General features: G+C 46.5%; 1 protein-coding gene across 2 annotated transcripts; it reads right to left on the bottom strand.

The window, feature by feature from the left end:
• Positions 1-23,784: 23,784 nt before the first annotated feature.
• Positions 23,785-48,795, bottom strand: INO80C (INO80 complex subunit C). 2 transcript variants are annotated; one of them, XM_027525874.1, is made up of 5 exons: positions 48,542-48,795; positions 33,321-33,431; positions 31,998-32,145; positions 30,999-31,066; positions 23,785-24,167 (listed from the first exon to the last, which is right to left on the bottom strand). In XM_027525874.1, exons 1-5 carry the CDS (start codon positions 48,695-48,697, stop codon positions 24,036-24,038), a joined length of 615 nt encoding a protein of 204 aa, XP_027381675.1. In that variant the 5' UTR covers positions 48,698-48,795; the 3' UTR covers positions 23,785-24,035. The 2 variants fall into 2 exon arrangements, with proteins under 2 accessions (XP_027381675.1, XP_027381676.1); XM_027525875.1 differs by having other exon boundaries at positions 23,794-24,167; positions 31,998-32,109; positions 48,542-48,786.
• Positions 48,796-71,926: the final 23,131 nt, after the last annotated feature.

Below are 71,926 nucleotides of genomic sequence, written 5' to 3'. Positions count from 1 at the left end.
TATTTGTCTCTAAACCTAGACTCTGAAAGAGTCATCAAGTGCCTTGTGACAAAAATTAGAGGCCTGCTGCCCTTGCCCCTCTGCAGCCAGCTCTCCCAGCCACAGGAGCGGACCTCTGCTTCCACCCTTGGCGGGACAGGGGCAGGAGGAGTCACACTTCGGGAGAAGGTCACGGTATTTTAAAAGGAGATTAAAAATTACATAGCTGGAGGCCACAAATAGGCATCAGGATGCTCCCATTTAGTGCTGGCAGCCCTAATGTGTGTTATATAAGGCAGAGCTGGGCCCTAAATGACCTGTTACTTGGAATATGCTATTGCCAACAGGATAATATTTGGAAATGTCCTTTTCCCCCATGTGGAAGTGGACATGTTAGTCTCAGTCATGTCTGACTCTTTGCGACCCCATGGACTGTGGCCCTGCAGGCTCCTCTGTCCATAGAATTCTCCAGGCAAGAATACTGGAGAGGGTTGTCATTCCCTTCTCCATGGGGGTCTTCCAACCCAGGGATCGAACTGCATTGCAAGCTGATTCTTCACCATCTGAGCCACCAGGGAGGCCCCTTGCATCCATGTAACAGGTATCCGTAGAACCTGCAGCTGCACTGGGCCAGAACATCACTAGAGATGCATCAGTAAGCCAATCAGACAGAGTTCCATCCATGGAATTCACACTTAAGCAGGAGGAAATAGACCATGAGCCGCTAATAGAGTAAATCAGTAAATTGCACTGTGTACCAGATGTCAGATAGGTGTCAAAGAAGGAAAAAAAGAAAGAAAATGAGAGAAGGGCAGTAACAGGATGGGTAGAGCAGGTTACAACTGTGGTCAGAGAAGGCTTCGTGGGGGAAGGGACGTTGAGAAAAGGCAGAAGAGCAGGAGTGGGTCAAGTCGAAACTGGGGCAAGAGCCTTCCCACCACAGAGAAGAACCAGTGCAAAGGCCCTGAGGCAGATAAGACAAGCAAGAGTTCATGGGTGACGTTTTCAGGGACCCACAAGCAGAGTGGAGAGACGAAAGATGCCCTCAGGGATCAGGGTCCTCCTCCAAGTCATCTTCAGGAAGTCCCCTCAACTCTGGTTCTCTGAGCCCCAGGCCAGGAGACCAGCACTTCATGAAAATGGGCTTTATTGCACCAGGCGCCCCATTCAGTCTCCAGGCTGGATTCCAGCTTCCTATCTTTGGTCCTGAGCGTCGTTTTCTCAGTGGCTCGTCCCCTGTCCATCACGGTGGTGCTCTGCCTTTGTGTCTGTTTTACCCTTCACTCCCCTTTGAGGGTCTTGGTTCACACTCTTCTAGCTACACCCTGCTTGGCTGCCTTCAACCCCACCTCTAGGAAAGGTCTCTAGACTCAATCCAGATCCTTGAATTTTTCACTTCAGAAACTAGAAAATGCACTCTCACCCCTGGGTTCCTTCTGGACCCAGAGTTAGTGTCAAGATCATCCAGCCCTCACAGGGCATTAGATTGAATGTTTCACTAGATATTTTCAAGGCCTGGTATTCCTCGACCCTAAGAGAAATATCTAAAAATATAATACACTCCTTATGGCCTTAGAAACTGATGTCCTTAGAAACTGACGTAGTAGACACATTTCATCCTTTCTGCAAACTGCAGAGTCATAATTTACATTACACAGTATAGAATCCTAACATTTTGGAATTGCTCTTAGGGAATATTTGTTGTCCTTGTCTACAGACAAGCAAAGGGATTATCAGATTATATGTGTGCGGGTCCCAGTAGAGACCCTAAAACATACCTGCTTGCAGAAGCCTATGCTTTCCGCTTGTGTTTTGTTTTTGCCCTTGTCGTTTGGTTCTTACAGAAGCAGAGTGAAGACCTCAGCTCTCTCTGCCTCTGAACAGCATCATCCAGCAAAACTCATTACTGATTCCAAGAGGCTATATTCTCTCCACCAGTGTTCTTCCCCCATAGTCACCTTTCTTTGCTCTTGCCAAAACTCCCCGAAGTACACTTGCAGTCACACCTTGTATTGTCCCCTGGGTTTCCTGCCTACAGAGATTTTCCTTTCAATTACTCTCTGTTGGAGAAACCACAGAGCATTCTGAACCTCTGTGTGTGTCCTCTGTGTTTGAGGAGCCATGACATAACTAGGCCCTCAGCAGAACTAACTCGAAACCATTCCTGACGTTCCCGTCGGAGTAGCCCCAATATTTCATCACTTCTCGGGGCCTAAACTCACAGGCGCCACTGAAAAAACTTTTCAAGTCCCACAGCAAAACCATACAGTGTTACATTCTTTAAGTGGGATTGGTCCTGACACATAGCTCTGCTGTAAAAGTAGATATCTGCAAACACTCTGAGGCTTAAAAGGACCGAATTTTACTTCTTGCTCATTCTCCAGGCATGCCGTGATCAGCTGGGGCTCTGCTGTGCTCTGCGTCACTCACTCAGAAAAGCAGGCTGACAGCCTCCTCAACTTGGAGCGTTACTGTAGTTGGGACAGAATGTATTTGTTTCCTGGAATATGGAAGTTGCTCAGTCTGCCTCTTTGTGACCCCATGGACTATACAGTCCATGGAATTCTCCAGGTCAGAATACTGGAGTAGGTAGCCTTTCCCTTTTCCAGGAGATCTTCCCAACCCAGGGATTGAACCCAGGTCTCCCGCATTGCAGGCAGATTGTTCACCAGCTAAGCCACCAGGGAAGCCCAAGAATACTGGAGTGGGTAGCCTATCCCTTCTCCAGCAGATCTTCCTGACTCAGGAATCAAACCGGGGTCTCCTGCACTGCAGGCGGATTCTTTACCAACTGAGCTATCAGAGAATTGCTGCTATAACCAGCTCCCAGAAACTTAAGTGGCTGAAAGCAATGCAAATTTGTCTTACAGCGATGAAGGTCATAGTTTGAAATGGGTCTCACTGGGCTAAAAATCAAGGGGTTGGTAGGACTGTTTATTTTCCCAAGACTCTAGGAGGACAAGCATCTTCTTCCTTCCCTTCCAGCTCCTCAAGGCTTCCTATGCGCTTTCCTCTGTCTTCTGAGTCAGCAGTGGGGCATTTTCAAGTCTGTTACCTCAACCCCATCATCACATCTTCTCCCATTCTGCCTCTCCTGCCTCCCTCTTGTCAGGATCCTGTGATTACATTGTGATAATCTCCTTATCTCATAATCCTTACCTTAATCACACTTGCAAGGTCTTTTCTGTCCTGTGAGGTAACATATTCACACGTCTCAGGCATTCTTTACCCTGGTAGTCAGTGGTCACGAATCCGCCTGCAATGCAGGAGACACAGGAGCCGAGAGTTTGATCCCTGAGCCAGGAAGATCCCCTGGAGAAGAGAATAGCAACCCACTCTGGTATTCTTGCCTGGAGAATCCCATGGACAGAGGAGTCTGGCGGGCTGCAGTCCATGGGGTTGCACAGTCAGACAGGACTGAAGGGACTGAGCACAGCACACTTGCAGGCACTAAGAGGACAGCTTTGGGGGGAGGGGCATTATTCAACTTACCATACAGAGGGCAGTGACCATGTCCAGTCACACATAAACTTTAATGCGTTACCCAGAAAGTCACATTTCACATTTAATTGGTCAATCAAGTCACATGGCCACATGTCACTTCAGTGAGGCAGGAAGTACAATCACTCCTGTATTAATATATAGAATGAGGGAATAGGAATAAATACCCTGAATTTTATTTTAGGATTATGATGAATGAGAAGGCAAAAGGCCTTCATTACCATGGTAAGAGCAAAATAAATCTACATGAGTGAAGAATCATTTGGTGAATAGGTTGTAGATGCAAGGAAGCCCTGATTCACTGAATTTCAGGTAGGAATGAACCCCTCCCCCAACTTTTGAACCAATAGCCCCAGCTGAGGCAGACACCTAGTCTGGTGTCGGAGATAGAAAAGCAGAACTGTAATAGAGGAAGACGATGTGGGCAGGAGGCAGCCAAGCTTTAAATGACTGAACAAAAGAAAAAAAAAAAATAAACCCACAGCCCCAAGAACTGAGCAAGTCATAAGCAAAATGAATATAAAAAAGTCACACCCAGTCACTTTGTAGTCAAAGTGCTGATTACAAATTAAAGGAAAAAAAAATCTCAACAGGAGCCAGAAGAAAAAAGACACATGATACACATACACAATTAAGCTGTACATCTCATCAGAAATAGTGAAGGCCAAAAGATAAAGGAACAAGATCTTTTAAGTGTTGAAAGAAAAATGCCTGCAATTTAGAATTATAAATTATACTAAAATATCTTGTAAAATTAAAGCAAGATAAAAGCATTTTTTCAATAAATAAGAGCTGAGTCATCTCTAGCAAATTCACACTACAGGAAATGCTAAACAATTTCCTTGAGGCTGATCGAAAATAACACCAGATTGAGTAGGGTAACAAGAGAGAAAACAAACATTTCAAACAATAGGAATAAAGAGGGGCTATCACTAGCAAATACTAAGTTAGATTAAAAGGAAAAAATTTCTTGAAAAACACAATTTACCAAAACTGACACAGGAAGAAATAGAAAATCTGATGTTGATTTAAAAAATTGAATGTGCAATTAAAAACCTTTTGTAAAGAAAACTTCAGTCAAAGATGGTTTCACTGGTAAATTCTATCAAACTTGTAAGGAAGAAATTATGCCAACTATACACAAACTGTTTCAGAGAATAGAGGAGAAAATCATTTCTCAATTTTTAAAAATTTTGGCCAGCCAGCTCTAATACCAAAACCAGACAAAGACATTACAAGAAGAGAAAGCCACAGACCAATATTCCTCTTGAACATAGACACAAACATCCTTAACAAAATATTAGCAAACTGAACCCAGCATTTTTTAAAGGATAATACAGCATGACCAAAAACTAGGATTTTTCCTCCCAGGAATGTAAGTTTATTTATTTTTTAAATATTAATCAATATAATTCATCATATTATCAGAATAAAATGGAAAAATCATATGACTGACTCAGTAGATACAGGAAAAGGGGTCTAAAAAATTCAATATCTATTCATAATAAAAACTCTCAGCATACTAGGAACAAAAGAAAACTCAGCCTGATGTGCGTGCGTGCTGTTGTCTCAGTCGTGTCCGACTCTTTGTAGCCTGCCAGGCTCCTCTGTCCATTCTCCAGGCAAGAATACTGGAGTGGGTTGCCATGCCCGCCTCCAGGGAATCTTCCTGACTCAGGGATCGAACCCATGTCTCTCGAGTCACCTGCACTGGCAGGAGGGTTCTTTACCACTATCGCCACCAAAAGTCCTATACCTAACACCATACATAGTGATGAAATATTGGAATTTTCACATTAAGAGGGAAAGCAAGGCAAAGCTGTCCACTCCCACCACTTCTCTTCAACATGGCACTGGAGATGGCTATTCACTGGGACAATGGGGCAAAAAAATAACAGGCATATAAACTGGAAAGAAAGAATTAAAGCTGTCAAGAACTAGTGAGTGAATTTGGCAAGGTCAAACTAATAATTTAATAATAAGCTACTAATAAATAATAAACCTGTATACCACAATAAATTAATAATAAACTAATTTGACAAGGTCAGACATAAATTCTAGTTTTATACGGTGCAAAAATTTAAAAATGAAATTAAATATACCATTTGACAAAATGGGTCAGATTGAGGGATGTTGGAATTATGTTTATGAGGGTATTGGAATCATGTTTATGATGGTAATAATGAATGATCTGAAAATAAAACGAAGAAAGCAATTTCATTAAAGTAGCATAAAATGGAATAACATACTTAGAAATAAATTTAACCAAGGAGGCAAAAGACTTGCAGGCTGAAAACTACAAAACATTGTTGAAAGAAAGGAAAAACTTAAATAAGGAAAGATATCTCATTTTCATGTATTGGAAGACTTAATATTGTTGAGATAACTGTACTCCCCAAAAGCAACATAGTTTCAATGCAATCCTTATTAAAATCCCAATGGCATTTTCTTTTTTTACAGAAATAGAAATGCAGCTGAATGTTTAGATGGATTCTTAAGGAATTCCAACTCACTAAAATAATCTTGAAAATAGTCAAGTCGCTGGACTCGCATTTCCTGGTTTCAAAACCTCATGAAAAGCCATTGAAATAAAAAGTGTGCACTGACATGAGAATAGATATGCACACCAATGGATGGAGTAGAGAGTTCAGAAATAAACCCTTGCATGTATAAGGGTCAGGACACTTTAATGTGAAAAGGACAGGCTTTTTAACAATTGTTGTTTAGTCACTAAGTCATGTCTGATTTTGCAACCCCATGGACCGTAGCCCACCAGGCTCCTCTGTCCGTGGGATTTCCCAGGCAAGAATACTGGAGTGGGTTGCCTTTTCCTCCTCCAGGCAATCTTCCCAACCCAGGGATTGAACCTGCATCTCCTGCATTGGCAGGCGGATTCTTTACCGCTGAGCCACCAGGGAAGCCCTTTTAACAGTTAGTGACAGAAAAACCGTATATCCAAATACAAAGGAATAAAGTTGGGCCTTTACCTCACATCATATACAAAAATTAATTCAAAATGGATTAAAGGCCTAAATGTCAGAGGTGAAACTTTACAACTCTTAGAAGAGAACATATAGGAAATGTTTCATGATGCTGGATTTGGCAGTGATTTCTTGGATATGACACCAAAACACAGGCAACAACAAAAGAGATAAAGCGAACTTCATCAACATTCTGTAAGTTCTGTGCCCCAAAGAACATTATCAAGAGAGGAAAAATGCCGTCTACAGAATGGGAGGAAACGTTTGCAAATCATATATCTGATAAAAGTCTAGCAACCTGAATATCTAAAGAACTTTATAACTCCACAACAAAAAGATAAGAACCCAAATTTTAAAATGGGCAAAGGACTTGAACAGATGTTTCCCAACAAAGGTATACAGTTGGCCAATGGGCGAATGAAGAAGTGCTCAGCATCATTAGTCATTAGAGCAACGCAAACCAAAACCACAATGAGGTATCACTTCACACCCACTAGGATGGCTAAATAATTTTTTACAAAAGCCTGTGTGCAGCAAAAAAAAAGAGAACCTGTACACCGCAATGAAGACTTAGCTCAGCCAAAAAAAAAAAAAATGACATGGAGGAATCTTAAATGCATATTAGTAAGTGAAACAAGCCAACCTGGAAAAGGCTACATAATGCATGTGAGTCCATCTGTATGACATTCTAGCAAAGGCAAAACTGTGGAGACATTGAAAAAGACCAGTGGTTGCCAGGGGTTGTGGGGGAGGGGAGGGGCAAATAGAGACTCCAGAGGGGTTTTAGGGCATCGAAGATACTCTGTGTGATACCATAATGATGGATACATGTCATTTATCTAAACCCCAACATCATCCTCAAAATAATTAATTCAAGATGATAACAAATCTAAATAAAAAAGGGAACCAAAATGCTTTTAGCAGAGAGCATAGGAAAATATCTTCGTGACCTCAAGGTAGGCAAAGATTTCTAAGGACACACACACACAAAACCCCACTAACTGTACAAGAAAAATAGTGATCAATAAAAGCAAAATTTAAGCTCAGTTCATTGAAAGATACCATTCAGAGAATGAAAAGACTGAACAGCTCTGGTGACAACCACAGACTGGTTAGTGGCAGAGGGCCCCAGCCACTTCTACCAGCTTCCCACTCTCCTGCCCCAAAGTCTTGGACCTTTGAAAGAGCTTGTCAAGCCCTACCCATCTTTTCTCTCTCTTAGATGGATAGGTGGACAGCTTGTGAAGTTTGCATCTGGCCCTGACCAATTCAAGAGCTTTCTTGCCTAACTGTGAAGCCTACATCTCCAGTAACATTTCTGCAAATGCCAATCAGCCATGGTTTTCTCAACCTCCTTTTTAATATTCAATTGGTAGCCAAGTGGCACAAAAGGCCTGAAGAATTACATTTTTAATATCATGATGGAAGTGACAGTTCTGAGACTGCTTGCACCTTACCTCAGCTTGCTCAGGAAGCATCTTGTGTAGACTTTATACTGTGAAGACTAAAGGCATTTCATATCTGTAGCCCTTCACAAAGCACAATTACGTAAAATTGCGCACAAGCTCCGCAACACACAGGGATTATAACCGTCATTTTCTGATGAGCACATTGAGGTTTCTGAGAATTCCTGTAACCTGTCCTTCCCCTGTCTGGTAAGTAAAGGTGTGAAGCTCAGACCCCGACCCTCAGCCTCCAAGTCTAGACATTTCACTTCCTTGTCAGGCCTGGCGCTGAGACATGGCAGAAATAGTCTCACTCACTCTGCTTGATCACCATAGGAGTGAATCTGTGTGTAAACATTTGGCAGAATTTACAGAACAGTGGTGGAACCAAGCAGACAATTTGCCTCTCTCAGGATGACCTTGTGTCGTGTGAGCAGCCAACCTGGAGCTGCCGAAGGCTTTGGGCAACTGAAGATTTTGTTTGGGTAAGCAGTGCTAAGAACTCCAAGTGTGAGCAGACCAGTCAGATTTTACTTAAACTGGGACTCCTTTGATCACTAGTTACCAGCAGAGGTGGAGAAGGAAATGGCAACCCACTCCAGTACTCTTGCCTGGAGAATCCCATGGATGGAGGAGCCTGGTGGGCTACAGTCCATGGGGTCGCAAAGAGTCGGACACGACTGAGCGACTTCCCTTCCCTTTCCCTTTACCAGTGGAGGGGACGTGAGCAAACTGCTCAAAAGACAAGAGAGCTGAAAAGATGGCAGATAAAACAAAACCAGCAGATGCTGGGATTTCAGTGGTGGGGCAGGACTGTATGACAGGCTTCATGGTACATACTACAGTTTTCAAAGGCATTTGCCAGCCCATTTATTTTCTATTTTGCAGAGCCTTTCATAACTTGATCTCATGGTGGTATCATAATGTGTTTTGTGCCACACATAGGCAAGCAGCTCAGTCGCTCAGTCATGTTTGACTCTTTGCGACCCCATGGTCTACAGCATGCCAGGCTTCCCCGTCCATCGCCAATTTCTGGAGCTTGCTCAAACTCATGTCCATCAAGTTGGTGATGCCATCCAGTCATCTCCTCCTCTGTTGCCCTCTTCTCCTCCTGCCTTCAATTTTTCCCAGCTTCAGGGTCTTTTCCAATGAGTCAGTTCTTCACATCAGGTGGCCAAAGTATTGGAGTTTCAGCTTCAACATCAGTCCTTCCAATGAATATTCAGGACTGATTTCCTTTAGGATGGACTGGTTTGATCTCCTTGCTGTCCAAGGGACTCTCAAGCAAACCAAGGCACTAATACTATGTTCGAGATATTTCTTCAGAGAACAAGAAAATTCTCTCCCCAAATTTCTACTTGATAACACCTCTCTCCCCTTCTCAAATCCTCCCATTCTCCATAAGACAACATCACCAAAAAAAAATATATGATGGATGAAATCAGAATAACATGCTTTCATAACTTCACAAATTGCTCCAAGAAAGAAGAGAACAGATTTCAAATTTGCACAATAAGATATGGAAGCCACCTAGCTATTACTGGAAATTACTGCTTCGTTATCACAGTTTCTACAAGGTAGAATGTGGTGGAGTCAGGAAGCATTCTGAGTCATTTCCAAAAATACTTTTAAGAGAAGTTTGCAAATAGTACTATTTTTTATAGGAGGAACAATTTTGCCAACAGTTTCTTTTCAAGTCTTACCAAGTAATATATTACTTTCTGAATCAGAAATAAGTCTAACCAGAATTTTTAAAGGACATAGTAATAATAGTTCTTTTGGAGTGTATAGTAGATACTTAAAATAGAAGTAAAGAAAGCTAAGGGCTTCCCTGGTGGTTCAGAGGTAAAGAATCTGCCTACCAATGCAGAAGATGCAGGTTTGAACCCTGGGTCAGGAAGATCCCCTGGAGAAGGAAATGGCAGCCCACTCCTGTTTTCTTGCCTGGGAAATCCCATGAGTAGGCTAAGTAGGGCAGAGTAGGCTGGCAGGCTACTGTCCATGGGGTCGTAAAACAGTTGAATACAACTTGGCGACTAAACAAAAAATAAGGCTAAAGTGGGTGAGTTTTCATTTAGTACTAGTGATATGTTCAGTTCAGTTCAGTCTCTCAGTCTTGTCTGACTTTGTGGCCCCATGGACTGCAGTACACCAGGCTTCCCTGTCCATCACCAACTCCCGGAGCTTGCTCAAACTCATGTCCATTGAGTCGGTGATGCCATCCAAACACTCATCCTTGTCATCCCCTTCTCCTCCTGCCTTCAATCATTCCCAGTATCAGGGTCTTTTCCAATGAGTCAGCTCTTCCCATCAGGTGGCCAAAGTATTGCTGTTTCAGCTTCAGCATCAGTCCTTCCAATGAATATTCAGGACTGATTTCCTTTAGGATGGAGTGGTTGGATCTCTTTGCAGTCCAAGGGACTCTCAAGAGTCTTCTCCAACACCACATTTCAAAAGCATCAATTCTTTGGCACTCAGCTTTCTTTATGGTCCAACTCTCACATCCATACATGACTACTGGAAAAACCATACCTTTGATACAGGCATGATAAAGTGATACTTTATCATGGCTATAGTTTGAAAGGCAGCATTTAGGATCTGTAAGTAAGATTTACTTTAGTAATAAAGGATTCAGCAGCTGCTGCTGTATTAGGGGTTGTATAATGACTTTTCAAAAAAGCCTTTGTTTTTTTTAAATGAACTTTTTCTTTTAGAACAGTCTTAGATTCACATAAAAAATGCAAAGATTGTACATGGAGTTCCCACACAGCCACACCCTGTTTCCCTGATTGTTAACTTTGTATGTTATACCTTTATATATTTGCTAGAATTAATGAACCTATATTGATGAATTATTATAAACTAAACCCCATATTCACAAGGCTTCCCTGGTGGCTCAGACGGTAAAGCGTCTGCCTACAATGCAGGAGACCCAGGTTTGATCCCTGGGTTGGGAATATTCTCTGGAGAAGGAAATGGCAACCCACTCCAGTACTCTTGCCTGGAAAATCCCGTGGATGGAGGAGCCTGGTAGGCTACGGTCTATGGGGTCAAAAAGAGTCAGACACAACTGAATGACTTCACTTTCACTTTCACTTTCAAACCCCATATAAGAGCCAACCCATTGGAAAAGACCGGGATGCTGGGCAAGACTGAAAGCAAAAGGAGAGGAAGGCGACAGAGGATGAGATGGTTAGATGGCATCATCAGCTCAATGGACATGAATTTGAACAAACTTAAGAGAGATAGTGAAGGACAGGGAAGCCTTGTGTGCTGCAGTCCATGGGGTTGCAAAGAGTCAGACACGACTTAGTGACTGAACAGCAAAACCTTATTCAGGTTTCCCTAATTTTTTGCTTAATGTCCTTTTCTGCTCCAGGATCCCATTTAGGACACCATGTTACATTTCATCCTCATGTCTCCTTTGGCTCCTCCTGACTGTGACAATTTCTCAGACTTCCTTTGTTTTTAATGACCTTGACAGTTTTGAGGAATGCTGGGTAAGTTATTTTGGAGACTGTTGCTCAGTTGGGATTTGTCTGAGGTTTTGCTCATAATTAGACTGAACTTATTGGGCTTTGGAAGGAAGATGACAGAGGTGAAGTGTTATTCTCATCACGTACATCAAGATGCACACTACCAACATGACTTACTACCATGGGTGTTAACATGATGATGTTTTCTTTTACTGGGGAAGCAGGGAACTTGCTGAAGGATGGGCCAGAACTCGAAACTCCAGGCATTTGTAGGAGAGGTTGAAGGGGAAGGGGCCTGAGTGTCAGAGTTCATGACAGAAGGAAAAAAACAGAGAAACCTGACAAAGCAGGGACCTATGGGTGGTTTACATGCATGCATGCTAAGTCGCTACAGTCGTGTCCAACTCTTTGTGACCCTATGGACAGTAGCCTACCAGGCTCCTATGTCCATGGGATTCTCCAGGCAAGAATACTGGAGTGGGTTGCCATGCCCTCCTCCAGGGGATCTTCCTGACCCAGAGATCGAACCTGTGTCTCTTTTGTCTCCTGCACTGGCAGGTGGGTTCTTTACCACTAGCACCACCTGGGAAGCCCCCCTAAGTGGTTTAAACTGCCTACTAATGAGAGCGCTTCCTAGGGAGAAGAAGTTGCACCCTGTGCCTGGTCTCACCAGCGGTCTGGTGAGTGGATGCCCAAGAAGGATTTTGATCATGCTGCAAAGAAGCCCCGGAATCCTCTGTGTGGAGTTGGAGGGTAGACAGGGAAGGAGAGGTGGTTCAGGTGGGAGTAATTTACGAACAAGGGTATTTGCTTAGCAGGCAGAGGCCATGTTTAAAATGGGAGCCCACTAAAGGGAGTAAATTAAGGCACAAGCATTACAAAGATGTGGCACAAACCTGGCTGGTAGGAGAAACAGGCCTGAGATTTGAATCCAAGGGTTAGAAGGCGCAGAGCAGGGGGACATCTGAGGGCAGGCTAAAAGGGTCTAGGGCAGCTCAGGGGCTGCAGGGCTGGAAGGTGGAGCCAGCGAGTCTGTAAGGAAGCTGTGGGCATGGCATACCAGGCCTCAACCACGCTTTCCTCCCTTTGTCCGCTGCAGCTGGGTGATGGATGTTTCCATCACCCTCCAGGACTCTGCCTGGCAGGCCAGCCAGAATTCTCCTGGGCCCTGGGCTTGTGCCTGTGCTCCCGATTGGAAGGTCCCCCAGGCTGCTCCAGGATGTCCCCTACGTGCCCCATCCTGTCCTCCTTATCACAGCTGCAGGCGGCCTGAGCGGCATTCCTCTTGCCTGAGTCACGGCCCCAGGCCCCTGGCTGCCTTTCCTTCAGCTTGGCCTAGGGGACAGCCCCCGTCCATCCCACCTTGTTGCTTGTCCCTTTACTTGTCAAGAATACTGCAGATGTATTCTTACTGCCTATATGGAATGGCAGTTATTAGCCAAAGCAAATCTCCCATACTTAAGGTAGTCCTTTTCCCTTCTGCCTCCTTCTCAAGATCTAGCCTATCCCATCCCTATTGGGCCCCACCCCTGATCATAGCATTATCTGTATTGTTGTTAATAACCTAGGTTTCCTTGACTGTTACAGCGCCATTTGATCAGAAGTCTGTTTTTAGGTTTGGTTGGTGCACGCTATCCACCTGCTGTCAACTTCTGAATTTCTGAGGTGAGAGATCCCATACAGGCCATCAGTGTATGTGAACTCAGCTGTGTCCGACTCTTGTGACCCCATGGACTGTAGCCTACCAGGCTCCTCTGTCCGTGGGATTTTCCTGGCAAGAATACTGAAGTGAGTTGTCATTTCCTACTCCAGGGGATCTTCCTGACCCAGGGATCAAACCCGTATCTCTTGCGTCTCCTGCATTGGCAGGTGGATTCTTTACCACTGAGCCATCAGAGAAGTCCTCTGATCTTCTCCTCCTTGCTTATTGATGTCTTATCTCCCTGACCACCTTGAACCCTCCTACAGCAAGGGCCTTCCATTCCCCACGGGAGCGGATGAATGAATGAAAAGGGAACAAGCACGATGTTGCCTAATGTGTAAACCAAGTGATTTTGAATTTGTTGAATTAACTGGAAAATTTGAGATCAGCTGGATCTTATTTTTCTAGATAATTGGCAGACCCCCGGAATCCTGCCATATTGAATTTCAAGTTGAAAATATCTCTAATACCCCCTAATTTGGCGCTAAATTTTGTGCTAATTACTAGATTGTAGATAAGCAACAAGGTATTATGGTGGTTTTAGAAAATGTATGGAAGGAAAACTTAAAATTGAAAGCATTCTCTCCATGGCCATTGATGTTTTTACCCAGAAATGACAGTGAGACTGCCTATTATCACCACAGCACAGCTGATGTCAGGGCCTATTTATTCTGAGCATAACCTTCTCATGTTTGAGAATTATTCTATAAACACTGAATGCCCATTATGTATCAGGCAAGATGAGTAGGAATTTCTAGTCATTTTTCCCTAAAAGGAAATATTTCCTAGTGTATTTATTTCTTCAGTCCCCATGGTTTAGTCAATAGATGTTTACCAAGCTCTACCATGTGTCAGATGCTCTCAGTGTCAGCCTTCATGCCCTGAAAGGGCTCAGCCTATGGGCTGCCAGGACTCCAAGGGGCACTTGTGGGGGTGGGGGCAGGGAAGGCACAAGGAAGGTTTCTGGTGGAGGTAACTGCTAAGCTGAGTGCAGAGGGATAAGGGAACTCTCTAAGCCATAGGGTAGGACTTCCCAACCTCCAGGATCTTACATCTGAAGATCTGAGGTGGAGCTGATGCAATAATAATAGAAATCAAATGGACAATAAGTGTTATATGCTTGAATCATCCTGAAACCATCTCCAACCCTGGTGCCTGGAAAAACTGGCACAGTCCCTGGTCCCCAAACTACTGGGGACCACTGCCATAGGGGGCAAGAAATGAGCTCCCCATGTTGTGGGAAATAAAGTGTGGTGTTGGACTCCACTTTTTTGAAAGGAGACACTAGGCCGGAAATTCAAGTGAGAATTAAGAAGCACTCTTTCATATCTGGGTCACAGCTCTGAGGAGAAGCCAGGATGCCAGTCTCCATCCCTCCATCAGGCTCTGCTCCTTGAGAAGGGGTGAGGCTTGGTGAGTGGCGATTCCAGAGAAGCCAGGGCACATCCTCCCAGACCCCTTTCTTCTTCCCAACAGCCCCACGACCAGCTCAGACCATGACTCCCACGCAGCCCTGGGCAGATAGCCCAATGTCCCTGGGCCTCAGTTTCCATCACAATTAAAATGGAAGCAGTGATGCTCTCCGATTAGGAGCTGTTTCTGGGTTCTTCTTCCAACTCTCATAAAATGCAAACCATGCTAGGCACCTAAATGAGTTCATGCTGGTCTCAGCATTGTGCATATGGTGACAGGAAGCCTCTGCCCACGGTGAGGGGTGTGTAGACAGAATGGGGTTGGGCCCTTCCTTACAGAAAGGACCTGAGCCTAGGACGGGAGGTGAAAGGAAACAGTGCCAGCCTTGGAGCTCTGTTGCTGGCCCTACCAGTCCCTGTTGACTCTGATTTATAAGACAGAACAGAAGCTATAGTTTCTGGAATAATCCTGGGTCACAGACTTTTCAGAAAAGGAAGGCACCTCACCTCTCATCACTCCTACCCACCCACCCTTGATTTAATCAAGATGAACTGTTCTTTTTCATGAGATTCAGTGACTGAGACAGGAACAAAACAACAGTTTAAATAAATACCCTATCCGGCGAAGCCATAGAGCATTTTCAGCCTAGCTGGTGGTTTTCACTCAATCACTTATGAAGCATATGAGTCTCAGAAGCCTCACTGCCCGGTGTGGTGATGCCGGTGGAGGGTAGTTTAGAAGGCATGTGTTCACCCAGTCTCCTTTAGAGAAAGTGTGTTGGTCAGAGTTCTCCAGAGACACAGAGCCAGTGGGATATGTGTATATACATGTAGAGAGAGATTGATTTTAAGGAATTGACTCATATGATTGGGCTTCCCTGGTGGCTCAGCTGGTCAAGAATCCGCCTGCAATGCGGGAGACCTGGGTTCAATCCCTGGGCTTGGAAGATCCCCTGGAGAAGGGAACGGTTACCTATTCCAGTATTCTGGCCTGGCGAATTCCATGGACTGTATAGTCCATAGGGTCGCAAAGAGTTGGACACGACTGAGCGACTTTCACTTTCACATGATTGTGGGGCTGGCCATTCTGCAATTTTTTTTTTTTTCATTCTGCTATTTGAAGGGCAGGCCCGCAGGCTGGAGACCCAGGGAAGAGCTGAGCTTGCAACTTGACTCCAAAGGCAGCCTGGAGGCAGAATTCTCTCTTCCATGATTGCTTTCTTTTTCTCTTAAGGCCTTCAACTGATTGGATGAATCCCACCATATTATGAAGAGTAAAGTGCTTTATCCAATGTTCACTGGTTTAAATGCTAATCTCGTCTGAAAAATATCCTCACAGGGACATCTAGACTGCTGTTTGACTAAATATCTGGGCGCTGTGCTTGAGAGCGTTGCAGGTGGCTCAGTGCTAAAGAATCTGCCCACCAATTCAGGAGATACAGGAGACATGGGTTCGCTCCCTGGGTTGGGAAGATCCCCTGGAGGAGGAAATGGCAACCCATGCCAGTATTCTTGCCTGGAAAATTCCATGGACGGAGGAGCCTGGCAGGGCTACACGCCATGGGGTCGCAAAGAGTTAGATACGACTGAGCGTGCACACACAGACACACCCATGGCTGAGGCATGTTACACAGAGAGCTAACCACCACAGAACAGTCCTGGCCTGGTCATTTTGGCGTTCTGGTGGTACACCCAGGCAGTCTCTGTGCTCCGTTTCATCCTCCTCAGGTAGCTCCAGGCCAATCTTTTCCTGCCAGAGGACGCAGGGCTAAAAGGACTCTGCATGTGGATAGAGGAGCCTGGCTCACTGCCCCCGCTGACTCCCAGTAGCTGAGCAGTTTCTTGTCTTGGATTTCAGATTCCTCGGTGTAAAGTGGGCATGCTTCTCTACTGGCCTCACAGGATTGTCATGGGCATTAAATGGAAATAACATTTGCACTCTGTTAGGTACAGTCTTTGTGTTGTGAGAAAGAGCCAGCGTTCCCCGCCTTGGAGTAGAGGGTGGGGGCAGAGAGGGTCCTGCGTCATCCAGGTGGTGAGGGGGGCTTTCCTTGTGGACCAAGGCAGCCTGGGAAGGAGCGCCCAACCTCCAGGACGAACCTGAGTTCTGCGGGAAAGTGAATTCTCCCCACCCAGAGCTCCTAAATTGAGGTGTTTTTTTTTTGCTCTTTTAAAATTACTTTGTGTTCTCTCCAAAAATTCCTAAATTTCCTAACTTCCTCTCCTTCATCACTCCTTCCCCCAAATCCACTCCCTTCTCCAAAGGAGGCAGCTGTTAACTTGTTGGCATAAATCATTTCACACTTTCTCATTTATTTATTTATTTATTTGCTGTTGTTACTATAAAAATGGAGTTTGGGGACTTCCCTGGTGGTCCAGTGGCTAAGACTTGCTCCCAGGGCACGGGGCCTGGGTTCCATTCCTCGTCAGGGAACTGGATCCCGCATACTGAAAATAAGAGTTCACTTGTAGCAGCTAAAGCTCCTGCATGCCACAACTAAGACCCAGCACAGCCAAAAATAAATCATTTTTTTTAATGGGGTTTGTCTATGGCTTTGTGATTTTTAAAATTCACTTAGCAATATACCATGCATGGTTTCTCATATCTGACTCTTTGTATGTGTACATACTCAGTGGTAACTGCCTCTTTGCCACCCCATGGACTATAGCCCACCAGGCTCCTCTGTCCATGGGATTCTCCAGGCAAGAATACTGGCATGGGTTGCCATGCCCTTCTTCAGGGGATCTTCCTGACCCAGGGACTGAACTCACGTCTCCTGCATTGCAGGCACATGCTTTACTGCTGAGATACTGGGGAAGCCCATGTGTAGTGGGTTCCCCACCCTCTTCTCATTACATTAGAGAAAAAAGATAAAAAAGGGGGGAGGAAGTAAATTAAATAAAAAGGATTTTTACAAAATAAAGGATGAACCTCGCTGTAGACCCAAGACATCAGATTTCTGAGAGTGTCCGGAGTGTTCTCTGCAGAGGGCCCTGGCTGGGCAGTTCTACTGCCAAGGCTGCCTTTGCCCCCCAGACCCACTGTGCACCCCCCAGTCCCCACGGACACCTTCCTTCCCTGGAGTCCCGCCTTGCCCTCCTTCTCTGACCCTGTACCCACATTTGCCACTGAGGCCAAGGCACAGGTTGGCCGCCTGCCACTCCATAAGCCTAGAAAGAACAGCATCAAATTTCAGACAGAATGGTAACGAGTGGGCACAAATATTAATACTTAGGTTGTTGTCTCTTTAACAGAAACTTCCAGGGGGGCAAGCAAAGCATTGGGGGGAATTTTGCTAGTGGGAGCTTTGGGGACACATTTTCAAGGTCTGGTGTTGAAAACACCAGAAGCTCTCTTATCTTTATCTCTCGCTAGCAGTTTCCTCCCCGGTTGTTATTAGGGGAGATATCAGTCACCAAGGCCTCAGCTGGATCCCATAAAAAAAAAGCCCCTGCAATATTCTACATTGCAAAAGCCCAGGCTGTGCCCTCCGAGTTCACTGGGAAGACCCAAGACTCTGAGGTCCGGGGCCAGTGGCGCTGACTCATCTTCCTGGCCCCAGCGGAGGAAAGCGGCATGTTTGGGGCACAGTGTGTGCCTGTCAGCCATCAGTATCCTGTTGGCCAGGAAAACGCTGCCTCTTCCCAGGAAGGCCTTTGTCTGCAGCTGGAACAGAATCACCAGTGGACAGAGGCCACCGAGTCATGGAAGAAAACCGGGCTGAATCCAGGGCTCCGTGTCTGTAGTGGGAAGAGGGATGCCTGTAGTTTCCCACCAAATCCTAAAACAAGTAGGCAACTTGGCCCTTCTTTTTTTTTCTTTAATTGGCTGCACCACATGACATGTGTAACCTTAGTTCCCTGACCAGGGATCGAACCCAATCCCCCTACATTGGAAGGCAGATTCTTAACCACTGGAAGGAATGAAGTTCCTGAAGGATTGCCAGGGAAGTCCCCCTTTTTTTGTTTTTAAGGGTTTCCTGGTCCAGTATTACAACACACTTATTTACTTAGTTACTTACACCTTCCCTTGCTCCATTAAAAAGCTAAACCAGCTTATAAAAACACACAGAATAAAGGATAGAAGAAGTGACCAAGATAGGCAATGAAGAGAACAAGGAAAAGAGTGATGGAGGTAATAATAGGATGAAGACACAGGAATGAATTTCAGATGAGGCCGTTCAGTTACTGCAAGCGGGCTGCAAATTTGGGTCCAAGAGTCCCAGCAGCCAAAGAAAAGAGACAAAATAATCAGGCACAGAGTGTACACATCAACAAGTCAGGAAAAGATCCACCTTTTGAATGCAGAGACCAGTGAGAGGTGAGGACCACATTCACGCTATCTGGGCATGTGGGCCAGGGGCTGAGTTAAATGCTCTTTTTAAAAAAAAAATTATTTTTTTATTTGGCTGTGCTGGGTGTGAGTTGTGGCGCTTGGGACCCTCGATCTTTGTTGCAGCATGCAGGCTCTTCAGGTGTGGCATCTGACATCTAGTTCCCTGAACAGGGTTTGAACCCAGGCCCCCTTGCCTTGGGATCATGGAGTCTTAGCCAGTGGACCACTAGGGAAATCCCTGAGTTAAATGCTTGTCTGACATTTTCTCATTTGATCTGGTAACCGTGTCGGGTGAATGACAATGATAACGAAACTGAGAATTTGAGAATAAGTTAGTAATTTGCCCAAGACCAGAGAGTTAGTCAACTGTAGAAATGAGATTCAAACCCAGACTATGAGGCTCCATGTTTGGGTGCCAAACTAGAAAGCTCACCCCCCAAGGCAGTGGGGGGCCCTTTGGGTATTTCTGCAGCAGATGCAATAGAGATTTTGGTAGGACTGTGTCTCCTCACCTCTTTCAGTACAATTCCTAAATATAGGCACAAAGGCATAAATGCCATTAAAATTCTGTGGAAGCAGTGCCTTCAACTAAAACAGTTTGTTCAGGTGCTTAGTTCTCTGATGATTTAATTCCCATCTCTGTATAGATGTACAAACATTGCAGAGCCTACCAGAAAGTATATCAACAGTTATTTTCTCAAACCACAGTCATTTTAACATATCCCAAACCCACTCTAGTATATTTTATTTATTCCCTGGAAGAAATTAGAAGCTGATGTCTTCAGTTTCTCCACTCCCACGCCTGCCCCTACATGGGAAATACTCTCACAGCCTTCCAGGCTAACAGAACCCACAACGAAGACCTCTATTAACAACTTCTTGAGGACAGCTTCCTCTGACTTGTGATTCTTTTCTTACAACCCATCCTTTGTGAGATGCTTTGAGAACTGGGTATTCCCTCTATTCAAGACCATACAACATTTAGCAGAGTTTCTCAAACTTTCAGTTTGCATAAGCCCCTTTATGCTCATGCAGACCACCAATTTAGGTAAAAAAAAAATCATCACAATTTTTAGTAATAAAAATGTCATTCTTAAAAAAACCTTTTCATTATAAAGAAATTCAAACACCTATGAAAGCTGAATAGTATAATGAACCTCTGTGTACCTACCACTCAGCTTCAACAGTTACTGACTCCTGGCCAATCTTCTTTCAACACTATTCCCATCCCCTTCCTGTCTCCTGAATTATCCTGAAGCAAATCCCAGATAGCACATCATTCCATCCATAAATATTTCAGCATGTGTTTCTAAAAGATATGAATCCTTTCTTTTAACATTACAAGACCATAATCACAACTCAAAATATTCATAAGAGTTCCTAAAAACTATTCAGTATCAAATTTCCAATTGTCTCAAAAAACCTTTTTGTTGTTGTTTGAACCAGAATCCAAATAAGGCCTGGACATTCCTATCAGATAAGACATTATTTTAAATATTACTAATCGTTTCTTACACTTGTAAGAGGACAACATTTTCAGTCCCTCCCCAGGGTATCTGTCCTCTTTGTTCTGGTTTCTTTACCCTGTACTCCCCCAGTTTATTTCCTTCCTTTTTAGCTTTGCTAAGACCCCCAATTCACAGTTATAGGTTGCTGGGTACAGCATCTGGTGCTGATGTTGCTTTCTGATGGCCCTGGATTCAGAAGGCACAGATATCTCACTGATAGTACTTTTGGCCCAATTACAAACCACATTCAAAATCCAGAATGACGCATGCTTTTACCTGGGAGATGGGTACCCCTCATCCACACAGACTGCCCTCAGCTCTGGAAAGCATCTGCCCAACATTCCAGGTCATTCTAAACTGTGTCCACTAATAGATGACTTTCTTCTCTCAAAGACAAGTGTCAGATACCAGGAAGAGTCAAACTTAGAGCAGACTGGACCTCAGGCTGGTTTTATGAAAACAACCTGGTTTCTCAGCTACCTGTTTTCTCTTTTAAAGGACTGAGTTCATCCTTTGGACACTACAGGCCAGCGCCAGAACTGACAAGGTATCTCAGACTGATCACCAATGGATGTGCCGCGACGCACAAAGTCCCGTGTCATCCAAAGATGTGGAAAGGCCCTCCGCGGGCAGAGAGGTGGGGTCAGATTGTTGGAAAAAGCAGTTAAAAGGACACCAAGAACGTCCAGGCAAGAGGCGAGGTTGGGTAGGAACGGGGCTGATAGTCGAGAAAGTAGTGTGAGAAAAGGATCAGAGATTGGGTCCAAAGTGAACATGAGGAATAAATATAGAAGAGGGAGGAATCTTCAGTGACATTCAAGTTTCTGACTCCAGGGCTGGTTGTTGTTCAGTGGCTCAGTCATGTCCAACTCTTTGCGATCCATGAATCGCAGCACTCCAGGCTTCCCTGTCCATCACCAACTCCCGGAGCTTGCTCAAACTCATGTCCATCGAGTCAGTGATGCCATCCAACCATCTCATCCTCTGTTGTCCCCTTCTCCTCCCGCCTTCAATCTTTTCCAGCATCAGGGTCTTTTCCAATGAGTCAGCTCTTTGCATCAGGTGGCCAAAGTATTGAAGCTTCAGCTTCAGCATCAGGCCTTCCAAAGAATATTAAGGATTGATTTCCTTGAAGATTGACTGGGAATCATGAACAGACACACCCACATACATAAGAACCCCCTTCCAAACTGTTCATGGGCCTGGGGTATACAGAGACGGCTGATCTGTGAATCAGAAAACATATCTCATGGGAAATACTCTCTTTATAGTTGCCACAAAAGTCTCATCACTGACTGCACAACAGACTCATCCGGGGAGTTTAAAATAAACACCATGCCCAGCCCTCCTCCTGTATTACCTACCTCTGGCTTAGAACAGCTGGATGCCAACCTCTGTGTACTTTGACCCCTGCCCACTGCAGAGGTGATGCTATCATACAGCGGGACTGAGAACACTGGACCAGGCGTGCACAGCCTGGATCCCCGTTGCTTGGGGTGAGAGAAGTGACCTGACCTTCAGAACTCAGCTCTCTGGCCAAAATAAGGGCTGGCAAGGAAGACCTGGCAGGGGAACAGGAAAGAAGGGAGCCAGGTGTCCGGCATACGTGCTTCCCCTCTGGCTGCGGAAGGCGGCGGTCTCACCCTCCTGTGCCTCACAGTCACAGCGGAATACGGGTCAAATGCAGATGCCCGCGCTCCACTCCCTGCACTGGTTAGAAGTCTAGTGTGTAGCCCAGGAATCTGCATTTAACGGGTCCCAGGTGACTTCCAGAGAGCGGGTGGCACACCTCCACTGCCCATCCCCAACCTTGAGAAGCCCACAGGGGTCTGTGGCCCCCACCATGGACATGTGCCCGGTGGGGGCTCTCTTTCTTCCTGGACATGGCCCAGGAGAGTCTGAAGTCAGGACTGAGGTAGCGGCCAGCAAGCAGGGTTAAAAATGATTAGAACTGCCATTTCTAGACATGGTTAGAACTGGATAGTGGGCCACTAACCAAATGGGGGCCCTTCCTGGAAAAGAAGTGCACCTGCCCCAGGCGTTCTGCATGTCACAGACGGTGGAAGTGGGGCAGGAAGGTCCCGTGACTCACTGGCTCCTTGATTTCAACAGAAATGTGAGTTTCCCAGGGCGAGTGCAGGAACCCAGGGAGCAGCCTCTGGCCTTGCAGAGAACTTCTGTGTCGGCGGTGGGTTTCAAAGTGCGGCTTCTGGGTCAGCAACATCAGTCTCGTTAGTTAGAAATGAAGATTCTCAGGCCCCACCCCTGATCTATGGCTCAGACACCCTGCTGGGGGCGGGTGTCTGAGTTACGCTGAGGCCTCAGATGGTTTTGTTAGTGCTTAGTGCCTCAGCGAAGCCTTGAGTGCTTCAGGGCCCACAGGCTTAGGAAAGGTCCCCGCTCTCCTGGCCGTCAGCCAGTCCCTTTTCATGGGGGAGGGGGAAGCACACAGCACCCCTCCCACCCCCTCACCCCGCCCAGCTACGGGGCAGGGGCTGAATGACACAGGATTCCAGGCAGCTGCCGCTGGCCCTGCAGGCAGCCCCCAGCCGACTCTCGACCTTGTTTTCCCTTTCTCTCATCCAATACTTTGGCCACCTAATGCGAAGGGCCAACTCATTGGAAAAGACCCTGATGCTGGAAAAGATGGAGGGCAGGAGAGGGGGCCGAAAGAGGATGAGATGGTTGGATGGCATCACCGACTTGATGGACATGAGTCTGAGCAAACTCTGAGAGTTGGTGATGGACAGGGAAGCCTGGTGTGCTGAGGTCCATGCGGCTGCAAAGAGTTGGACACAATTTAGCAACTGAAAAACACCACCACCCAGAGGGGCTTTCCCTAAGAAAGAAAAGGAACTTGGGGACCTAATCTCCAAAGCAGAGCCAGCCCCAAGGCCTGGTTCCACTCTCCCCTCCCCAGAGACTTGCGGGAATGGGGCTCAGAGGGGCTCAAAGCCCATCTCCTCCAGGCCCAGACTGCTTTCCTCTCGGAGGAGGGGAAGCGGGTGGCTTCCCGTGCCCAGACAGACGCCCCCATGGAAGGGGTTACAAGGGTCACACCCCATACCTCCAGAAATAGGCCAGAGCTAGTGTTTCAGTCAGCTCAGGCTGCTCTAAATGCCACAAACCGTCAGTGGCTTACCTAACAGGTTCTGGAGGCTGAGAAGCGAGGCTGATTCAGAGACCAAGGCCCAAGGGAAGGATCAAGCCAGGGCAACAGGGTGAGCTCCTCTGTGCTTTCTCCTCCAGCCCCAGTTCTGGACCTCTTCCAAGCATTCTGATCAGAGACAGAGATGAACGTGCTCAAAGCGGGGGTCACAGGGATCAGGGATAATCCAGCCTTACCATCAGGATGCATCGTAGAGTCTTTAAACGTGTTATAAGAGACTCCATAGCTTTGAAGCCAAAATTCGAGGACTTACTTGGGTTAAACTAAAAGCACAATTTTCTTTCTTGTCAAACAACTTTATTTGAGGCAACAACTGAAGTATAATTTAATTCAACAGGAAATATCACACTTGGAGGGAAAACAGAAAAAAAAAAAACCCTCCTTCAATGAAAGCCAAACATTCTTTCCAAGGCACAGCACTGACATTTCCAGATTGACAGCAGGAGTTTGTTTCCATAAAACAAAATCTTGAGCCCAAAGTCTGCCTTGGGAAATGGTTTTCCACCTCATCTCCGTTTCTCCAGGCTCAGGGAACGATGCTTGTGGCTTTCCTCAGGGCCAGGTAGCCCGTGACCACGTCGGACGGCAGCCGTCGAATGTAGGAGAACTCTTCGATGGTGCTGAAGCGCAGCTTGCTCTGCGGGTCCGTGTAGTTGGCCTGGGTGAGAAAACAGGCAGAGAGAAGGGCAGAGAGGTGTTGTTGGCAGTGAGATTCAAGTTCAAGTTAAAAATTAGTTTTCTGGTTTTTACTCAAAGTGCAATCAATGTATCTTCATCATGTCTGACTCTGTCACCAAGAAAGCCAAATCACTCACTGTGGGAAAGACAAGTTAATCTCCCCAGACTTGAGAGATGCTTCAGGGTATGGACAGGAAAGAAGGGGAATAACCACAGCAGACACCTGGGGAATCTTCTGCTTGGCGCCTCAGGGCGGCAGGCACCCGTCCAGAATGCACCCGCCCCCACTCCACCTACTCCAGGGGCGCTCCTCTCCTGGTCCCCCCACCCCAGGCCTCTCCCAAGGCCCCCCAAGGGCTCCCCTGCAGGGCTGGGATGGCCACCCCACCCTCTTCCACTGGAAGGGACTGCCATCAACACCCGCAGCCAGGGGCATTGTCACAACCTGCAATTCTGATCATGTCTTTTCTCATGAAATCTCTCAACGGCTCTTCTCTCTGCTCTCAGGACAAAGGCGCAAGGCCACAGCATGGCTCCTCAGACACTGCCTAGAAGCCCCCGCTTCCCGAGCCTCTTCCTCAGCCACGTGTACCCCACTCTCTGGTTCCAGCTACCCTGGCTCTGACACCCTCCTTCCTGTCCTGCCCATTCGCCCTTTCCTTGCTCAGCAATCACCTTCAGGGCTCAGCCCCCAAAGTCATATCATCTGGGAAGCCTTATCTGCCCCTGTAGGCGGGTCAGGACCCCACCCTGGCGTTCACCTCAGCACCTCTGTCTCCGGTGGAATGCATATCTCTGCTGCTTTTACGTTTATTATCTGTGTGACTCTGACTGAAGTCTAGGCTGTGAGGCTCCATGAGGCCAGAACCCCGTGGTCTGCTTATCACTGGATCCCAGCTGCACTGTCTCCTGGCGCGATGCAGAGCACACAGTGGGCCTACGGTGAGTGCTTGTCCCATAAAAGAGGGATGAGTGGGTGAATGAACAAATGAACGACCAGCACAAGCACGGAAAAGAGAAGTTGTTTCCGCTGACATATCACATTTCTCTTTTGGCCTGTTCTCCCCATATGCAAAGTGGAGAAAACACTCACTTACTGTCTACCTCAGGGCACACGGCTCCTATAGACTTTGAAACAGAAAACACGAGGGTGAGTCATTTGGAATTCCTTTAAGAAATTAGAAAAGATGCCACTAACGTCTAGACAGATAGCAGCCAATTACTCAAGTGTGGATCATCTGTGCCAGCGCCGGTCGACTGCGTGGACCCAGACGCCCAGCGATGCGATGATTTCAGGAGGGAGAGAGGCTGGGTGAAGAGGCAACAAGCTGAAGAGACTGAGTCATGAGTTTCTCAATCTCTAAAAAGTCTCAGTTCTACCACAGGGAGCTTCCTAAAGTGTTTAAGGTCTGCATATCAGGAAACTGAGATTATCCCTAAAAAGCTAAGATTAATTAAAGCTCTATACAAAACAAACCTTTGATCCTTTGCCTTAATCCAGCGACTGCCTCTCTGTACAATGTTTCCTTCAGTGACGCTCGTGTAAAGGAAGGCTTAACTAGAAAAACAGCAGCGGGTCCCTTCAGAGGGACCATGAGGCAGTGAGATGCACTGACTGGCAGGGGAGGCTGCCCTGCAGTTCCCAGCAGAGGTGCCGGCGAATGCATCTGGCTTTGATCATCTGGCCTTCACGGATGAACCAGCCCTGGCCTGCCTCCATCTCTGTGGCTGCCTCACTCCCAACATCAAGCTGTGCCTTGCCAGCCCGCCCAAGTTCAGACCTTACTGCCAGGAAGGCTGCTGAATCGATACTGCGGGACTCAGGGCACCGCTGCACCGACAGGAAGGTCAATGTAAACTTGCACAGACCGGACCTGACCGAGTGTTCTGAACAGAGGGAAGGAGGCCGGGGACCCCCCAGAGATGAACGAGCAGGGAGCTGGACTCCTGTGGTCTGTCCTCCTCTGGACTCCGTCCCTCCAGCCTGAATGAAGCCAAGGCCCCCTCCTCAGAGGGCAGGCAGCAAGTGGCTTTATCGCCTCCCTTGTTGCAGGGAGCTGGGCAGTGAACGCTGGCCCCCACTTCCCCCAGGGCTGAAGCACTTTCCACAGCCTTGTAACCAGGGCTCAACACAGGTGTGACCCTGTGGGCCTTCTGGCCAGGCCCCCACACAGGGAAACAGCCCCTCACTGGAACAGACGTGTCAGCGTAAACACAAGCCTGGCTTTATTTTTTAATTACATAAGTTTAATTTATACAAGTAGCAGGTGAACATATTCTTCTCTTAACAAAAAAAGAAAGAAAAACATTGTCAATAAGACTACAGTCTCCTTTTACAAGTCTAACTGCCTGCCAAGCAGAAGACTGGGTTTGATCCCTGGACTGGGAAGATCCCCAAAGAAATGGCAACCCACTCCAATGTTCTTGCCTGGGCAATCCCATCAACAGAGGAGCCTGGGGGGCTACAGTCCATGGAGCTGCAAAGAGCTGGACATGATTTAGTGGCCAAACAACAACAAGTCCTTTATCTTCCCCTGTAGAAATCACTGCTAGGTGGGCACCTTTCCAGACTTTATATACACATACTCTTACACACACACACACACACGCACATATGCCAGAGAAGCGCCCGGTGACTGGGTGTTTATTCTTACTTGGTAGTACCGTGCACTTACACTGCTTTGTACCACATCTTAAAAGTTTATCCATGTTTTTACCTATACATCAACCTCACAGAACAGGATGAACCCCTACCCCACATTGAATGTGTGCTTAGTCACTTCAGTCATGTCCGACTCTTTGTGACCCTATGGACTGTGTAGCCCACCAGGCTTCTCTGTCCATGGGATTCTCCAGGCAAGAAATACTGGAGTGGGTTGCCATGCCCTCCTCCAGGGAATTTTCCCGACCCAGGGGTTGAACTGCAACTCTTCCTGCATTGGCAGGTGGGTTCTTTACCACTAGCGCCACCTGGGAAGCGCCCCTCACCCCGCCCCACCCCGGTTGACCTTTATGTTGCTTTCAATGTTTTGCTTGCACGTTTTCTCATGAGCATTTCTGCATGAAGCTCCTTGTACACACTATTTCTCTAAGGCACTGGCTGGAAGAGAAGTTGTTACATTGTAGGCCTCTACTTTCCTGTCTCCCTCAGTTCAGTTCAGTCACTCAGTCATGTCTGACTCTTTGCGACCCCACGAATCACAGCACTCCAGGCCTCCCTGTCCATCACCAACTCCCGGAGTTCACTCAGACTCACGTCCATCAAGTCAGTGATGCCATCCAGCCATCTCATCCTCTGTCGTCCCCTTCTCCTCTTGCCCCCAATCCCTCCCAGCATCAGAGTCTTTTCCAATGCGTCAACTCTTCACATGAGGTGGCCAAAGTACTGGAGTTTCAGCTTTAGCATCATTCCTTCCAAAGAAATCCCAGGGCTGATCTCCTTCAGAATGGACTGGTTGGATCTCCTTGCAGTCCAAGGGACTCTCAAGAGTCTTCTCCAACACCACAGTTCAAAAGCATCAATTCTTCGGAGCTCAGCCTTCTTCACAGTCCAACTCTCACATCCATACATGACCACAGGAAAAACCATAGCCTTGACTCAACGGACCTTTGTTGGCAAAGTAATGTCTCTGCTTTTGAATATGCTATCTAGGTTGGACATAACTTTCCTCCCAAGGAGTAAGCGTATTTTAATTTCATGACTGCAGTCACCATCTGCAGTGATTTTGGAGCCCAGAAAAATAAAGTCTGACACTGTTTCCACTGTTTCCCATCTATTTCCCATGAAGTGATGGGACCAGATGCCATGATCTTCATTTTCTGAATGTTGAGCTTTAAGCCAACTTTTTCACTCTCCTCTTTCACTTTCATCAAGAGGCTTTTTAGTTCCTCTTCACTTTCTGCCATAAGGGTGGTGTCATCTGCATATCTGAGGTTATTGATATTTCTCCCAGCAATCTTGATTCCAGCTTGTGCTTCTTCCAGTCCAGCGTTTCTCATGATGTACTCTGCATGGAAGTTAAATAAGCAGGGTGACAATATACAGCCTTGATGTACTCCTTTTCCTATTTGGAACCAGTCTGTTGTTCCATGTCCAGTTCTAACTGTTGCTTCCTGACCTGCATACAGATTTCTCAAGAGGCAGGTCAGGTGGTCTGGTATTTCCATCTCTTTCAGAATTTCCCACAGTTTATTGTGATCCACACAGTCAAAGGCTTTGGCATAGTCAAGAAAGCAGAAATAGATGTTTTTCTGGAACTCTCTTGCTTTTTCCATGATCCAGCAGATGTTGGCAATTTGATCTCTGGTTCCTCTGCCTTTTGTAAAACCAGCTTGAACATCAGGAAGTTCATGGTTCACATATTGCTGAAGCCTGGCTTGGACAATTTTGAGCATTACTTTACTAGCGTGTGAGATGAGTGCAACTGAGCGGTACTTTGAGCATTCTTTGGCATTGCCTTTCTTTGGGATCAGAATGAAAACTGACCTTTACCATTTGTTTTCCTAAGAATATGCACCAATGTAACTCCCATCTCAAAACAACCATATAGGAGGATGTCCATTTCTGTATGTTGATGGCAAGGCATAGAAGCCAATGTCTTCATTTCTCCCCTATTCAATGGGTCTTTTTTCTAACTATCAGTGAAACTGAACATCTATTTATCAGTTTCAGTGAAACTTAACATCTGCGTTTCATCCTTGTAATTGTCTATTCATAATCTTTTAGTTGATTCTTCTATGGGATTGCTCCCTTCTCCAGGGGATCTTCCTGACCTAGGGATCAAACCTGAAATTGCAGGCAGATTCTTTACCATCTGAGCCACCAGGGAAGCCCCTCAATGATTTGGTAGAGTTCTTTGTATATTCAGAATGTGTTAATTCTTACATACAGTAGGGCAAAAGGTTATGTATAACATGACAAGTCCTTTACCAACGGCATAAAGGGGCCTGGAACAATGCTTTTCAACATGAACAAAATTCCCTGGTGGCTCATACAGTAAAGTATCTGCCTACAGTACGGGAGACCCGGGTTCGATCCCTGGGTCAGGAAGATCCTCTGGAGAAGGAAATGGCAACCCACTCCAGTACTCTTGCCTGGAAAATCCTATGGACAGAGGAGTACGGTAGGCTACAGTCCAAGGGGTCTCAAAGAGTTGGACACGACTGAACGACTTCACCTTCAATGTGTAAAAACCACTGTATTAGCAGATGAGCTGCCTGGAAACGGTGACGATAAAGCTATGATCTAAGGGGCCACCCTCCAAGTCATAAACCATGGCTGCTACAAGCTCAGCACAAAATGGAACAGGGGAAAATTTCCACTTTGGGCCAGAACAGAATAACTGGTGCGAGACTAGTTCTCCTTCCATAAACAGCTACTAAAATGGGTCAAATATACAAGGCAACTATTCTCTGGCAGGAGACAAGAGATAGCCTAAAACTACATTTCTCTCAAATGGAAGCTCCCTCAGGGGACCTTTCGGAAGAGACACACGCCCATGAACAGATGAAAGGAAGAGCCCACCAGACACAACCCCCACACACCGCTCCCTTCCCCCACCCCCCACACTGCTGCTCTCCCTGTTTCTTAGGCTCATTATATTTAAGGTCTGTGTTAATAAGTCTGAAGAGTATATGCTCCTCTCTGGAAGAAAAGCTAAAAACATACAACTAATCCAGAGAGGAAAACTAATTAAAAAAAAAATCTTTCCTAGTGTAAAATGTGTATCATTAATTTAGTTTGTTACAGAGGTTGGAGTCATATATTTTCATAAAAAAGTAAAGAATTTAAATGAGGTATATGGGCTTCAAAAAATGAAGTGTCTCATTATTTCCACAGTTATGAGAAGAAGCCCACCTTCCAAATCTAATAATAATGAAAAAGCATGACAAAGTTCTAAAAACTTCTATACTTCATCCACATTCTGAAAATAAGGAAACAAGATTCTCTGGGGTACACCGAGGTTCATGGACTTGCCCAAGTCCCACTCATCGAACGACACTGCTGGTTTTCAAACTGTGTCCCCTAGAAGCACCACAGGGGTCCCTGTGGTGGGGAGTGGGCAGAAGGACAGAGGACCAGACCCACATGGGGCCACAGTGAGCAGGTGGGCTCCAGGGCATTCTGTAAAAGCTTTCATTGGAAAAGGGATTCTGATGCTTAAAAATAAATATGAAAACCACTATCTTCACTGTAGTGCCTCTTTAGAAAAGTTTACATTTTTTTTTTTTTAAGTACAATCATCTCTAAGATGCAGGGAATTTTTTTAACTTTAGCCAACAAAAAAAAAAAGTTTCTTTCATGTTATCTCATATAGTTAACAAGGAGAGGAAAGGAAAGTAATACCCAGGTCTCCTGCTTTCTGGAGCAACGCCTGCTCCAGGCTGCCCACACGGATGCCCCAGGTTGCTGCTGCTGCCTTTTAGTTGCTAAGTCATGTTCAACTCTTTGCAACCCCATGGACTGTAGCCCACCAGGCTCTTCTGTCCATGGGATTCTCCAGACAAGAATACTCAGAGTGAGGTTGCCATGTCCTTCTCTCGGGGATCTTCCCGACCCAGGGATAGAACCCGTGTCTCCTGCGTGGCAGGCAGATTCTTTACCACCAAGCCACCTGGGAAGTCCCCGCTCTTGGTCGCTGCCGCTCTTAAATAACTGCATAAACGCTTCTGTACAAACCCATCACCTGTTCCCAGTACACGAGCCCCAGGCAGGACCAGTGTCGCTATTCAACACTGTCTAAATAGAGGGGACAGTGAAATCTCCTTTTCGGCTCAGTGTTATATGACATAGAGGTGTGATGATACTCACAAGAAGACCTGAAACATCAGAATACTTCTTAGCTGGTTTAAAGGATGGAGGAGCATCAATACTGAAGTCTGGAAAAAAAAAAAAACAAGAAGCTAACTGAACTGGCTTTAAAGCATTCAGATCCCTTCCCCTTTTTCCCTAAAAATATTGCTTGATAATATTCCCAAACTTTCTACCTTGTGATTAAGTGCTCAGAGAATTCTCTGGGGAAATAATACAGGATGCCATAGGCCAAGCACAGTCTTCAAGTATGGCTCTGCCTTGTCCCCAGGGACCCTCCACTCCAGCAGAACCACCAGAAAGCTCATTGGCCCACCAGCTGCTTTCACAGTCTCTGGCTACACAGGCTGATGGTGATGAGGTGTCAAGAACCCACTAATTGGATCTGAGCATCCGGACACCGGAATGTCCACACCCAGGCATCTGACTAGCTCATCTGTCATCAGTCTGAGTCACCCCGACGAAACACACGCCGTGGGGCAGGAGATGGAAGGAACTTTGAACCTGTACTTTCCACTAAAGTGGAGCAGAACATACAACAGACATTCGGAAATACTGTAGTATAAAGCATTAACTCTGAAAAACACTGGCTTGGAGAGTAAAACAGAGCGGGCCTTTAAGCTGGTGGTGAGAAACCCTCCTAAAGCTTGGGCAACATTTTACTTGGAAACACATTTTAAGAGTAGACTTTTGAATAAGCAGTTTGTCTAACAGCAACACCCATATCATCATATCTGGACCTGCTTCTCCAGATTGAAATGTTAACAGTGACACTAAAAACCACACATCCATGACAACGCCAATACACACAGATTCAACACAGAGTATAAAGCTATGAGGAAACACACACATAATCTTCCTATATTGATACCACTGTAAAATTCCTAAGCTAGAAAATGTTTCTCCATGAACGCAAACATGATAAGATAATGCAGGTTTGTTATAAGAAGGTTCCTAGGCTGAACATTATGAACACATAGGAGGGTCTAGACAGCTCACAGTTGGGATCATTCAGTTGCCATGGCAATGCCCTTTCAGAAGCCAGGATCTGTTTCAGGTTCTTCCAGGTTCTGTTCTTCTTGCCAGCCACTGCACCACCATGGCCAGAATGCTCGAGGCGCAAGCGTGGATTAGAAGAAACAAAAATCAATGGAGACGATCATTTCAGAATCTGACATTTATGCTTATTCATAACTGTAATAAACCTTTCATTCAATCAACAGTCAGTGTACCCTAAGGCTTTAAAAAAACATATTACACCATATACCTTAAGCTTACTTATAAAAAAACACAGCTTTTGGATTTTTAAAATGCATGAGTTAGTCGCTGATGGAACAGAAATAAAGGGTTATTCTTTTAATATGTACATAGAAAATCACATCCTTTATTGGGTCTAACTTTATGGAATTCACTCATGAATTTCTCACTACTTTAAAGTAAGTTTACTACAAAGTTAGATTTAAACACATGACCACATCTCTCAGTTCCCTTCTGAGGGCCAGTCTCCACCTTGTAAATTACTGGGGCTCCAGGAAAACCCAAAGAAGCCTCCCTCATGACACGGCAAGCTTTCTGGAAATTTTTTTTCTTTTTTGTCTTGTGAAGATAAAATGGAAAGAACACAAAAGTTACAGGCACTATTAATGCTGAATTTTCAAAGGTAATTAGTGAAAAATAAACTGTAATGGTATAATCAGAATCATGGAATTTATCCTACCCCTCAAGAACAAAAGAAAGAGGCACCTATATCTACTTGATAGCACAAGACCTTAGATGTACCTAAAGAAACTAGTGAGGCGCATTCCTCCTATAATTACTGCACACCTCATCTAAATCTCACGAAAAAAGGAAGGCAAGCAATCATCCTGGAAATGACACCCTAAAAACAGTATCACTGAATGAATTCCACAAAATCCTTGGGAACTGGGAGAGCCACAGGAAGGGCTGTCCTGCCCCCAGACCTCAAACCACAGTCCCCGGCGGAGGGCGTGGTGATGCAGACTGAAGGAGAAAGGCCACCAGCGCTGTCTGGACTCCAGACCGACCGAGTGAGATCAGAGGCCGAGGCATGGTGGTTTGGTTATTTATAAAACAAATTCGATGCTTCTGGGGCTCAGAGCATAGTGAACCCACCTGACGGTGCAGGAGACCTGGGTTCAATCCCTGGGTCGGGAGGAAACCCTGGAGAAGGGAATAGCAACCCACTCCAGTATTCTTGCCTGGAGGATTCCATGGTCAGAGGAGCCTGGTGGGCTACAGTCCATGGTGTCGCAAAGAGTAAGACATGACTGATCAGTGGACACTTTCACTTTAGATGCTTACCACAAAGTTGGGATCCTTAAATGGCAATGGTTTGGCAGCTTTCTCCATGGGTCCTGTGCTAAAATCAGAGGGCACCATCTTATTCTCAGTCACACCATCCATGCTGATACCCTTAAAACAAAATAAGAATAGTATGGGGTCAGTGTCCTTTAGCTGAGCTTCCTAACTCAGCTCTCAGCAAGATGTAAGATGACAGCACCAGACACAGGAGAGCAGACAGGGTGCCCGGAGCCCCAGACGGGGATCTGCATGGGGTGGGGTCGGGGGAGAACCTGCCAGGCTGGGATCTGCACCTGTCTGTGCAGAGGCCACAGTGGAGGCAGCCGGGGGACCCCAGCTACCAGACGTCCTGGCTCCTCTGTGTGCCAAGCACAGGTGTCCTACCACTACAAGGTGAAAACTGAGGCTCAGGCGGACAGGTCCAAGGCCCCACAGTAACTGCCTCTGGATTCAATCCAGCTGGGGCCAATGCCAAAGCCCCACCATCCCTGTGACTCCACGTGGCCCCTGCTCCTACTGATCTTGTTAAATTATGTCTTGAAACATTAAGACCAAAAAGATTCCAGTCCCTTGAAGGGTCTCCAATCAGAGAACCCAGGCTGGTGCTGGCACGCTTCAGGGCACAACAGAATGCATTGTGAGCATTCTGAGCGAGGACAATAGACGGAGAGGAGGCAGGAGGCCTCGGTTCAGCTGGCTGCAGCAGAGAGCGCCCTGACAAGCAGGCTCCCGGACTTTAAAACAAAATGCCTTTTAAGCTAAGAATCAAGAAGAAAAAAAAAAACAAGCCAAAGCAAGAAATCACTTCTGATTTGTATTGCAATTTCCAATCTTCCCAGACTGCAATAAACTGTTTTTTAATGGATACACAATTTATACACAGTGAAAGGCACAGATCTTAAGTGTAGATTTCATGAGTTTTGCCAAATGTTTCCATTTGTGTAACCCAGATCCCTGTGGAGACAGACTTTTTCCATCTTTCTCAGAAAGTTCCCTCAGGCCTCCTCCTGTTCAGTATCTTCCACCTTCATGGTCCACCATTGTTCTGAATCCCACGTTACTTTGGCCCGTTCTAGACTTTATGAGTGAAATCCGACAGCACGTGCTGTCTGCTGTGTTTGGCTTCCCAGCATGGAGTTTCTGAGGTTTATCCATGTCACAGCATGGACCGGTGGTTTGTTGCACAGAATTTGTATACCGCTCTTAAGGTGGTATTCCCCTGAATAGGATGTACACAGTGTGTTTACCCATTTTCTTGCTGATGAAATGTGGGTTGCTTTCAGCCTTCAGCTATTATAAATAAAGCTGCTGCCAACGTTCTGTACAAGCCTCTGCATGGATGTATGTCTTTACTTCTCCTGGGTAAACATCTACATGTGGGATGGTCAGGTTACACAGTAAGCACGTGTTTGTAAGAAACCGACTAGTGTGTGCGTGTGTAGTCGCTCCGTCCTGTCCTGTTCTTTGTGACCCTTTGGCCTGTGACCTGCCAGCCTTCTCTGTCCATTGGGTTTTTTCAGGAGAGAGTCCTGGGGTGGGTTGCCATTTTCCTCCTCTAGGGGATCTTCCCAACCCAGGGATAAGAAACTGACATACCACTTTCCCAAACGGGCTGCCCTCTTTCACACTCCTAGCAGCAGAGTGCGAGAGTTCTGGTTGTATGTATAGATCCCACCCCTACCTGCCCCCCTAAAATGGCCTCCATGTGGGGGAAGGCGGGAGGGGGAGATGGGGACCACTCACTCTGTTGCAACAGCCCCCTGAAGGGCTTCTCCTCAGACACTTCCCAGACTCCTCTCCAGGGTCTCCCCTCCCTTCCCCCCTCCCCCGACCCTGGGCCTGTGCATGACCCCTCTGCTATCCGGATGGCCCATCCCCTCATCCGTCCCCCCATTCATAGCTTCTCCTAACTTTTCTCCTCTCCAAGGTCTGCTCAGATGTCCACTCTCTAAGAACTAAGATCCCTCCGATTCGTCATCCTTTCCCCACCATATGTAGCCATAGTTCTCTCTCTTTCTTCTCCTTTCCACCCCTCCCTCCCACAGTCCTTCCTTTATCTGGCCCTTCCTCAGTTGTGGGGTTCAGAGGAGGCCTGAGGCCCACTCCATTCTCTGCAGCATGCTCAGCGACACACTGTTAAGATGTAAGTTTGATGTCTGTCCCCTGCTGACAGCTGCCCAGGGCTTCCCACCACCCTTGGGATCAGGCACAAATGCCGGCCTCCTTTCCAGCCTCCCCTCTCTCTCCCCCTCCCTCCTGTAATTTGTATTTTCTGGTCCCCAAACCCATGGAGTCATTTTCTGCCAGCATAAATGGTCTTCAGTGTTTTCCATTTTTTATTTATGCTTCATAAAAATTTCCGTTGGGATTAGCTCATGTCAGTTTTAATTTTACAAGAAAGATAAGATCTAGCATTTTGTATGTAACTAACTTCCATTACCCTTGTGATTTTTCCTTCATGGTCCTAAAATTTCTGTGGGTATTAATATATGTGTCCTGGGAGACCCAATTTGATGGAGCTTTGGTTTTTTCCCATCACATTTAATCAGTAACCAACATTACCTTGCGCAGTTTTGGCCAGTTGTCAATGCTATTTTGTGTTGACTATTGGTAAGAGTAATATCATAAATTGGATACATAATTAACAGCTGTATTTAACTCTTGGTTAGTCAATGAAGGGCTTCCCAGGTGGTTTGAGTGGTAAAGAACCTGCCTGCCAACGCAGAAGACATGAGAGACCTGGGTTCAATTCCTGGGTTGGGAAGATCCCCTGGAGTAGGAAATGGCAACCCACTCCAATATTCTTGCCTGGAGAATCCCATGGACAGAGGAGCCTGGTGGGCTTCAGTCCATAGGGTTGCAGAGGGTCAGACATGACTGAAGCGACTTAGCATGCAAGTAGTCAATGAAATGATAGCAGCTTTGTGAAACAGGCAGGGAACAACAGACTGGAACAAGGAGACACAGAGGAGAGAGGTGAACAGATGAGGAGAGGGGCCAACCCGAGAGTGAGAAGACACAGGGGCCTGAACATCCGGCTTCACCATCTGGCCCAGTCTTCCATGCCTGCGTCTAACCCAGCACCTAGCACAGAGAAGCACCAAACAATCACTGGCTGATTAACTGATTGGAGTTAAGGAACAAGACAATGCAGCATAACTCTGTCAGCATCCGTTTTTGAGATGTATATGTTCAGGGGTTTGTCGTAAGGAATCTCCTCTGGATGGGAAGCAGCAGCCAAACCCAAAGAAACACAGGAAGGCTAATTCAGAAATGACTGGGTTTGGTTACCTGCGGGTGCAAGGGAACAGGGTGGAAGTAAGAGAGGAGTAAACATCTCCAAGTATAGCTGTCCGTAGTTTTGACCTTTTGAGGCATGTTCAGTTCAGTCGCTCAGTCGTGTCTGACTCTTTTCGACCCCATGAACTGCAGCACGCCAGGCCTCCCTGTCCATCACCATCTCCCAGAGCTCATTCAAACTCACATCCATTGAGTCGGTCATGCCATCCAGCCATCTCATCCTCTGTCGTCCCCTTCTCCTCCTGTCCCCAATCCCTCCCAGCATCAGTCTTTTCCAGTGAGTCAACGCTTTGCATGAGGTGGCCAAAGTACTGGAGTTTCAGCTTTAGCATCATTCCTTCCAAAGAACACCCAGGGCTGATCTCCTTTAGAATGTTAAAGTTTCACATACAAATAGATGGACAAATCCAACAAGTATGGGGCAGCAGATAGAAAAAATGGAATGCACACAAGAAACCAAAACAACCTGAGGTTTGAGTGAATAACACAGACACACTAAAAGGGAGGAAGGGAGAAATAACGTTAGTGATATGAACACAGTATTCCAAAAATATAACTCAAGGTGAGAGGCAAAAAGAACCATGAACAATTGGGAGGTTTGTTTCTCCCAGGAGTACAGGTTAATGGTTCTGAAACTACTTAATATGCGTTCTAAGATGAGGCAAATAAGGAATGAGGGACAGCTAGAATGAACAGCCTGCTACTGGACTGAAATCACAGGTTAGCGATATAAATTCATGGGTTTAACATATAGATAGAAAGATAAACATGGAAATGGGGACTTCCCTGATGGTCCAGTGGTTTAGAATACACCTTCCGATGCACGGGACGTGAGTTCAATCCCTGGTCAGGGAACTAAGATCCCGAATTCCACAGAGTGACTCAGCCCACAGGCCATGACTAGAGAGTCCGCGAGCTGCAACTCCTGAAACCTGCCTGCTCTAGGGCCCATGCCGTGCAACAAGAGAAGCCTGCACATCACCACTAGAGAAAGTCCACATGCTGAAATGAAGACCCAGGGCAGCCAGATTTTTCTTTTAAATAATAATAATAAAGAAATGGATACAGGAGCATGGGGGACGGTCATACACACACTCACACACATGACCCCCTACATTTCCTAATTGCTTCCAATGAGATGGCTAGAAGCAATGAACATGTCAACCGCAAATCGGCTTGCCAAGGGCATTTGCCATCTCTGCCTCTGTGGAGGACTGAACCCCGTGCTGCTGCGGCTGCACATGCCCTGAAGGGAGTTCAGGGTGGAGAAGAGCAGCGAGGCCCTCTGTGCTCCAGGAGGCCTGGTGGACAGCTCCTTGCTGCTACTGCTAAGTCACTTCAGTCGTGTCCGACTCTGTGCGACCCCATAGACAGCAGCTCCTTATTTTCAGGAACTGAGTTCATGGTCCCAATCCTTGTACCTCCTCCTATCTACAAAAGCACTAAATCCCTTCATGGTGACATCAGCTCCTCTTGACTAGAGGAAAACCTTTTGTAAGATAAGCATTTGATTGCATGGAACTCTTCACCAAAATCTTATTTATCGACCCCCCACTACCTCTCTGGAGCAGTTTCTCCGAGCTCTTTGAGGTGCTGTCTCCTGGGCTGTGGTCCTCATTTTGCCCCAAATAAAGCTTAACTCACAGCTCTCACATTGTGCACCTTCTACTGGTCAACACGCAACAGGCACACCAGTGCTCAGATCCTGGTTTCCAGGTATTGTTCTCCAAGAACAAGTGATCTTTGAAGAAACAGCTGATTCCAGGACTGGGGCAAGAAAGTACAGCATGAGTTTTTGGTGCCAGAAGGTAAGAAATCACTTGTATCAGTTTGCTAGGGCTGTGTAACAAAATATTAATACCACAGACTGGGTGGTTTAAATAAGAGAAATTTAGTTTATTAAGGTTCTAGAGACTAGAAGTTCAAGATCAAGATGTCAGCAGGGCTGGGTTTTCCTGAGACTGATCTCTTTGATTTGTGGGTGACTGTCTTCTGACTGTGTATACACGCCCCTATGACAGCCTCCCTCTTATGAGGACACCAGTCAAATCGGATTAGGGCTCCACCCTTATGACCTCATTTAACCTTAACTACTAATGGCCCTATTTCCAAATATAGTAACTTTCTGAGGCATGCTGGGGGTTAGGCTTTTAACAAATAAATCTTGAATGAACACAGTTCAGTCCATCATGGCACTCAAAAAATGACAGAGGTAAAGTAAAAGACACAAGAGTCAGTTTGAAGAGGTTCCCACTAGGCAAACCTGGACAATTTGCTCAACATCATTAGTCATTAGGGAAATATATCAAAACCACAATGAGGTATTACTCCATACCCACCAGGATGGCTCTACTCAGAGGCATAATAACATGTGTTGGTGAAGATGTGGAGAAACTGGAACCCTCACACACTGCTCGTGAGCTGTACAAAGGTGCAGTTACTTGGAAGAACGTCTAGTGGGTCCTCAAAAGTTAAACACAGAATTATCATATGACCTAATAATTCCAGTCCTAGGTACTTAGCTAAGAGAATTAAAAACAAATGTTTATGCAAAAACTCATACATAAATATTCATAGAAGCATTATTTATAATAACCCAAAAGTACAAACAACCTAAATATCCATCAACCAATGAGCGCATAAATAAAATGAGGTTCATCCATACAGTGGAATATTCTACAGTTGTAAGAAGGAACGAAGTACTAATACATGGTACGACATGGATAAACCCGAGTATATTATGCTAACTGAAAGAAGCCAGACACAGAAGGCCACCTATTGTATGGTTGCATTTAGCTGAGGCACCTAGAGTAGTCAAACTCACAGAGATAGAGAGTAGGCCAGGGGTTGTCAGGAGCTGGCAGGACAGGGGACCGGGGAGTGCTGCTAATGGGCAGGCGTTGCTTTTGGGGGTCACGACACCAGCGAGGAGCAGGCCAGTGGGTGTGGACTGCCAGGACACAGGGCCTATAGGGCGGCCCATGTTAAGGGAGAGAGAGAAAAACAACTCTAAGAACTACATGGTGAGCATCAGGTCAGACCAGAAAAGCCCAGCCAGCCGGGGCCAACTCGAGAAAAACAGGTGGAATGTGAAAGAGGTATCCTGGGGCCAGATCCACTTTAAGATTCAGCTTCACTGAGTTTTTCATAAAGAAAATGACTGCTTACATAATGCTGTTTCCACCAGGGAGAAAAGAAACCAACGGAACTGCTCAGAAGCAAAGAGGAGATACTTGAGGGCAATGAAGAACCAGGCCCAGAAGGCTCTGCTGGTGATTCCAGAACCATCCACAGAACATGCCTGGCTCGCAGGGCACCGTCCTCAGCAGGGGCGTCAGCTTTTTCTTCTGAACCAGAAGTGTGTGTGCGTGTGTGCTAAGCTGCATCAGTCCTGCCTGACTCTGTGTGACCCTGTGGACTGTAGCCTGCCAGGTTCCTCTGTCCGTGGATTCTCCAGGCAAGACTACTGGAGTGGGATGCCATGCCCTCCTCCAGGGGTCTTCCCAACCCAAGGATCAAACCCGAGTCTCTTATATCTCCTGCATTGGCAGCGGGGTTCATTACCTAGGAAGCCCCCGACTCCTAAGTGGGGAGGCTCAGAGGTGCTGGGTGCACAGGGAAATCCCGGGAGGGAACACAGAACAGCCCTTTGATAAGGGTTGTTTGCTCCCAGGTCCTGGGAGGCCCAGGAGGACGCAGCAGGAATGCCTCGCTGGACCTGGGCTGCTGAGGAACGCAGGTGCTTTGCAGCCCACGTGGGTTGGGAGGGCAGGGACCCCACCTGGAGACAGACAGCAGCCAGAGGGAGGGAGGCAGTGGGAGGAGAGGCCTGCTGCTCGGGCTGCTCCAGCAGTAGGAAGGGATTGACGAGGCCGCGCTCTAGCCCTGACCCCAGCACCAACCGAGCCCTCCTGTTTGTCTGATCACCTTTTCCTCGCCGCTTCCCCGTCCGCAGGCCAGACCTCCAGCAGCTGAGGCGGGGACAGGAAAGGACACCATCCTGACACCAAATGGGCCACCGTTGACCCGGAGCCGCTTCCTGACCCTGAAACAACGACTGCTGGCTTCCCTCTCTGAGCAGGTGCAAAGAACACGTGGCTCTGGGCCCAGGGCTGGGTGCTCTGCTTTTCTTTCCCCTTTAAACCCACCCTCTGTGGTACTCCACCCTCGGTCTTCCCTTCCCCTGGGCTTCTGCCAAGCTGGACGCCTGGGTCTGTTAGTGACGAGATGAGAGGGAGAGACCTTCTGTCCAGAGGAGGATTGAGTCCGGGAGGCAGGGCTGCAATTAATATGTGACTGCTAAGTCGCTTCAGTCGTGTCCGACTCTTTGTGACCCCATAGACGGTGGCCTACCAGGCTTCTCCGTCCCTGGGACTCTCAAGGCAAGAACACTGGAGTGGGTTGCCATTTCCTTTGCTAAGAGACTTTAGGAGCTGAACGGTTGAAGACATGACCGCCCTGCGATCAGGAAAGAAGTGACGCCTGGCCCTAAGGGGTGTCTACTCTGCAACACAGAAAGAGCTAAAAAGACCCTGATGCTGGGAAAGATTGAGGGCAGGAGCAGAAGGGGACGACAGAGGACATGAGTTTGAGCAAGCTCTGGGAGTTGGTGATGGACACGGAAGCCTGGTGTGCTATAGTCCATGGGGTCGCAGAGTTGGACACGACTGAGCGACTGAACTGAAGTCCCAAGGAAGAGAAACCCAACCCGCCAACAAAGGAACACCTGACAACCCCTACGTGACTCCAGAATCAGCCAGGCCTCAGCTTGCCTGCCTGGAGATCCCAGTCACACAGCTTCGTGTCTCCAGGGCAGCTCGCAGGGTCCTGACTCCAACCGAAGGGTAACTGGGGCCTTCTCTCTGGTTACACAGAGAGAGACAAATGTCCTTTGTCTATCATGTAAGAACCCAACACCCAGTTACATCTATCTAATAGTAACCTAGATTCAAACACCTGAGCCTAGTCTACAACGCAGGGCTACTGTAGGGTTATTACTTGAAACAGCAAAAATGTGAGATGTAATCTAACATCCAATCAAGTCAATTAAGTTAGAGCACTTAATTCCTTGTGAAGACTATCAACACAGAGAAAGGGCCAGGAAACAATGCTAAGTGGAAGGCAGGGCCCACAATGTTATACACCAAATATGGTTTATGAAAACCTGTATCTACAAGTAGGAAACACAAATGATCATAGTTGTGGGGGAAGAAGACTGGCTGGTGTTTTATGGCCACTTTAAAAATAGAAAAAAGAAAACTAAAAATATGGTTTGTTTGAAAGGTGAGGTAGAATGATCGCTTGCTTAAATGAATAAAGCAAGCCAGGATAGTGTTCTCCAGCTGCCTCCAATGGCAGAAGAGTCTACTGTCCCCTGTACTCTGCACTAGCCTTCTAAAGAAGCAACTGTTGCCTCTCAGCTTACATGATGTTATGATAACTGCGTCACCATCATACATCAGCCGATTAGGTAACCTATTAGTCTGTAGGTCAATTAGGTTTCTCTGTAGATTTTATTAACCTGAACAGCCACTTGGAAAATATAAACTGCCCTGTATTCATAGAGAAGGACTTGCGGACACAGAGGGAGGAGAGGGTGGGACGAATTGAGAGAGTATCATTGACATATATATAGACTACCATGGGGCTTCCCTGGTGGCTTGGTGTTAAAGAAACTGCCCGCAATGCAAGAGACTTGGGTTGGATCCCTGGATCAGAAAGATCCCCTGGAGAAGGGAATGGCAATCCACTCCAGTATTCTTTCCTGGAGAATCTCATGGACAGAGGAGCCTGGCGGGCTACAGTCCTTGGGGCCACAAAGAGTCAGACATGACTGAGTGACTAACACACATACACACATAAACTGCTGCTGCTGCTGCTGCTGCTGCTAAGTCGCTTCAGTCGAGCCCGACTCTGCGACCCCATAGACGGCCTCCCACCAGGCTCCCCTGTCCCTGGGATTCTCCAGGCAAGAACACTGGAGTGGGTTGCCATTTCCTTCTCAAACGCATGAAAGTGAAAAGTGAAAATGAAGTCGTCCAGTCGTGTCCAGCTCTTTGCGACCCTATGGACTGCAGCCTACCAGGCTCCTCTGTCCATGGGATTTTCTAGGCAAGAGTACTGGAGTGGGGTGTCATTGCCTTCTCCGACACATAGACTACCATATGTAAAATAGATAGCTAGTGGGAATTTACTGTATAACAAAGGGAGCTCAGCTCAGGTGCTCTGTGATGACCTAGAGGGGTGGGATAGGGGTAGGAGTGGGAGGGAAGCTCAAGAGGGAGGAGATGTATGTATACTTATAGCTGGTTAAAAAGCAGAGATATTACTTGGTCGACAAAAGTCCGTCTAATTAAAGCTATGATTTTTTCAGTAGTCATGTATGGATGTGACAGTTGGACCATAAAGAAGGTTGACAGCCAAAGAACTGATGCTTTCAAATTGTGGTGCTGGAGAAGACTCTTGAGAATTCCCTGGACTGCAAGGAGATCAAACCAGTCAATCCTAAAGGAAATCAACCCTGAATATTCATTGGAAGGACTGATGCTGAAGCTGAAGCTCCAGTACTTTGGCCACTTGATGCAAAGAGCAGACTCATTGGAAAAGACCCTGATGCTAGGAAAGATTGACGGCAGGAGGAAAAGGGGGCGGCAGAAGATGAAATGGTTATATAGCATCAGTGAATCAATGGACATGAAGTTAAACAAACCCCAGGAGACAGTGAAGGACAGGGGAGCCTGGCGTGCTGCAGTCCATGGGGTTGCAAAGATTCAGACACAACTTAGTGACTTAACAACAAATAGCTGATTCGCGTTGTTGTACACCAGAAACTAAGGCAATATTGTAAAGCAACTCTCCTCCAATTTAAAAAAATGCCCTGTATTGATCTAATAAAATCTTCCCCCCACCCCAAAGCATTCTCTGCACCTGGGATATGGTTATATTAGAGATCTAATTGTATCTTCTCAGATGTAGAGCAGTAAGAATGATGTTAAGACAGGCAGTCAAGAAAAAGAATGTAGATTCTGGGTAGTCCATTTGTATCTCAATACCAACTCTATCACTTGTCAGCTGTGTGACCACAGAAAAGTTACTTAACCTCTCTATGCGTCTGTCTTTTTATCTGTAGAATAACAATTCTCAGAGGGTTGTTCTGAGAATTAAATGAGACAGCAATTAGAAAGTACTTAGAACAGTACTTGGTATACATAGTAAAGTGAAAGTGAAGTCGCTCAGTCGTGCCCGACTTTTTGCGACCCCATGGACTGCAGCCTACCAGGCTCCTCCGTCCATGGGATTTTCCAGGCAAGAGTACTGGGAGTGGGTTGCCATTGCCTTCTCCAGGGTATACACAGTAAGTGCCCAATAAATATAACTATTATTATTTATCACGATTGCTTTCACTTTAGCACAGTGTATCTGTTTTTCAACCCAACTTAACACTAGTCATTTTCAAAGTATCAGGACCAAAATGGGTGGGAGGTGGCACTTTCCAAATTATAATGTAAGTAATCAATAAATATGTTAGTTACACTGAAAATCTAAATCCAAAAAGAAGACTTGTAGTTTTGTACAGATGTACTACTTAGCAAGCACAAACACTAATGATTTCTGCTGAACTAAAGATTCATCCTGATGAACTAATAAAACAAAATTGTTTTAGTACTCAAAGTATTTAATATCACTTTACACGGCTGACATAAATGAGACATCTATAAATGCTTTGCTCCAAATACTTTCAGGTCAAAAATATTCCCTTCAACCCCTGAGGATTTCCAAGCAGTAAGCCCTTTATATTTCATCCATTCATTCAATTTTACTTCAGAAAAAGCATGCACCTTCTGGAAAAGTAAAACCCACCTTAAGAATCCATCAAGTTATTTTCACTAATTTCAAAAAGCACTCTAATGTCTATGTGAGTGTCCTTTGTAAATTTTTAAATCCCATGAAAGGTTAACAGACACTGTTTAATTTTTTTGTAAGACACAAAATAGCTGAAATGACTGAAGTAGGGAAATTTAAGATACTGAAAGATCTGTAAAGTCCCTTTTAACTCAATAACTATGATCATTTATATAGAAAAACACTCATTTCCCATTGATGACACTTTGAGCATCCTGACACTTGGGCATAGCTCCAAGTCTGGAAGGCCTTCCCTAGTCAAACTGTCCACTCCTCAAAGGCCGCCTCTAGTCCCTCTTTTCTCCACTTCTCCTTCTCTGGTGACCATCTCTGGCTCTGAGTCTTCATCTTCCTGTGTCCCACCACTAAGGCACCAATACCAGAAAAGACCCATAACTGGCTTTGGGACATGGTTAGAAATGATGAGATTTTCCCATTTCAGATATGTGACAGGCAGAATTCAGAGATGGCCCTTAAGATTCCAGGTCTCTGGTGTATACACACCTTGACCCCATTTTTACGCAAATGCTAATGTATGTACCACTGTGAAGCGATCTGTGATATATTGAAGGGAAATGCAACACATATCTTATATTTGAAATAAAATTAAGGTCTCAGGTCAGCTGATCTTAAAGGAGACTATCCTGGTGGGCCTGCCCTAATCACATATGCTCTTTAAAGCTGGGCTCAGAGTCAGAGACAAGAGAAGTCAGAGATGTTTGAGGAGTGAGAGGGATTAGACACAAAAGAGATTCTCAACAGTTGGCTTCAAAGACGGAGGAGACAGTGCGTCAAGGAACTTGGACGGGGACGAACTGACAGCCAGGAGACAGGGACTTCAGTCCTACCACTGCAAAGAACTGAATTCTGCCAACGATCTCAGTAAGGCTCAAAAAAGATCCTCCCTCAGAGCATCCACCCAACAAACCAGCCCAGCCGACACTTTGATTTCAGGGACCAGGGAACCAAACCTATCTCGTTGTGCCTGGACTTATGACCTACAAAACCAGGAACTGATAAACCAGTGTTATCTAAGCCACAGAATTTGTGGTCATCTGTTATGATAGCAGAAGAAAACTACTACAACATATGTAGGTCATTCTCTCCTCCTGGAAGGATTTTGGGAGGGCAGAGACAAGCGATAATCCACTGAAATAACTTAAGCTTACTGCTGGAGACAGAACAGATATAAATACTTGCTGACTGAACTCAACAGAAACATAACCGAAGGCTGAGGACAATTTAGGAAGATGCCAGGCAGCCCTCAGGGCAGCACTGTGCTAATGCCTGCATTTACTGCGGACCAGGGAATGAGGACGCAATGTTATGTTGGTGGTGGTGGTGGTTTAATTGCTCAGGCGTGTCTGACTCTTTGTGACCCCATGGACTGTAGCCCACCAGGCTCCTCTGTCCATGGGGATTGTCCAGGCAAGAATACTGGAGTGGGTTGCCATGCCCTCCAGCAGGGGATCTTTCCAACCCAGGGACTGAACCCATCTCCTGCCTTGCAGGCAGATTCTTTACTACTGAGCCATTTGGGAAGCCCTGGTGCTATGTTACAACAGGGGGGAAATCTAAGACTTCTGGAGACAGAAGATAATTTTTTTTTTCCTTCGTGAGATGCTGAGGGTGGGAGTCAGGTAACTGGCTATCCATCTCATTAGTTAAACACCAGCTGGGGAGAAGTGAACAAAGAAGTCACTATTCCCGGGAATGCCCTTCTCTTTCCAGCCCAAAAAAGGGCTGAGGCTGCTGAGATGGAGGGGACTCACAGGAAGAACCTAGGCAGCCCTTCCCATTACTGAGAGTTCTAAGACCAGCAAGGTTGCGATGTCCACCCAGTGGGGTTACTGGAAATCCCCCCATTCAGAAGGCATTCATCCACTTTCTGAAGCTTGCTGTGGTGGTGGGAGTTGATGAGCAGTGCTACCTTGGGTCAAGACAATCATTCCTCTCAATAGGTACTGACTACATTCTTTGGTCTTGGCACAGCTGGATATCAAAATGCACTGAGCACAATACTGGGAGAAAGTACTCACAATGCATATATCTGGCAGAGAACTCCGTGCGTGCTAGTGCATGCATGCTAAGTCACTTCAGTCGTGTCTGACTCTTCGCAACCCCTTGGACTGTAACCCACCAGGCTCCTCTGTCCATGGGATTCTCCAGGCAAGAACACTGGAGTGGACTGCCATTTCTTCTTCCAGCCAAGAATACGTAAAGAATTCTTATACTTTAGTTCCCTGGTGGCTCAGTGGTAAAGAACCCACTTGTCAACGCAGAAGGCTTGGGTTGGATTCCTGGGTCAGGAAGATCCCCTGGAGAAGGAAATGGGGAAACACTGTTTCACAGAGAAATCCAAACACACACAAAAGAATATGCTCTGTAAGAAAAGAAACGGTGTTAGTCACTCAGGAGTGTCCAACTCTTTGTGACCCATGGACTGCAGCTCACCAGGCTCCTCAGTCCATGGGATACTCCAGGTGAGAATACTGGAGTGGGTTGCCATGCCCTCCTCCAGGGGATTTTCTCAACCCAGGGGTCGAACCCAGGTCTCCTGCGTTGCAGGAGATTCTTCACCGTCTGAGCCACCAGGGAAGCCCTATGCTCTGTATGATTCCATTTATATTCTGCTCAAAAAGACAAAGTCAGTCTATGGTGGGAGAGGTCAGAGTAGCAATTACCTCCAGTTGGGAGGGAAGAGAGTACCAACTGGAAAGGTCACCAAGGAATATTCTGGGGCTCTTAGAAATGCTCTCTATCCTAATCTGGATGGTGGCCACATAGGTGGGTACATATGTAAAGTCACTGGTCTCTACTCTTGCATGTCACTGTATGCAAATCATACACAAATATTTTAAAAGGAAAAAAGTGCACTGCTGCTAAGTCACTTCAGTCGTGTCCAACGCTGTGCGACCCCATAGAAGGCAGCCCACCAGGCTCCGCCGTTCCTGGGATTCTCCAGGCAAGAACACTGGAGTGGATTGCCATTTCCTTCTCCAATGCATGAAAGTGAAAAGTGAAAGGGAAGTCGCTCAGTCGTGTCCGACCCTCAGCGACCGCATGGACTGCAGCATACTAGGCTCCTCCGTCTATGGGATTTTCCAGGCAAGAGTACTGGAGTGGGGTGCCATTGCCTTCTCCGAAAAAGTGCGCTACCAATTACCAATGGAGAAAACCATAGACAGCTAATATCGCTAGACTATCCTTCTGGGTGAAGGATGCTACACCTTGTGTTGGAGAGTACAAAGTAACACACTCCATCTTTGCTCTCTCACGGCTTTAAATAAAATACAGGAGCCAAGAAAAACACTTATCTAACCAAGCTACTCTTGTGCTGCAAATGCTTTTCTGGAATCGTGGAGCCCGGATCGCCCAGATGCGGTGAAGTCGTGCCAGGCGCTGTGCTCAAGATCTTTACGACCATGATCTCATTGAATCCTCATAACAACCCTATGAGGTAAGACCAAACCTACTCTGGGGCAGGGAAACTAAAGGTCAAAAAAGCACTTTCCTGAGGATGAGGGAAATCATCCGTAGCAATACATCTTTATATTCCTCCACACGGTTCATTAGGGCGCTCTGCACCTCACAGGTATCTGGTAAATGTCTGAAGAATGGAGCAAGGCGAGACACACGCGAACTTCTGCTTAACTGAAACTCACATTAAGGAGAAGTCCGGAGCCTCGCTCCAAACGAGACTTCGACGGGAAGAGGTGGCCCTACGATTAAGGCAATAACAGCCTCCCCACCTCCCCTGTTCTAGACAATGCAACGCGGATGGTTATTTAATCAAAACCCACGTAGCCAAAGTAAGAGGGTGCGGAGAAGTTTCACTCGCACCAGAGACCGCATCTACGAAAGAGGTGTGACTGTACAGCCCCGCCCACAAGAAACGCCCAGCCTCGCTGAGCCCCACCCACTCGGGCCCGCGCATGTGCCCTCGAGCCCCTGGGATCGGGAGGGGGAAGGGAATGTGGGCTTCCGCGCATGCGCAGATTAGGCGAGTGACAGCGAACCTGCGCAAAGCCGGAGGCGGACACCTTTTTCTTCTTGCTGGCGCTGTAGCCCCCGGCGCTGCTGCCGTTGTGGGAAGGACTGGCCGGCCTCTTCTTGCTGTTCCGGGCTATCCCCGGAGTGGACGTGGTGGCCACAATGGGGATCTGAGCCGCCATTCCCACCCTGAGCCTTGCTCCTCCCCCCCTCCCCACTCGGGTCCCGGTGCAGGCCCTGGAACTTCCGGCCCGCTGTACTTCCGTCTCGATGGTTTGAAAACCCGGCCCGGACTCGGAGAGCGTGCGTTACTTGTCTCTGGGCCAGATCTAAAAGGCGGAGCTCGGAACAGTTTGTTCCTTCCGGGCGGGACGGCGTCTGCCAGGGCCGAATGCAGCTCCTCTCGCGTTCTGACGCCGGGCACGTGCTAGGACATCCCCAGGGATGGAGGAATAGACCATCCCACGATCTGTTCTGATTAAGTGGATTTTTAAAAAGTTAATCACCACGTTGTCTCTTCTCAGGTCAGAAGATTGATCCCTTTTGTTGCCTGTAAGTATACTTGTAAGTTTGTACTTGTAAGTATACAAGTCAGGGCATTGTCTGTGGACCAGTACTGCGACGCTCCTGGCTCTCCCCTTAGACGCAGCCTTGTTGCTCAGAAGTTTGTGTTTCGTGGTACCCAGATAAACTTGAAGGGTAGAGTGGCTGCTAACCTTGTAGGGGTCATCGACCCCACTGAGCATCTGAGCTCCCCCTCCACACCTCCTCGTGCAAGTTCAGTCGCTTAGTCGTGTCCGACTCTTTGCGACCCCATGAACTGCAGCATGCCAGGCCACCCTGTCCAACACCAACTCCCGGAGTCCACACAAACCTATGTCCATCGAGTTGGTGATGCCATCCAACCATCTCATTCTCTGTCATCCCCTTCTCCTCCTGTCCTCAATCTTTCCCAGAATCAGGGTCTTTTCAAATGAGTCAGCTCTTCTCATGAGGTGGCCAAGTATTGGAGTTTCAGCTTCAGCATCAGCCCTTCCAATGAACACCCAGGACTGATCTCCTTTAGGATGGACTGGTTGGATCTCCTTGCAGTCCAAGGGACTCTCAAGAGGCTTCTCCAACACCACAGTTCAAAAGCATCAATTCTTTGGTGCTCAGCTTTCTTTACAGTCCAACTCTCACATCCATACATGACCACTGGAAAAACTATAGCCTTGATTAGACCGACCTTTTTTGGCAAAGTAATGTCTCTGCTTTTTAATATGCTGTCTAGGTTGGTCATAACTTTCCTTCCAAGGAGTAAGCGGCTTTTAATTTCATGGCTGCAATCACCATCTGCAGTGATTTTGGAGCCCCACAAAATAAAGTCTGCCACTGTTTCCCCATCTATTTCCCATGAAGTAATGGGACCAGATGCCATGATCTTCGTTTTCTGAATGTTGAGCTTTAAGCCAACTTTTTCACTCTCCTCTTTCACTTTCATCAAGAGGCTCTTTAGTTCTTCTTTGCTTTCTGCCATAAGGGTGGTGTCATTTGCATATCTGAGGTTATTGATATTTCTCCCAGCAATCTTGATTCCAGCTTGTGCTTCCTCCAGCCCAGCATTTCTCATGATGTACTCTGCATATAAGTTAAATAAAGTGAAAGTGAAGTCGTTCAGTCGTGTCCGACTCTTTGCGACCCCATGGACTGCAGCCTACCAGGCTCCTCTGTCCATGGGATTTTCCAGGCAAGAGTACTGGAATGGGTTGCCATTTCCTTCTCCAGACTATCTTCCTGACCCAGGAATCGAACCCAGGTTTCCCGCATTGTAAGCAAGACTCTTAGACGTACTCCTTTTTCTATTTGGAACCAGTCTGTTGGTCTATGTCCAGTTCTAACTGTTGCTTCCTGACCTGCATACAGGTTTCTCAAGAGGCAGGTCAGGTGGTCTGGTATTCCCATCTCTTTCAGAATTTTCCACAGTTTATTGTGATCCACACCAAGGCTTTGGCATATTCAATAAAGCAGAAATAGATGTTTTTCTGGAACTCTCTTGCTGTTCTGATGATCCAGCAGATGTTGGCAATTTGATCTCTGGTTCCTCTGCCTTTTCTAAAACCAGCTTGAACATCAGGAAGTTCGCGGTTCACGTATTACTGAAGCCTGGCTTGGAGAATTTTAAGCATTACTTTACTAGCGTGTGAAATGAGTGCAATTGTGCAGTAGTTTGAGCATTCTTTGGCGTTGCCTTTCTTTGGGACTGGAATGAAAACTGACCTTTTCCATTCCTGTGGCCACTGCTGAGTTTTCCAAATTTGCTGGCATATTGAGTGCAGCACTTTCACAGCATCATCTTTCAGGATTTGGAATAGCTCTACTGGTATTCCATCACCTCCACTAGCTTTGTTCATAGCGATGCTTCCTAAGGCCCACTTGACTTCACATTCCAGGATGTCTGGCTGTAGGTGAGTGATCACACCATCGTGATTATCTGGGTCATGAAGATCTTTTTTGTATAGTTCTTCTGTGTATTCTTGCCACCTCTTCTTAATATCTTCTGCTTCTGTTAGGTCCATACCATTTCTGTCAAGTGTACAAGCAAACATTAAAAAGTTCACAGATCTGCTAAAACCTGTTTATAAACTTAAGTGGAACACCACCACCCCCCTGCCCCCCTCAGTTACTAGCCATGTACTACTTTATATGTCTTCAAAGTTTCGTGACATAAGTTACCTGGTTTATAATTGGTAGGCTAATTTATTTGGCTTCTGCTGGAACACAAGCTGTATGAGGGGAAACCAGTTATGTTTCCTCACTTTTCTTTCCCAGGTTCACAAGTACCTTGCAAGTTGTTGTTCCATTATACGTATTTGTGTAATGAAGTAATTAAAAACTGAATGTAATGAAGTAATTAAAACTGAATGAAGTAATTAAAAACCTTGTAGTAACTCGTTGAAGCTGCTGTTTTCTGATAGAGGAAAGGGATATTGGTCAATCTGGATATTTGAAAGACATAGGCTGCAAAATGACTTAAAAGGTGAGAGAAAGAACAGTTAGGAAACTAGTAGTAATGTTACTGACATCTTTTCTCCTTTAGAGAAAAGAATAGCTTACCACTGTTGAAATGTTCCCTTGTGTGCTCCAATCTCCACCCCCTCTTCACCTAGATCTAGTCTTCCTCATTCCTTATTTCAGTAACTAACACCTCCAGCAGGCTTGTCACCTAAGCCAGAACCTAGGTAGTGATCCTGGCCTCCTGGGTCCATTGTCTTCTCATTCTGGGTAACTACCCCCTCACTTCTGTTCCTATCCTGGGGAATCCATTGACCCTCATCTGGATCCTTGCAACACACACACTCTTTTTGTTTTGTTTTGTTTTAACTTTTTTTTTTTTAATTTTTATTTTATATTGGATTTACACTGTTATCTCACAAAGCCCCTTTATGTCAGTTTGAACTTTTGTCTTTTCAGATACCACCCTGACCGCAGACCACCCTTCATACTGGTTTCCAGAATGGTCTGACTAGATCACAGAGCTAATCACGTCACCTGTGTTCTTCAGTGGCCTTTTACTTTGGCATATAAGGTTCTTATGGAGGTGATGGAATTCCAGCTGAGCTTTTCAAATCCAAAAAGATGATGCTGTGAAAGTGCTGCACTCAACATGCCAGCAAATTTGGAAAATCAGCAGTGGCCACAGGACTGGAAAAGGTCAGTTTTCATTCCAGTCCCAAAGAAGGGCAATGCTAAAGAATGTTCAAACTACCGCACAACTAAACTACCGTACTCATTTCACATGCTAGCAAAGTAATGCTCAAAATTCTCCAAGAAAGGCTTCAATAGTACATTAACTGAGAACTCCCAGATGTTCAAACTGGATTTAGAAAAGGCAGAGGAACCAGAGATCAAATTGCCACCATCCACTGGATCATAGAAAAAGCAAGAGAATTCCAGAAAAACGTCTGCTTCTTGACTATGTGGATCACAGCAAAGTGTAGAAAATTTTTAAAGAGATGGGAATACTAAACCACCTTACCTGCCCCAGAGAAACCTGTATGTGGGTCAAGAAGCAACAGTTAGAACCAGATATGGAACAACGGACTAGTTCCAAATTCAGAAAGGAGTACGTCAAGGCTGTATATTGTCACCCTGCTTATTTAACTTATATACAGAGTACATCATGTAAAATGCCGGGCTGGATGAAGCACAAGCTGGATTCAAGATTGCTGGGAGAAATATCAATAACCACAGATAAGCAAATGATACCACCCTTATGGCAGAAAGCAAAGAAGAACGAAAGAAGGTCTTGATGAAAGTGAAAGAGGAGAGTGAAAAATTTGGCTTAAAGCTCAACATTCATAAAACTAAGATCATGGCATCTGGTCCCATCACTTCATGGCAAATAGATGGGGAAAAAGAGGAAACAGTGACAAACTTTATTTTCTTGGGCTCCAAAGTCACTGCAGATAGTGACTGCAGCCATGAAATTAAAAGATACTTACTCCTTGGAAGAAAAGTTATGACCAACCTAGACAGCATAGGGTTCAGGATGGGGAACACATGTATACTAATTAAATAAAAATTAAAAATAAATAAATAAAAAGCAGAGACATTACTTTGCCAAAAAAGGTCCGTCTAGTCAAGTCATGTATGGTTTTTCCAGTGGTCATGTATGGATGTGACAGTTGGACCATAAAAAACGCTGAGTGCTGAAGAATTGATGCATTTGAACTGTGGTGTTGGAGAAGACTCTTGAGAGTCCCTCGGACTGCAAGGAGATCCAACCAGTCAATCTTAAAGGAAATCAGTCTGGAGTATTCATTGGAAGGACTGATGCTGAAGCTCCAATACTTTGGCCACCTGATGCAAAGAACCAACTCATTGGAAAAGACCCTGATGCTGGGAAAGATTGAATGCAGGAGGAGAAGAGGGTGACAGAGGACAAGATGATTGGATGGCATCACCGACTCCATGACATGAGTTTGTGCAAGCTCTGGGAGTTGGTGATGGACAGGGGAGCCTGGCTTGCTGTAGTCCATGGTGTTGCAAAGAGTCAGACACAACTGAACAACAACATACAGTTCCTAATAACTGCCTCTGCCCCCTTCTCTTGTTTCATACCGAACATTTAATTCTCTGTGCTCTGGGTGGGTCTAACTCTTGCGAAGAGTGTACATTCATTCTGATAATTCTTCATAGTTTCATTTCCACTATTTCCTAAGAATTCTGCAGTTCAGATGCTACTTCCAGTGAAAAGCTCCCTGCCACCTGATGCCCCTTCCATTTCCCTCCCCTGCCTTTTGCCCACCCTATGCATGCCTCCCAGAGGGCATCGAGCACAGTGTGCTCTGCTGGGCACCTTCCCATAATCCCCTAAATCATAAATGTTTACTGAGTTCAAACACCTATCCCCTGCTTCTGAGGAGTCAGACAAGTGGGTACCTCACCATCTGGCTTCCTAGCACAAAATTCAGTCCTGATTTTGTCTCCTCCTTTCTTCCTGAATTCCTTCCCCTGGGACTCTGAAACACCACCATCCTTTTTTTTTTTTTTCCCCCTTTTTCCTAACCATGGATCCTTTCTTTGACAGTTTTTTACCAAATGGTTTCTAATCACACTATACTTTTTTCAAAATATAGGTTATATAGACATGCTCCCTGGACTTCCCAGGTGGCCCAAGTGGTAATGAATTTGCCTGCTCCAGAAGGCTCCAGAGACACTGGTGTGATCCCTGGGTTGGGAAGATCCCCTGGAGAAGGAAATAGCAACCTACACAGGTATTCTTACCTGAAGAATCCCATGGACAGAGGAGCCTGTCAGGCTGCAGTCCTTGGGGTCGCAAAGAGTCAGACACAACTGAGCACACGTCCACCACACTAGATTTACTCCTCCTCCAGCAGGTAGGCTTTTAAAATTTCCCAGGTGATTCTAAAGGTCAGTCAGGTTTGGAATCAGCTCCTCCTGCTCAGTCCTTACTTACTAGTTCCTCACTGCTTGGTTAAAGGCCCTCTGCCCTCCACACTTTGTAGTCTCCCCAGACATTTCACCAATTCACAGGGGTTCAGGTGCCATCTAAATGAAGATGACTTTCAGATCTACATCTTTTATCTGGGTCTTTCTACAAATATGCATATCCAGATATAAAATTCCCCACGTGGATATGAATTCATATTCAACAATGATGATGCCTACAGTCATCTCACAGTCAACATGGCAAAAACAGAATTTGTCTTCCTCCCTCCTCCTCCAAAGCACACTCCTCCCTACTGTTTCCTATCACAGTAAATGCCACCATTATCCACCAGTTGTTCAAACTGGAAACCTGGACGTCATCCTGGACTCCTCCTCTTTGGCCACCTCCGAACTGTAACCCCATTCTAGCCACCATCGTCTCTCTCTGCTGCTGCTGCTGCTGCTAAGTCACTTCGGTCATGTCTGATTGTGTGTGACCCCATAGATGACAGCCCACCAGGCTCCACCATCCCCGGGAGTCTCCAGGCAAGAACACTGGAGTGGGTTGCCATTTCCTTCTCCAATGCATGAAAGTGAAAAGTGAAAGTGAAGTCACTCAGTCGTGTCTGACTCTTCGTGACCCCATGAACTGCAGCCTACCAGTCTCCTCCGTCCATGGGATTTTCCAGGCAAGAGTACTGGATCAGGTTGCCATTGCCTTCTCCGCCTCTCTCTCTAGGACTCCCATAATGCCTTGTATCTTTTGGATTCCTGTGGTCCCTCCAACCCAATCCCCGCATGCAATTCCACTTGACCTTTTGTACAGTACAGACGTGCCTGTGTTATCATGCCCTCTGCTTGAAACCCTTTGGTGGCTTCCCCTGGTCCCTAGAGTGAAGTCCAGTGTCCACAGCATGGATTAACAGGCCTTCAGGGAGGTACCCCCCTCTCTAACCTTGCCTCTCACCAGCTCCCTATCCTCCAGTCCAGTTTTCACGTTTTTCTTGGTTCCACCAATCAGCTGTATTCCCTCCTCCCTCAGGGCCTTCACCCACGTTGCTACTACTTCTCCCTGGAAGTTGCTTTTCTCTCCACCCCACCCTCATTTCTTTCCGCTCACCCTTCCTGTCTTGGCTGATGTTCTATTATTTTAGCCCTCCCCATCTCTCTGGCTTGGTTAAAAGCTCTGTTCTGTGTTCCCATCACTGTTGATCATCCAGTATCTACGAAGCGGTTGTAATGTGTCCAGCCCTGAGGATGGAGCCAAGGACAAGCAAAACAAGAGTACTCCCTGCTCTCAGGGAGCCCCCAGTCTAGCTGGGGACAGACATTAGATTGTCTTCTCAGCTGGACAGAAGCTGTCTGTGGCAGTGACTGGAGCTATCGAGGATCGAGTGGCTGAGCAGCAGGAGATGATGAGGAACAAGGAGAAGGAGAGAAATGCAGGCGCACAAACACTCAAGGGAGCAAAAAGCTTCAGGTTGGGAAGAAACCTGGCCCACGTCCACCTTGCAGAGCCATCACTGCACACCGTGGGCACCTGCAAGGGCTCCATGCCCTGCCATGGGTGTGGCTTCTGTGTGTGCTCAGTCATTGGCCGGGCTCCTCTGTCCGTGGGATTCTCCAGGCAAGAATACTGGAGTGGGTTGCCATTTCCTCCTCCAGGAGATCTTCCTGACCCAGAAACTGAACCTGTGTCTCCTTGCTTTGGCAGGCGGGTTCTTTACTGAGCTGCCTAGGAAGACCCTGGATGTGGCTCACACATGCTGGAGAGGAGATATGTGAACAGTGATGACCCGTATTCTGCTAGCTTTCATGTGGAGGCAGGGCCTCAGCCTTCCCTAAGTCCCCTCCCCAGTTTTTCTTGAGAACTTGCAGGCACATCTGCTGTAGCACGAGGCCTCTCTATGGACTTCCTCTGCAGCCTTCTTGCTGCTACCCGTGGCTCCCGTGTCCCTCACCGATGCCACCTTTCCTTTGGTGAAAGCTGCTGGTGCCCTCACTGTGACTGCCAATTAAGTATTTTTAGCCAGAGTCTCGATCCCAGTTAAGACATAATTAAGAATAAATACAGTTGGCACTTCCTTAGTGGTCCAGTGGCTAAGACTCCACGCTCCCAAAGCAGGGGGCCTGGGCTGAATCCCTGGGCAGGGAACTAGATTCTGTGTGCCACAACTAAGACCTAGCACAGCCAAATTAGTAAATGTTAAATAAAAAGAATAAATACAATTGACCTTGAACAACGTGGGTTTGAACTGTGTGGAGCCACTTACACAAGGATTTTTGGGGTTTTTTTGGATAAATACATACTACAGTACTAAGGCCGAGCACTGAAGAATTGATGCTCTCGAACTGCAGTGCTGGAGAAGACCCTTGAGAGTCCCTTGAACAGCAAGGAGACCAAACCAATCAATCCTAAAGGAAATCAACCCTGAATATTCATTGGAACGACTGATGCTGAAGCTGAAACTCCAATACTTTGGCCACCTGATGTGAAGAGCCAACTCATTAGAAAAGACCCTGATGCTGGGAAAGACTGAGGGCAGGAGGAAAAGGGGACGACAGAGGATGAGATGGTTGGATAGCATCTCTGACTTGATGGACATGAGTTTGAGTAAACTCCAGGAGTTGGTGATGGATGGGGAGGCCTGGTATGCTGCCATTCATGGGGTCACAAAGAGTCGGACATGTCTTAGTAACTGAACAAGAAAACAATACAGTCTGGGCTGACTGAATCTACAGATGTGGAACCATGCATCTGGAGGGCTTCCTGTAAAGTTATATGCAGATTTTCAATGGCTCGTGGGTGGGCCGCCCCTCCCCCCAGCCCCCATGTTGTCCAAGGCTCAACTTGATGAGCTTTTAAGCTACTCCATCTCACCTGAGATATAATGTTATCTACTCAATCGTCTCATCAGTCTCAGGAAGAATGGTGTGTGTTGGGATCATGCTATAGGATGGAGGACACGGTGTCTGTCTTCTCTTGATAACTTGTGTAAAGTACAATGGGTGTTTCTCTCTGTATGATCAGTGGCTGCTCCAGTTGGTATGGGACTCCTTGACACAAATCTCGAAGCTGCAGTCAAGACCCTCAAAATCCCCAACTCCCAGCCACCAGGAGAGGAGCAGAGCGTGCAGTGCCTGTCCCAGACTATAGAGGTATGCAGGCCAAAATAGCCCAGGGCTACCAGAAGTCGATGGAGCCCCTCGGAGAGGGTCACAGTCTTATCTGGATTTGTTCTTTGGATGTCACCTCCCAGAACTCACCTCTGATCTCTCTGTTCCCACCTTTAAACCAAGTAAGATGTCCCTGAAGGACATGCTCCCAGCTGCCTGTTTCTTCCATCACAGGACACATTGTGTAGTGTGGATTTTAGGCTCACTTGGGCAGAAACAGTTTCTTCTCCATCACTGTTTTCGGAGCTTTGCACGCCCTGCAGTGATGATCTGCTGAGGGCCTTACTATACCAGCGTGCTGCAGGCCTGCCCTAGTTACCATGTGCCCGTGGGCAGGCTGCACACAGCCCAACTCCGGATGCACCTTTTATGTCAGCTATGATATGATGGCAACCCCTCTAGTCGGGCATTGCACCTGTCACACAGTCACACCTGGCAGACCCAGGCTCATGCAGTCTCCTCTCTGAATTTTGACCTCAATAGGTAATATTGCTTTGCAAAGTCTGAATGAGAGAAAATAGTTTTAAGGGCTGCTGTGTTTACTGGTGGAGAAAGAATTGGCAACCTACTCCAGTACTCTTGCCTGGGAAATCCCATGGACAGAGGAGACTAGTGGGCTACAGTCCATGGGGTCACAAAGAGTTGGACATGACTCGGAGACTAAATAACAGCAACAACATGGTTTCTGGAATTAATCCTTAAACCCATTCATGTTATATAAACATGAATTTAACATTACAAATATGCCCCCAAATGCTGACATATGTCTCCCCAAATAGTGGGGTTCTTCCCTTTAATTTTGAGGGCTAGTGTCATGCTCCGGGGATAGTATTTTCTTATCCTGATCAGCCCCATACCCCTTCTCTGAGCACTGGTCCTGCCCTCGTCTCTTACCAGAGGCCCCACCCATTACTTAAAATGAATTACTTAGCATCTTAACGTTTACTCTTTGTGCATATTATATATAGAGAAAACAATTGTGATTACTATAATTCTGTGTCTCTGAGGTTGCCTCCCTATTTTGCTCTCTGCAAACCTCAAATTTGCTAATCCCTGGGCTGTGGCAACACCTGCCTTCTTAATGTCAGCCAGCTTCAGTTTTCCCCATGTGTCATGGTTCCGAATTCTGCTGCGATGTTGTTGGTTTTGTGTTTTCACTCACCCATGACATTTTGTTTCCACCAGCATCAGCTGTACTTATACTTTGAGGTAGCAGTGGAGACAGTCAGTCCAAAAGTTTTGGGGACAGTTGGTTGCGGAACAAAACAGTGATGATACAGAGGCCCAGAGCTGTTCATTTTCTAAGTTTGCAAAGAAATCCTCAGAAGACTCTAAGGAGCTGAGGTCTCCTCCCAGGTGTTGTTCATTCTACGTCCTCACAAGACCTTGCTTTTCCTGCTCCAAGGCCGGTGAACCGGCCAGCCCAGCTCCCGGAGTGTGCCCGGCTTGGAGACGGGGGCAGGGCCAGAAGATCCATGGCCAGCCGAGGAAGGGAGACCCATTCCGGGCAAAGGGCCAGCAGCAGCCACCTTTCTCCTTAGTGGGACACTGGGAGGCCCCAAGAGCTGTGGGGGCACAGAAGCCCCCACCCCCGCCTTGCACAAGGAAGCCTGGCTAGCTGATGGGGTTTCCTCATCAACCCAATAATGGGTTGCCATTATTTGGAAGAGCAGAAATGGAACATGTGATGTCATTCACAGTTTTTTAGAAAACTATTCATTCTATAAAGTCTCGAACTACTTACAAGGCCCTATGATCAGTCTCATTATCTTTTCTTTTTAACTCTTACTGAGGCACACTTGAATGGGTGCTGACCAAGTCCAGCTGCCCTGGCCTCCCATCTGCTCGTCTCAGGGTTCCTGGACACCACCCCCCCGCAACCTCACCCCAGTTCCTGAAGTGGCTGCTCTGAGTCCATCCCTGAATCTGAGTGCAAATGGCTCCTGACCTCTCACCTTAGCCCACATTTACCTTTGCAACTCTGACCCCATTGTGGAGCCATTTCTGAAATGGTCCATTTGATTCCCCACCTACTTGCGCTAAGGATCTGAACTTTTGTAAGGATTGGGAATCGTCAGTGTGAATGGAGCATCTGAATGTTTGAATGCCGCTCTAAGACAAGGAACTTGTCTTGAGTTGGAGCTGGTGTGTAAGGCGTTTTCCCTGTACAGAATGGCCCTGTACCAATACTCACTTGGAGTGCTCGCCTTCTGTTTTTCACTTCTGCCATTAAAGAGTTGGCTTTAGATTTCTCTCCTAGCACATCCATATGCTTAGCAGTTTGTCTCTTTTTAATATGCTGTGGACTAAAGTGACAGATCCCCAAAGGTGTTAAAGGTATGTCTAAAATCATCACAGATGCCCGTGCGGGAGGCCTTGGGGTGAGCATTCATGGACCAGGGCATGTGCTTTGGTGTATGGACTTTGAAGATTTCGTTTGGTGAATCAAGGACTTTCCTTTTTTAAGTCTTGTAACTTTTTATGACTTCATCTCTAAAATGAGTTAGCCAATCCTGTTTATCTAAGTTTTCAGAGATTAAAGTAAAAAAAAAAACATTTTTATTAAAGCATAACTCACATACCAAAATTACTCAGATCATAAGTGTACAGCAAGATGAATTTTGGCAACCTGGTTCAAGAAGTAGAACATCATCAGTGCCTTAAAAGCCCTCTGTTTTATGCCCATTGCCAACCCCTTTTCCTCCCCACTACTCGAAGATTCAGTCATGCAGCTCTGCTTCGTTTTCATTGCTGTATAGTTTTCCATTGTGAGAATACACCACAATGTATCCGTCCCTCTCCTGGAAACTTAGGTGGTTTCCAGGCTTTGGGGGTTCTGTTGGATTACCCTGCTATGAACACTGTGCACATCTTTTGATGCACTCATACACATTTCTGTCGGTAATGCCAAGAATGGAATTGCTGGGTCATAGGCTATGGCTTAATAAATCCCGCCAATAGTTTTGGTAAGTGATTGTACCAATTTACCTTCCCACTAGCAGCGAATTAGAGTTCCAATTACTCCAAATGATCAAGGAACTTTTCCTTGAATTTTACAATAAGTTACTGTGTTTGCCAAATAAATGCCCCTAGTAAGAGGAGAGGCAGTGGAGTGTGGCAGAAATCATGATAAAGGGAAACCTCAAGCAAAGTGTGAAATCATTCTGGACCATGAAGTCCTCATTTCTGAAGCAGAGCTAATCTCTAAGATCACTTTCATCTTTAACTCTCTTGGCTCATTTTCTGATTCTCTTAAGAAGTGCTTTGTTCATCATGTAGTTTCTGGCGTGGTGGACACTAAGCAACAGATGTATACATGTGGGCCATCAGTGTCTGGCTTCAAGTGCAGAGGCTGCCCTGGAGCAAGGATGCTGACTGCTGAAGGGTTTAGGAAGGGCGGGTGAAAGAAATTTGCAAGAAGAGTTCTTGGGTCCAGAGTGTTCTAGGCAGCAAGGCTGAGCTACCAGAACAAATGGTCCGAGTCCAAAAGGAGCCAAGGAAGAGGCAATGCTTGAGCCATTGCAGGCGAGTCACCTCACTGCTTGGCCACACAAACCCACCTCCTCTGTGCCCAGCCAGACAGGGAAGGTGGCTGCCCACCTTCTGCTTCGATGCTCCACTGCATCAAAGTTTGGGCTCAGTCTTTGGCTTGATGGAGCCTTTGGCTGTGCTCAGACCCAAGCTGCAAAAGAGACTTGGAAAATGAGGACCTGGCATTTTCAGCTTCTGTAGAGGGAAGGGCGGAGAAGGCAATGGCACCCCACTCCAGTACTTTTGCCTGGAAAATCCCATGGATGGAGGAGCCTGGTGGCCTGCAGTCCATGGGGTTGCTAGAGTTGGACATGGCTGAGCGACTTCACTTTCACTTTTCACTTTCATGCATTGGAGAAGGAAATGGCAACCCACTCCAGTGTTCTTGCCTGGAGAATCCCAGGGACGGGGAAGCCTAGTGGGCTGCCGTCTATGGGGTCGCACAGAGTCAGATACGACTGAAGCAACTTAGCAGCAGCAGCAGCAGCAGAGGGAAGGGTGCCCTAAACCTGAGTGGTATTGCTAGGATATTGTTACTGATGGTAACTAGAGCTGGAGCGATGATCAGTTGTCACCCTTCCTGGATTTTTTTTTTAAATCACAACTAAAGAGGATTAAGACACTCTTTTATTCCTCATTGTTTTCTAAAGTTAAAGCTCCAGGATCTGCTCCTTAGATCCACTCCACAACTGCCACATGTTCAGAAGTGACACAGCTTCTCAAAACCATGCAAGGTATGTAGGAAGACTGACTGAATCAAATGGTGGCGGAATCAAGGCCCTACAGCTCCCCACTGTCAGAAGAAGCTGTCTAACAGGGCAAGTGTTTGTTCCCAGACCTGGAGCTCAATAGTTCACAATTCCTCAGTTAAAAGTTCGTCTCCTTCTAGTAGTCATGTATAGTTGGGCCATAAAGTCATGTGAGAGTTGGACCATAAAGAAGGCTGAGCGCAGAAGAATTGGTGCTTTTGAACTGTGGTGTTGGAGAAGACTCTTGAGAGTTCCTTGGACTGCAAGATCAAACCAATCAACCCTAAAGGAAATCAATCCTGAATATTCATTGGAAGGACTGATGCTGAAGCTGAAGCTCCAATACTTTGGCCACCTGATGCAAAGAGCTGACTCATTGGAAAAGACTCTGATGCTAGGAAAGATGAGGGCAGTGGGAGAAGGGGACGACAGAGGATGAGATGGTTGGATGGCATCACCGACTCAATGGACATGAGTTTGAGCAAGCTCCAGGAGATGGTGAAGGACAGGGACGCCTGATGTGCTGCAGTCCATGGGGTCACAAAGAGTCAGACAGGACTTAACAAACCAACTCCTTCACACAAAGACTTGATCAGGTACTCATTCTGAGAGTGGTAGAGATGTGCTTTCTTCCCACTGGGCCCAGATGCACAGCTGCAAACTGACAAATGCACACATTCCAGTGTCTCCCTCCTTAGCCTCCTGCCCAGCCCTCCTGGCCACTCTCCTGTGGCTGGGCAGACCTGTAACAGGAGAGAAAGGGGCAGGGCACAACTTTTGAAAGAGTGACACAGCTCAAGGACACAACATAAGCTGATTAGAATCAAATAGGACAAGACTTGACCTTGATCCTGAATCAGCAAGTGAAATGACACACCCAGAGGTGCCATAACAGTTCCAAGGCACTCTAGAGTCCAAGCAGTGGGTGGTGGCCCAGATCTTGGAAATCTCTGCCTTTTACCCAAAATAGTTGGAATAGTCCTCCCACTCATTAGCATGTGAAATTACCCAGCCTATAAAAACTAATACCTGAATGGTCTAGTGGTTTTCCCTACTTTCTTCTATTTAAGTCTGAATTTGGCAATAAGGAGTTCATGATCTGAGCCACAGTCAGCTCCCTGTCTTGTTTTTGCTGACTGTATAGAGCTTCTCCATCTTTGGCTGCAAAGAATATAATCAATCTGATTTCGGTGTTCACCATCTGGTGATGTCCATGCCCTAACCCTAACCCTAACCCTAGTCTTCTCTTGTGTTGTTGGAAGAGGGTGTTTGCTATGACCAGTGTGTTCTCTTGGCAAAACTCTATTACCTTTGCCTTGCTTCATTCCATATTCCAAGGCCATATTTGTCTGTTACCCCAGGTGCTTCCTGACTTCGTACTTTTGCATTTCAGTCCCCTATAATGAAAAGAACATATTTTTTGGGTGTTACTTCTAAAAGTTCTTGTAGGTCTTCATAGAACCGTTCAACTTCAGCTTCTTCAGTGTTACTGGTTGGGGCATAGGCTTGGATTACTGTGATATTGAACGGTTTGCCTTGGAAACGAACAGAGATCATTCTGTCGTTTTCAAGATTGCATCCAAGTACTGCATTTCGGACTCTTTTGTTGACTCACTCAATATGCCAGCAAATTTGGAAAACTCAGCAGTGGCCACAGGAATGGAAAAGGTCAGTTTTCATTCCAATCCCAAAAAAAGGCAATGCCAAAGAATGCTCAAACTACCACACAATTGCACTCATCTCACATGCTGGTAAAGTAATGCTCAAAATTCTCCAAGCCAGGCTTCAGCAATATGTGAACTGTGAACTTCCTGATGTTCAAGCTGGTTTTACAAAAGGCAGAGGAACCAGAGATCAAATTGCCAACATCTGCTGGCTCATGGAAAAAGCAAGAGAGTTCCAGAAAAACATCTATTTCTGCTTTCTTGACTATGCCAAAGCCTTTGACTGTGTGGATCACAATAAACTGTGGACAATTCTGAAAGAGATGGGAATACCAGACCACCTGACCTGCCTCTTGAGAAACCTGTATGCAGGTCAGGAAGCAACAGTTAGAACTGGACATGAACCAACAGACTGGTTCCAAATAGGAAAAGGAGTACATCAAGGCTGTATATTGTCACCCTGCCTATTTAACTTCCATGCAGAGTACATCATGAGAAACGCTGTGCTGGAAGAAGCACAAGCTGGAATCAAGATTGCCAGGAGAAATATCAATAACCTCAGATATGCAGATGACACCACGCTTATGGCAGAAAGTGAAGAGGAACTAAAAAGCCTCTTGATGGAAGTGAGAGAGGAGATTGAAAAAGTTGGCTTAAAGCTCAACATTCAGAAAACGAAGATCATGGCATCCGGTCCCATCACTTCATGGGAAATAGATGGGGAAACAGTGGAAACAGTGTCAGACTTTATTTTTCTGGGCTCCAAAATCACTGCAGATGGTGACTGCAGCCATGAAATTAAAAGACGCTTACTCCTTGGAAGGAAAATTATGACCAACCTAGACAGCATATTCAAAAGCAGAGACATTACTTTGCCAACAAAGGTCCATCTAGTCAAGGCTATGGTTTTTCCTGTGGTCATGTATGGATGTGAGAGTTGGACTGTGAAGAAAGCTGAGTGCCCAAGAATTGATGCTTTTGAACTGTGGTGTTGGAGAAGACTCTTGAGAGTCCCTTGGACTGCAAGGAGATCCAACCAGTCCATTCTGAAGGAGATCAGTCCTGGGATTTCTTTGAAAGGAATGATGCTAAAGCTGAAACTCCAATACTTTGGCCACCTCATGCGAAGAGTTGACGCATTGGAAAAGACTCTGATGATGGGAGAGATTAGGGGCAGGAGGAGAAGGGGATGATAGAGGATAGATGGCTGGATGGCATCACTGACTTGATGGACATGAGTTTGAGTGAACTCTGGGAGTTGGTGATGGACAGGGAGGCCTGGGGTGCTGCAGTTCATGGGGTCACAAAGAGTCGGATGTGACTGAGCAACTGAACTGAGCTGATAAAAACTAACCTTGCCGCATTTCACAGCCACAGTCACCCTCTGCGATGGCACACACTCTGTCTGTGGAGTGTGCTTCTCTCTGTATTTGAATAAATCCACTTTTTACCTGTCACTTTGTCTCTCGCTGAATTCTTTCTGCGATGAGACATTAAGAACCTGATCTTCATTAAGCTCTGAAACCAGGTATGGTGGATTTTGGCTGGGTTTGAGTCCCAGCCACGTGGGTTCAAGTCCCAAGCAGGTTTTGGCTGGGTCTGAGTCCTAGTCACGTGGGTTCGAGTCTCAAACTGGTTTTAGGCTGGGTTTGAGTCCCAGTCTGGGGCGTGCTGCAGTCCATTGGGTTGCAAAGAGTCGGACATGACTGAGCGACTGAACTGACTGTGGCAAATGGTTTCAGACCAGCCGGCTTTTGTATCGCCTAGTCCGCCTCACCCTACCAGTAACAACTGTGAACTAGCCACACCTGTCCATCCTTTCTGCATCCTCACCCTTCCCCCACTCCTGGTGCTTCCTCTGGCAAGGTGGCCTCATCCTCTCCTGAGGTCTCCCCCCACCCCTGCTGCAGGGCAGGCAGCTAGTCAACTCAGTCTGAGAGGAGGAAACTCTGGTGCAGAAGACTAAGAGACTGTGACCTAAAATACCTCCTGGGCAGGAGCCCAGCCCTAGCCCTCCCCAGGCTCCTGGTGAGTCACATTAGGCGCCGCCTTTGTCCTGGGCTCTTTTAAAAGGCAGAAACTCCCAGAAGAGGTCAAGTGTTGAGTCATCGCCCCTGGTGTCTCACTGTAGGTTATTTTCATCAGATTACTTTCCTCTGAATTAGGAGGAGCCTCTAGAGGTTGGTTTCCCTTGTGGTTCAGATGGTAAAGAATCCGCCTGCAATGCAGGAGGCCCAGGTTTGATCCCTGAGTCAGGAAGATCTCTTGGAGAAGGAAATGGCAATCCACTCCAGTATTGCCCAAGGAATTCCATGGACAGAGGAGCCTGGTGGGCTACAGTCCTTGGGGTCTCAAAGAGTGGACACGACTGAGTGACTACTTTCAACTTCACTCTTTAGGGGTGGAGGGAGCTTCTAAAGGTCAGCGAAGGGAGCCAAGCAGTAAGGAGGGGTTCTGATCTGATCCAGGGCTCTGGAGCCCCCTCCTCTCTTCCCACTGGCCTTCAGGCCCCACCCCCACCCCCCTAGGAGAAGAAGAGGCCCAGCCCAGCTGGGTGCCCCAGCGCTTAGGAGGCGAGGGCCCACACCTCTAGCCCCAGCCCTTCCTTCTATACACTTTGCTCCTCAAATCCCAACCCCCCACATGTACCTACCTGCATTCTTAGCAGATCACATGGTTCCCCAGCACTCAGCATGAATGTAGCAAAACCAGACTCTGGAATGGCCCTTTGCAGTTTACTTTTATATACTTAGTCCATGTAGCCTTCGTGATAGATCTATAGGGGAGTGCTATTATACCCATTCCATCCCTTAGGAAACTGAAGTTCCAAGAGAATGAAAAATGAAATAATATCCAAAGGCAGGGAGGGCCGGGAGGAGATGTTTTAAGCTACATAGTGGTCAAGCTGGCTTGAGTCAACATCTTATCCAGTCATGTGCTGGAGGACATTAGAGGCATTCCCGGAGGACCTGGGGCCCCGCCCAGTGTCAGGCCTGAGCCACTCAAGTTTTCAATTTTTTTTTTTTTTTGCTTATTGCACAGATCAGAATCTCCAGTGCAATATTGAACAGAAGGGATGCGAACAGACATCCTCGTCTCATTCCTGATCACAGAGGGAAACCGTCTTTGATCATGAAGTCTGAAGTTTGCTGTGGGGTTTTCATTGAGTCTAATGTTATTTATCAGTTGAGGAAGTTGCCTCCTATTCCTGGTTCACTGAGAGTTTTTAATCAGGAACGGGAGTGGGATTTTATTAAATGCTTGTTATGTATCTATCATGGTCATCATACCCTGGAGGAGGAAATGGCAACCCACTCCAGTATTCTTGCCTGAAGAATTCTGTGGACCAAGGAGCCTGGCAGGCTGCAGTCCATGGGATCGCAAAGAGTCAGATATGACTGAGCACACACAACACAACGCAAGGTCATCATATAGTTTTTCTTCTAGTCTGTTAATACGAGGAGTTAAATTGAGTACTTTTTGAATGTTAAACCAATCTTGAATTCCTGGATTAAATCCCACTTGGTGGGAATGTATTATCCTCTTAGTGTATTGTTGGATTTGATTTGCTAAAATTTTGTTAAGAAGTTTTGCATCTGTGTTCATAATTCGTCTCTACTTTCTTTTCTGGTCATGTCTTTGCCTGGTTTTGGTGTTAGGGTAACACTGGCCTCATAGATTGGGTTTAAAGTTATTCCCTCCTCTTCAGTTTTCTGGAAGACTTTGTGTATTATTTATTCCTTAAATGTTTCATTGAATTCACCAGTGAAATCATCTGTGGCTATTTTGAGGCTTTTTGGTGGTGATTTAAAAACAAAAAAATAACAATACAGAAAATGTCAACAACAGGCCATCTCGGTTGCTAATGTTGGCGTCAGCATCTTCACCGGTGGCAGACAGTATCCTTATTGTTTATCATCCCTGCCAGCTCCCAGGAAGATTGAAGCTGGCATCTGAATGATGCTCTAGTAATACTTTATGGGGCTGAAGTCAGCAAGAGCTTCTTTCTCTTTTGACCCAGACATTGCAGAAACCAACAGCTTCTGAGAATTAGTACTAACTCTTCCCGACACTGACCCCCAGCCCCTCACACAGGACCTGCAGCCAGGCCTGTGCCCTGCGTGCAGCTGGTTCGCACACCTTCCTCTGTGGCCTCGCTGCCCCCACCCCTCAAGCACTACATTCTCTCTGTCGCACCGTGCAGATTCTTTCCATCCTTCCAGGCCCAGCTGGCATCTGTCTTGATTTCCCTGAGAATCTGTCAACACCACCCGAGGCTGCCTGAATTCCTGCCACCCTGACAGCCAGAACTACACAGCTGAGCCCTTTGTGAAATTCTGCATGTGTTATCTTCTCATTGATTTGTCTATATGTTTCTCTCTAACTAGATTATAAACTACTTATCTTATATTGCCTCAAGCACCTGCTGGAAGGTTGATTTAGGGCTAGTCATCCTAGCAAATGGCATATGAATTTACTTCAGTGTCTGCTCATCCAGCATTGATTCTACTAGGAGACAAATACGAGGGAAAACATCTTCTCATGTATAACTTGCTCTCATAAATGATTGCACGCGTTCTGTGTCAGTTCTGCATATCTCCTAAACACTGCCCTGTTTTCCTATTGGCAAAATTGCAGGCTTGATTTTTTACTCTAAAAGCATAGATGACAGAAGTTAGTCTCTCTTAATATCTGAAGCCTGTCTGCTTCTTTTCATTACACTCTACCATGAGGTGGAGAGAGCAAGTTTCATGCTCATATTTTACAAGCCCTGGCTCTGTCCTGCCCCCTCTGTGCTTGGCCTCGGCTCTCACTCCCTGGGCCCAACGCCATGCTGTTCCATGCCCCAGGCCTCACACCATGCCCTTGACCTGGAAATCCACTGGAGTCTAATTCAGACATAGCCTCACATGAATACTATCCACTCCTGCCCCCAAGCTGAATTAATTACTAGAATGTAAATTTCTAAAACCACCTTTTTATTTGCTTCATCACGTTCTATTTTTAAAAATCGTTAGAACTCATTAATCAAAACTCATTAATAAAATATGCCTTCATTTCAAAAATAAATAGTAAAGTTGATAGTCATTCCCATCATTGGAGAGTTTGTCAGCATTTCCAAGGGCAGAGAACATTGATTCTGATGGCCCAAACCCAAGCTATTAGCAATTGTTAAAATAAACACGTTTACCACCAAAACCCAGGAAGTCTCTAAATACCGTCTAGTCTCGCTGTTTTCCAGTTCCCCATTCTTCTGATCCTCATTTCTCTGGGTGTACAGTCTCAAGTGTCTCTTTGTTTCTGCTCGTGGTTCTGCCTTGGCCCGGGGCTCCTGACTGTTTATTTTCTCTTCCCTTTTCTTGCCTTTCTTTGTCGCCTTCCTCATTCTTTTATTGTTGCCGTAACTTGGGCTGACTGGACGTTAGGTCCCACCAGGTCTTGGCAATCAGGAGTCAGAAAGGACAGTGACTCTCAGAAACTTCCTTACCCACAGAGCCCAGCCCTGTGCTGTGTAGACACTGCATTTTCACTTCTTGTCCCAGAGGGGTCAAGCACAACTGTGTGTCTGTATTACTCCCTTCTTACCTAATCCCTGGAGACCAACTGTCAGCCTACGACTGGGTAACACACAGCAGGTGCCCTGGACCCCGGATCCTGAGTGTCAGAGCTAATGAGTTCATACACCCACCCCCAGCTTCAGGGGGTACCAGGTCATACAGCTGGTTAACTGACATTGTGTTGATGTGAATTTTTTGTGATTATATTTTTGACCAACTCAATGGACACGAGTTTAGGTAAACTCCGGGAGACAGTGAAGGATAGGGAAGCCTGGCATGCTGCAGTCCATGGGGTTGCAGAGTCAGACACCACTTAGCGACTGAACAGCAACAAGATCAAAATCTAGTTTGAGATAAAATAACACTTTAGCCTTAAAAGTCCAACATTGCGATTTTTGCAACTCCAACTCACCAGCCACTCAGGTTGTTTTTTTAGTTCCTCTTCAGATGTTACCCCCTTTATATGTTAGTCCCAAATAGGTGCGTCTAAAATTGGAAAACACACCCTCCTCGGACTGATGATCTTCCAAGTCTGTCTTCTGCTCTTCTTCCTCCTGCCGTCTGCCCATGTGCCTGACCCAGAACAAGGGTTCTCTCTCTAGCCCGCTGATGCCCAGGTGAGTGTAGCCAGCGGGGAGCCTGAGCAGGAGATGGGTGGGAAGAGTATTTATTCCCTTAGCTCCTTCAGGACAAGGTCATAGCTCTCAACTAGAGGACCCAGTGTTGTGGAATCCGGAGTCACAAAACACTTCTAGAAGGACACTCAGGACAGTGGAGTACAGTTTATTACGCCAGCGGGTCCAAAGGGAATCAGTTCCCAACAAGGACCCTGCTGTTTCTGAGAGGCCCAGTTTTATACCCCCACTACATGACTGGTTACATGTTAGCAACCTCTTTGCTGTATATGATTGAGTTTTACAACAAGTAGGTGCTTGGAGAACAAACAAAGTTAAAGGGGGGGAACAATGATTATACATCAAGGCGGGGATGTCTCCACGGTTAATCTAACAGGGGCAGCCTGACCTCAATTGCAATCTCCGTTTGTCATCTGCAAGGAGGGAAGTTTCCAGGAGACCTGGTTTTCCCTAGCAACGGTTTCCTCACTCTTGGGCAGGGTTCAGACCCAGTTCACATCCTGTTTTAAGATGGATGACAGGCTTCAAGATGGAGTCTCTCCTGCTTTCCTCACACTGGCCCCAACATCAAGTCCCCTCAAGGAAGCCTGCTCTGTGAGGCTTTCTCCTTCAGAAACAGCCCCTGGAACTGTACTCTCCCTTCTGGTTTCCTGACACTCAACCACTCCTCTCTAAACTCTTCCGTTATTGAATCCTTCATGAAAGTGAAAGTGGAAGTCATGTCTGACTTAGTCATGTCTGACTCTTCATGACCCCATGGACTACACAGTCCATGGAATTCTCCAGGCCAGAATACTGATGGGTAGCCTTTCCCTTCTCCAGGGGATCTTCCCAGCCCAGGGATCAAACCCAGATATCCCACATTGCAGGTGGATTCTTTACCAGCTGAGCCACAGGGAAGCCCAAGGATACTGGAGTGTGTAGCCTATCCCTCTCCAACAGATCTTCCCAACCAGGAATCGAACTGGAGTCTCCTGCACTGCAGGCGGATTCTTTACCAACTAAGCTACCAGGGAAGACCTTTTTCATGAGTTTTTCCTAACTCAGGTGTGCCACTGATTTCCTGCTGAAAGACTTGGAAAAGTGTTTGAAACCCTCATTCAGAGATAATGGTTGGTTGACAATATCATACCACATTTAGTTGACAATATCATACCACCTAGATATAATCTCATATCCAAGGAGAGTGACAGACTCAAGTGAGAGCCTGGGTGAGAAATCTTTTGATTTCACTCAAGGAAGTTGCGTCCCTGGAAATCCTGTGTTGGAACTGATGAACATCTTAGATAGCGAAAATACTAGGAAAGAAGTAAATAGCATGAAAGTTGTTTTAAAATGTGTTTTAAATCACCCCTGAAATTTGGAATCCTGGCAACCTTAAACTCTTTGCCTGTTTCTCCATGTCAGGGTAAGTTATGTTGTGATTTTTATGCCACCAGAATAAACAACTCCATTTCACTCTGCTCGGCTGGTTGGTGAAGTTTAGAGGAGGCCGAGGTTCAGCCTGAGCACCAAACCTGCAGGGTCTCCAGGGGTTCTATGTCCTGAGGACGTCCCACATGCCAGATCTGCGCCCAGCATGTCACATGCAGCATCCCAGCCGTCCTCAGCTCAGCCCTGGGGGGGTCTGCTGGCCTGGCGGCCTGCAGGGACATCACAGAACTGGGGAGCCGGAAGCATAGCAGGGGCCTGGGCCAGGCGCTCACTTGGAAGGAAACATCCAGGGGATGCCACTAATAGCTCCCGTGGGCCTTCCCGTGTGTGACCTCACCCGCTGAGGTGGCCGGGTTATGAGCCTGGGATTGCCCTTCGATGCCCGCCCACTCCTCCTTGCCTGTACATGATGCACCTCTCAGAGCCTGGTGCCCCACCTGCTGAGTCTCTTGGAGTGAAAACGGTGTCTGGAGAGTGTGTACTCCTCTTTCTCACTTCTGCAGGGTGACTAACTTCAGGGAGCAAGCGGGAAATAGGATCTTACTGTCTCTCCTACATGGAGGGGTTGGGGTTGTTCCCGCCTCCCGTTGTCACAGACCATCATGGTGACCTCACAGGAGCCGCTGTGCGGGGCTGAGCCCCCTGCCCCTCCCAGACCACCCTCCTCCTGACCCCCAGGTCAGGCCAGGCCTCTCCCCTGACCCAGGACTGTACCTGTGGAGACCTGAG

This window comes from Bos indicus x Bos taurus, chromosome 24 (genome assembly GCF_003369695.1).
Source record: "Bos indicus x Bos taurus breed Angus x Brahman F1 hybrid chromosome 24, Bos_hybrid_MaternalHap_v2.0, whole genome shotgun sequence".
NCBI classification, from domain to species: domain Eukaryota; kingdom Metazoa; phylum Chordata; class Mammalia; order Artiodactyla; family Bovidae; genus Bos; species Bos indicus x Bos taurus.
This window is presented reverse-complemented; position numbering and strand designations above follow the sequence as displayed.

Bases quoted from the DNA above. Each gene is read 5' to 3' on its own strand.
- INO80C (XM_027525874.1), bottom strand. From the start codon at position 48,697: ATGGCGGCTCAGATCCCCATTGTGGCCACCACGTCCACTCCGGGGATA. The intron at 31,067-31,997 runs GTGAGCTGTCTA...TTTTTTTTCCAG, and splicing joins GCAACTGAATGATCCCAACT to ACTTCAGTATTGATGCTCCT. The intron at 24,168-30,998 runs GTGAGTATCATC...TTTCTCACCCAG, and splicing joins CTGATGTTTCAGGTCTTCTT to GCCAACTACACGGACCCGCA.